The following is a 72,089-nucleotide window of genomic DNA, read 5'->3' as shown; positions in this document are numbered from 1 at the left end:
ACCCATATCGTGCCTACTTGGAAAATCTCTTGACGTACGGAAAAGAAGCCAAGAATACTCATCTGGATGCTTGCGTGGTATGGAAACCTGACACGGCAGGTGCAGGCACGTTTAGCGACACAGCCCTGACAGAAGATGACAATCCTCACAATGTGGGGTTTAACACACGTAGAACTAAAATTTTGCAAGGACGTAGTTTAGAACTGATGGATCGTTTGCATTTGGACATGTGGTTACAAGAAAAGTATTTACTGAACGGAGTTGATATTCGCCTGAGACTGAATCGTAGCACTGCCGCTTTCCATTTGATGGCCCATGCCAACGAATACAAAACTGTTATCCAAGAAGCCAGACTTTACGTACGCCGTGTGGAAGTGTTACCTAAAGTGGGAAACGACATCAGTCAGACGTTGAGCAGAACGACCGCCAAGTATCCCATACGACGTGTGGAAGTGAAAACGTTCACCATTCCTGTTGGACAGCGATCCATGATCGAAGATCATCTGTTCCAAGGACAGTTACCCAAGCGTTTGATCGTTGGTATCGTCAGGAATTCAGCTTTCAATGGACTTCACAACGAAAATCCTTTTGAGTTTCGACACTCTAGCGTGTCCAAAATCGAAGTCAGTCGTGACGGCAAGACCTTGTGTACACGACCCTTTGAGCCTAACTTTGCCCAGAACAATTACTTGAGATCGTACTTGTCCCTGTACGAAGCCACCGGACAGTTAGGAACCAATACCAGTCACGGTATTACGTACGAAGATTATGCAGGAGGCTACGCTTTGTGGGCTTTCGATTTCACTCCAGACCAAGGCAGCGACGAGGGACATTTCCACCCTATAAAATCTGGCCAGATTCGTGTGGAAATTCAGTTTGCAAATCGAGACCCTGCTGATCCAACGTTGAACGTGATCTTGTATGCAGAATTTGACAATACGATAGAAATCAACAGTTTGAGAGAAGTCATTCTAGATTACTAGAAGCCATGGAAGACTGTTATCCCTCTTTACCTAGTGAAGAAACTTTGGACATGAAATGTGAGGAGACCGTGGAAGGAGAATCCCAAGACAAAGACGAAGAAATTGTCATGATGAAGTCGAGATGGCCAGAACAAGAAGCCCATTTAGTCTCCTGTTTTGCCAAACACTTGGTCGACAAAATGACGGAATTGATCAAGAAAAATTGTTATGGATGTCAAAACGATCATCCCAGTCAAATTCAACACGATAAATGCCTGATGTTGAGTCAAGAAGAAAAATTGGACGAGTATCTGGACGAAGCTTGGAGTCTCATCTCAAACAAAGACGTGTTGCACCAGTGGTATAAAGACTTGCGTGAACATTCTTGTCCACCATTAACCACTCAAGAGATCCATCGTATCGAAGCTCTCCTGAATCAGAGTGAGGAAACAGAACGAATAACCGTTTATTCGTCAGACATTTTCAAGCAAAAAGTCAGGATCGAATTGACGACTTATTATTACCTGTGAAGAAGAAAAAAACACAAATCAATGGATACCTGGGAACTTTATTACCTTTTGAACCATAGTTCGTATACGGCTTCTTGGAATCCTGTCGTCTGTGCTAAAGATGAACTCCCTCATCGCAAACCTAAAGACCATCAAGCTTACGTGATCAACACGGACGAAAGTCATCTCCCAGGAACCCACTGGGTAGCCGTCTACTTTCCTCAAGAAGGATGTGTGGAATATTTTGATTCGTACGGATTGCCCCCTTTGGAAGACGATATCATCGACTTTATGAGAAGAAATGCTCAAACCACCCGATTCAATAACGTGAAATTACAAGGCACAGATTCCTTGGTGTGTGGACAGTACTGTGTGTATTTTCTGCATCATCGCAGCCTGGGCTATTCCTTAGAACATTTAGTGACTCATTTTGATCCTCGTTCTTCTGCTAGAAACGATGTGAAAGTAGATCGATGGTTTTGTGACCATTATGCTTATCTTTTGTCTCAAGCTAGGAAACGTAGTGTCCATCAATGGCCTAATGATTTCCAACAGTGGAAATCACAATTTCATTCACAACGTTGTCAGCCTTGTTTAAAGTAGATGGTATTTGAAGAAAAAAATGTTTGTGATTTGAAAAAAATTGTTAGATGTTATAGTGTTGGATTAATGTTAAAAAATGTTAGAGTTGTTGTTGTTTAGTGTTAAGTGATTTTTGAATAAAAATGTTGTGTTTTGAAAAAAATGCCTTTGTGGTTAGTTTAGCTATAAGAATATTGGATTGATGCTCTTTCATTTCTTACTATCCCTCTCATGAACGTTGCGGCTCGAAAACCGTGTGGGGATGTTTTCCTTCACGTCCGCGCTTTAACTTTAAGAACCGGGTTGTTCCCAGTCTAGCCATCCATTGTCGACTCATCCTCCTAAGAAGATGTGCTCCAAACTAGCTAAGCTCAACGAAGCCTACGTGAATTTGCATAGGGTCAGACACAGTCTGATACCGAAGCCAGAAGAAATAGAGAATGTGAGAATGTTAAAAATCACTGAAGACCTGATAGAAGAGCTCTTCAGAGAAGAAATGAACAAGGAGAAAGAAGAATGGACAGAGAAGTACAGACTTCAGAGACAGCAGCAACAGCAGCAACAACAACAGCAGCAGCAACAACCTGAAGCTGACAGAGGCTTTGTCGATTGTCGTATCGACACCAAAGAATTCTTCTTCTCTTTCCGAAGAAGCAGACCTATTGCCAGAAAGTCTATCCTCAGAGGACATCGCATTCTTAGAAACTAAAAAAGAATGCCATAGCAAAACAAAAAACAGCCCTTTTCAGGGCTACCCAATACTCTAGAAAAGAAGTAATGATCCATTTGCCAATGTGTGTAGGTAGAGTAGTGTGAAAATAAACACTAACTCTTTCTTAAAAATTTTGAGGGTATGTGTTGGTGTGTTAGTGTTTGTAAGTGAAAAAATAGATTGATGTGTATAGTAGATTAAAATGATGTTTGTTTGTTTTTTTGGGGGTGCTTGAGGTGTATATTTGGGGTTAGATTGGATTGCCTTGCGTATGTGGATAGTCTATTGAAGTGATGGGTAGCATAAAAACGTGAGTGAGTGTTTCTTTTAGGTCCGCGCGTTGTTGTTGTTTTTTGGTCATGATCTAGGTAAGATCCATTTTATGTTTTTAGGGGATGTTTTCCTTCACGTCCGCGCTTTCAGTATAAAATGAAACTCGTTCGGCAGTCCAGCTACCCTTGTTGATTGATCAACACCAAAAATGAACACGAGACTGGAGAAACTGTTGGAACTTCATGTGCATCTGGAATATGCCAGGCGCATATTAAATGAACTGGCCGCGGAAGCCATTGTCGAGGAGGGAAGGATAAGAGAGGAGGAAAGAAGAAAAAAAGAAGAAGAAGAAAGAAGATATAAAGAGGAAAGAAGAAACAAAGAAGAGGAGGAGGAAAAGGAGAGAAGAAATTTCAAAATCCCAGAGAGTGAAAATTGGGATTCTGAAGCGACATATCCTGCCTCTGCTCTCTCCCCCAAAAAGGTAAAAAGTAACTGGGGGATAAGATGTGTATGTGGCGCCAGGCCTGGAAGGTGCCACCATTAACCAGGTGCCCATGAAGTTCCAAACAAAACAGCCCTTTTCAGGGCTACCCAATACTCTAGAAAAGAAATAACTATCGATTTGCCAATGTGTGTAGGTAGAGTAGTGTGAAAATAAACACTAACTCTTTATTAATAGTGGAAGTGTATGTGTTTGTGAGTTTGTGTTTGTAAATGATGAAGTAGGTTGGTGTGAATAGTAGATTATGGGTTTCTTTATTGTTTCTTAGAGTATGTGGAGAGTATAGTTAGGGTTTGATTATATGAAATGAGAAAAGTGGGGATGTTTTCCTTCACGTCCGCACGTTGTTAGGTTATGATATAGGTAAGATCCATTTTATGTTTTAGGGGATGTTTTCCATCACGTCCGCGCTTTTTGTATAAGAACCCACAGTATTCGTGGTTCAAACCATTCTGCAAAGAATAAAAAAGAAGATGGCTTCAAACCACCTTAACAAAATGGAAAAATTGCAAAACGTCATGGACAATTTAGGAATGTTTGAGCAAATGTTGGTTAACCTAAACGAGGATCACTACTCATATAGTCCCCATAGAGTGAAGATGGAGATAAACAATTTACGAAAAATGAAGGTAATCATCAGTGATCTGTTAAAAGAAATAAAGGAGGAAAAGGAGGATGAAGAGGAAAGGATAAGGATGAGAGAATGGAATGAAAAAATTGAAAAAGAAGAAGAAAATGAAAAGAGGAAGAAAGAAGAGGAGGAAGAGAAGAAGAAAGAAGAGGAGGAGGAGAAGAAAAAAAAGAAAGAGAAGAAGAGTGTAGGAGATAAAATAAGAACTTGGTGGAGGGAAAGAAGAAATTAGAAGAAGAAGAAGAAAACCCAAAGGCCCTTTTCAGGGCCAGCCATATTTCTCGAAAAGAGATAGTCTTTGAATTGCCTACCCCTTTTTTAAAAATTTAAAAAAAAAAAAATCCCATGTTAAATTCCCCTTGTCCGTAGATTGTCCCACGATTTATTCCCATGTTAAATTCCCCTTGTCCGTAGATTGTCCCACGATTTATTCCCATGTTAAATTCCCCTTGTCCGTAGATTGTCCCACGATTTATTCCCATGTTAAATTCCCCTTGTCCGTAGATTGTCCCACGATTTTTCGCCATGTTAAATTTCCATTGTCCGTAGATTGTCCCAAGGGGTTCTGTAATGCTAATTCCCATTGTCCGTAGGGTATCCCTATTCACTACTGACAGACCACACGATGAATAACAAATGCTTTATAATAATGATAATACCTGTATGAAATGCAGCAACAATTTGTTAACCCAGAATCCCTCATTTTAGTATAGTAATTACTGCTGCTTTCAATTGGATATCTTAAACATAATACATGATTGGTTTTGTTGAAAGTTTTTTTTGTTTTTTTTGTTTTTATTGAACATTTTTACGTGAAAGTAAAGACTGATTATGGGTAATGCTTACAGTTTAAGAATAGCAATAAAATGTCATGAAGTCCTGAATGACATGAATAAGTATTACTGAAGCATATTGAACAAATGTGAATCACGATCCTCTCTCTCTCTCTCTCTCTCTCACATACAAGCACACACACGCACACACTGGTATGAAATATAATTAGTGCTTGGAATGACATCACATTATTGTTCACGATTCAACATTTTCACTGATTTCTGGCTATAGATGCAATCCGTTTAATAACAAAATACATATATTTTATGGAATAATAATAATAATAATAATAATAATAATAATAATCGCCAAAAGAGATTAACAGCAAACGCTTGTTTATGTTTTGTTTTATCCAAGATTGTACACCGTAAAGGTCATTTGTAATGAACATATTAAAATAGCTAAATTTTGTCACGATTTTACAGCAGGAGTTTGTGTTTTAACTTATTGTATACATGTTGACATGGATTTTTAATTTTTATTTACGATTTTATTGGGAAAATGACCCACATCCTTTTTTACTAATTGTACCGTTTTTTGGATAAAGTTCTTTTCGTCCATTCCTGTCTATAACTTCATTAGCGTTCAGATTAAGCTCGAGATAAATCTTTTATTAACTTTGTATTCATTGGATTACAAAGTGCTCATCGACGTTTGGACTAATCATTGTTTTAGGATTACAGAGAATTCATGAATGGTCATATATATGCACTGCAACCGGTTTTGACCATCAGATGCGGTTCGCCTTTCCTAGAGCATTTCGTAACTGACCCACAGCGCTCTCAGGAATTAAGGTTCAATCTATCTGTCTTTTACCATCCCTTTCTTCTGGACCAGGCTTCTTGACTGAGTTGTTAAGGTTCTATCTATCTGTATTGTACCATCCCTTCCTTCTGGACCAGGCTTCTTGACTTAGATGACTTTTACTTCATCCTTGCTCAGTTAGTCTTGTCTCCAAGATCTTCTTACATCATCCTTTCTTCAGGCACTAACATGAATGTAACTTTCATATCATATATGAAGGCACTTGTAGGATGTTGCCGAACTCCAACTAACATATTTGAAGTTCTCGTCTGACTCAGCAAGGGGATTCATGGAAGCTGAAGATAATATCGTCGGGTTGCTGTTGTGTAGTTTGAAACGGTCAAGTACATTTTGAAGCGATCGAGGTATTGCTGAAGTATGTGCTGAACTTTCTGGATTAAAGTTCACCAACTTATGTGGAATGTTGTAATGTGCGTTGTCGAGGTCCAGTCGCAACAATGTCCGGTCGCCGTTGTTTTCCTTGGCATCGTATATGGTTTTAGTTATGACACTTGTGTTAAGGGCAATTAGGTACTTATGGAGATCCACTTTCTGAATTTAAGAATCGATACCTATATTGTCCCGCTTAGTCAGGCAAAGATCGATAGGCATATCGACATTTGGAATTGATATTGTCCGGAAATGTTTGATTTCTTGTGTACTTTCCTGTATAGAAATAAAGCAGCCCTCTATGTTCAGTAGCCTCTCTACGAACTTTCCTATTCTCCTTATGACATGTAATATATTTCCAGTCTTCTGGTATTCAATTGAGTTTTATTCAGGACATTTGTATTGCTAGGACTTTTTGTCTTTAATTCTTGTATTATTTTTCAATTTAATTCACAATACCGTAAGTTCTTTTTTTCTCATTTTTCACTTTGTATTTTGGGAACTAAATTATTTGTTAAATTTAAAAACGCTTGTTGTCTTCACTCTTTTTTGTTACTTATTTTAAGAGCATAGACTCGTAAATGTAGTCTTTGCATGTACAAATTGTAAAACTCCAGCAAATATATGTCTAATGAAATGACTTTGTCCCCAAACTAAGCACATCTTTTTGATTTATGATAACGGACTCAAGAGCATTTCGGATCTGACTGGACAGGATTGGTTGATAATGAAAGTAAGATTTTAGTATAATGAATCGTTTATTGTTGTTGATGTTGTTGTAGGGTTTAACGCCATTTTTCAGCACACGACATGGCGGCCTGTAGTAATGGTGGAGGAAGAACCCGGGAAAACCCCAGAAAGAACCACAAACCCACGATACGCTACTGGCAAGCTTTCTCACATACCACATTGGCTGAATCCGAGACTAGAACCCATGCAGACAGAGGTGAGATGGCAATTATCCGTAACGGAGAGTGCTTTAGACCACTCGGCCACTCGGGGCCCCAAAGAATCGTTTGAGACAGTATCCTAGATCTAACTGGTAAAAAACAGTGATACTTTTTATATAAAAAAAAACTCATTGCAAAAATATGTACCTGACTCCTTGGTGTGGAGCTGAAACAAACACACGTCGATAGTAGTGAAGTGGGGCACTTTGGAGACAATGGGAATTAGCATTAAAAACCACCCTGGGTCACTTTGGCGACAATGGGAAATTTAACATTACGAAAACCCCTGGGTCACTTTAGTGACAATGGGAAATTAACATGGGAATATATTTTGGGTCTGTTGAGCGACAAGGGAAATTGAGCATGGGAATAAATCGTGGGCCTGTTTAGCGACAAGGGGAAATTGAACATGGGGAATAGATCGTGGGGCTGTCTAGGGACAATGGGAAATTTAACATTGGATAAAGTCTTGGGCAACTCTAGCCTCAAAGGGAATTTAACATATGGAAATTGAACATGGTGGGTCTGTATAGCGTCAAGGGGAATTGAACATGGTGGGACTGTCTAGGGACAATGATGGTAGAGGGTCAAACACAACAGAGACAGAGACATACATACACTAGTACAAGCGTGAGATTTATATATAAAGCATTACCAAGACCTGAAATCTTGCTGGGGTGTTCAAAAATTTGCATAATTGTAATGATGCTATAAATAGCTATAATCAAGGAAATGCTCAACGACAAAATGGATGTGACTAAAAGTAACGCTAAAATGACGAAATTGTCCCAGAATGTAAAGGAAAATAAACATATCCCCGAAAATTAAGTTACAATGGTTTAGACTAAAATGGATAAAATTAGTAACTGCTTACAATATCAACTTGTGTGACGATCGTGGATAAACACTCATGTATCTATTTATAGCTATAATCAGCTGAAATTCCTATGAAATCTCACTATCTATTTATAGCTACAACTTGTGGGTTATTCCTTTGGAAAACCCCACTATCTTTTAATAGCCTCAGCTTGAGTGACGTTCCTGTTTATGAATTCTAGTACATATGTATAGCTACAACCTGTGGAAAACCCCAAGTCCATATTTATAGTCTCAAAATTTTCAGCGTCAGTGACGTCACTGTATTGGAAACTAGGGGATAAATGGCAACAGTGTTGCAAGTGGCTGACCTGAATACGCGCTACTGTAGGTAGGTAGGTAGAATGTATTTGATAGGAATAAAGGGAGTTTTATAGGAACAAACAGATACCAATACACACACACACACACACACACACCACAGAGGGAAGAAGAAAAAACGAACCCAAAATATACTATTCACACAGGGAAGAGGAAAAAACCAACAAATATACTATCCAGACGTTCTCACACACACACACACACACACACACACACACACACACACACACACACAGACAGATCGAAGAATAAAACCAAAATTAAAATATACTATCCATACAAACGTACGCGAACGCATACAAACCCCAAATATACTATCCATACAAACGTACGCGAACGCATACAAACCCCAAATATACTATCCATACAAACGTACGCTAACGCATACAAGCACCAAATATACTATCCACACAACGTCGCTAACGCATACAAGCCCCAAATATACTATCCACACAACGTCGCTAACGCGTACAAACCCCAAATATACTATCCACATAAACGTACGCGAACGCATACAAACCCCAGATATACTATCCATACAAACTTACGCGAACGCATACAAACCCCAAATATACTATCCACACAACGTCGCTAACGCATACAAACCCCAAATATACTATCCACACGGAAGGGAGGGAAAACAAAACCAAATATACTATCCATACAAGCGTACGCGAACGCATACAAACCCCAAATATACTATCCACACTCGGGAGGAAGAAGAAACAAAAACAACCAAATCTACGATCTACACAACGTACGCGAACACACAGACACACACACACACACGCACACCACAGAGGGAAGAAGAAGAAAACCATTATATACTATCCACACGGAGTGAAGAAATAACCCTTTATATATACTATCAACAGAGAGTGAAGAAAACAACCCATTATATTCCATCAACACAGAGTGAAGAAGAAAAAGTTTTTTGAAACCACCTAAGCCCTCACCTGCAATGACCAACTCTGCCAAACACCTACATCCCACCCCACCCCCAACATTACAAAACCCATTTAACCCGTTATTTTATGGCATTAGTGTGTGATTTAGGAAACATCAAGACACAAAATGATGGATTAATAGACTGACTATTGTTTACCGACTTGCATGCCTAAAGAGCGTGCGTGAAGGAAAACATCCTTCCATTTCAATTCTAACTAAAACATGATCCAGAGGGATAGAGAGAGGTGAAAGAGCACAATTTCATAAAGTGTGAGTAAAAGCAAAACACGCCATCCTTATTATACAATGTCAAGACCAAGAGATACTTACGTTTTCTTTCTGGTCTATTCTCTTTTAGAAGGTAGTATGAAATTTCACATCAGGGCCAACGCATCGGCTCAAGTTGCCAATTTTTCCATTTCCATGTCTTCACTGGCACAAGTTCTTCCTTATCTTCAATTTCTTCTTCTTCTGAATCCCTCGTCTCTTTTTCGTCTTGTTTCTGTTTCTTCTCTTTTCTCTTAGGGCACTCTGAATCCCAGTGTCCTTTCTCCTGATAACGATATTAGGTATCTTGACTTTTGTCTCTCTTTCTTAGACGAAGCAGGTATTCTGGAGACAAATACCCATTTACCTTTGCAGAAATAGCAAACTTCATCAGCACTTACACACTTTCGTATGACTCTCATCAAATCAACGACCAAAAGAGTAAGTTTGTTTGCCACTTTCGCCTGTGAATTATGCTTTCGTATGACTCTTAGCATATATTTGACCAGCAGGTCGATCTGTGCTGACTCTTCCATCTTCTTGATCGTTTGAGAGTGGAATGAATACTCTGACGCTAAGACACTCTCCTTATATACAGGGACCTGCTGCGTATAAAACCTAGTCAAATGTAATTTTGCAATAAGATGAAACGATTTCATTGAGAAAGTAAAAGGCAATGACGTGCCGTGTCGCCTCACACAAGACCTGAAGTGTTAGCTCAAATCCGTGTCAGCGATCTCGAAGACGACATAACTGAGCTTTCATCAATGCTCTCCAATAATGCCACAAAACCACGAGTCCTGATTCACGCCAAAAGAAATTTCCTTCGGTCCATAAAAAATACTATCACATCTGAGAAACGCAAAAACGAACTTCCAGAAAACTGAGAACGACGGCTTACACCTACAACGTGAAATGTATGAGTTCAAGTAGTGCGTAAAACTTAGTCAAATTAATTTTGTATAGTCAAGACGAAACGATCTCTTTTCGAAGAAGAAAGCAGACACCAAGCGACAATGGCGATCCGTGTCACACAACACTTTTCAAAATGTGTATTATTAGAGGTTTGTTCTAGCGATCTGCACGGTTAAATTAAATGTTGATGTATTTTGCAATAAGACGGACACAATTTCCATTGGATCGCCCATAGTACCATTGTTCGTGCATTAGTTTAATTTTTTTAAATATTTTTTTATATAAATCGCCTATAGGATAGACCCAGTAAAGCATGGCCATTCGCGTCACTGTGTAAATAGCTACTCAAGTCAATTCGAAGTGAACGCGGTAAGAAAATAAGTATAGCCAATGAAATGGCTTACAACGGGTGATGCATTGTTTTGTTCTAGGACTGTGTGGCATAATAATCCCTAAGCTCTTGCGTTGTTACCATTACAGTGCAGACAGACTGGAATGTGAACTTACAAGCCCTCTTTGTGTATTGTACCATTTCTTCTTACCACATCAAAATACTGAGCGTCACAGTATTGGTTCGCGTTTTCAAGCTGACCATTTTTTTATATCTTACATAAACATTTTAACATAAACACTCACACTCACATCGGTAGAGTCAGAACAGACGTGTTACAGTATTGAGGGGCATGTTATATTTTTTTTCTTCTTCAAACTAATAAATTTGGGGTTTGTATGAAGTAAAGAACCGAAAGTACAGTGAACCTCAAGGATGATGACCCAATCTATCTGTCTATTGATGCGTGTATTTACTTAAGAAGAAATATGACCTCTAGAACACAAAGAGATACGGCAAGCATGATTAGAATGAACACAACGATGTTTTCCTTCACGCCTGTGTAATTTAGAGTTTCAATCCTCTTTCAAGACAAACTTGGTCTCCTTTTGTAGGGCTTGAAATAAAAAAGACCTGAAAAATCTTAAGCACTTTGCTATAGATAATTTCATCAACAGACTAAACAACATAAATACCGTTACAACACTAGAAAGCCTTAAATCTTCTATCAAAATGAAACGCATCAAAAAATTAAAGATTAACGATAACTAAGCAATGAAACCGAATTTAACAAAGGCAATGACATGTGAAGAAATGTCTCTCACTTTGGAAAGGTAGGCGAATGTACTCTGTCATGCACCATCAACTTGAAAAAAATTATAAACAGAGAGAAATCTGAATTCAAAATTCAGTTGTTTTTTTTCAAAACTGTTTCGTTTATTTTTTTCTTTTTTGGAACAAATCTAAGCACTAATATAGAGTGGAAAAGGGAAAATGCACATAAAAGCTTTGATATTTCTGAAACAATCAGGGGATATTCCTAACGTTCATGATCACCTATATATGCTTGGACTTGTTTGTGACTTACCCACAAAACAAGATGTACATATTTCTGGTCAAGCTGCTAGTGTGTACGTGTTTTGGAAAATGGTAAAAATTGGATATACAATTTTCTCGTGACACTTATAAAGTGAAGAGTCTGTGCAAGTGTCAAAAGCCAAAGTCATATAAGTTTTGTATTTTGTACGGCTTGTAAAGATTTCCACTTTAGAAAATGTGAAGTATCACAAGTTATTATCACAAACAGAAGTGGAACATAGGGGCTTGCAAGAAAGAAAATAACCCAGACAGTTGGTGTCATCAAGAGTGCTAGAGACGGCACCCGAACTTGCTTGCTTGCTTACTTGAATTAAAGTGATTTTCGCTCCAATGGAGCATGTATCACTGGTTTAATCACGCACCGCGTGATTTTTAATTACTCGTGGAGAAGGAAAGAGAGCCTCATCCCCCAGGCTTTTATGTACTCACAGACTACTTTTAAATTTAGCCACTCAGGTGTAGGACTAACTAGTCCTTAACAACCTGACGGAAAGGCTTTAAACATGAGTGGGAATAGTCTCACCACACGCTCATTTTTCTCAGTTGGTTTGAAATGCTTCAGGTGTCAACCCAAGCAGTATGTAAAGCCCGCTACGATTGGTCGGTAGCGATGACGTCACATTAGGACACATGGGCGTGTGGCAGGTGGAAATCGTTCCACATTCTGCCACGTGTACGATGTCCGAGCGTGGTAAAGGAGGAAAAAGGTGCTCAGCAAGCCAGCGATGGATGTTAAGTTCTCCCCAAAACGCTAGCCCGTACTTATTTCAAATCAAGTCGTGTCACCAAAAAAGAAGACGTGTACGACATCGAAGGCATTCTCGAACGCAGAACCCGTAAAGTGGGCAAACGACGTGTCAAAGAAGTCAAAGTACGTTGGAAAGGATATCCACCCAGTTTTGATTCTTGGATCGACGCTTCGCAAGTCATCGACTATAAAAAGAAGTGACCATCATGCCCTTTCACACAGATTCATCTACTGCGATCACTCCTTCACCCAGTTCTTCTCTGCAAGATTTACAAAAACAACCCTTGTGGGTGTGGTGTGGAGAACGTGTGCCTAAAACGCAAATCGTCATTTTCTGCCAAATCTTCGTGGTGTATTGTGTCATCGGGGCAGTCATCGCCAATTTGAGTTTGCAACAAGGAGACAAACAATTGTGGACCATTTTATTGAGCAGTTGCATCGGTTACCTGCTTCCCAATCCCTTCCTGAAATTCCCCTCGAACGGGGAGAACGGGAATCTTGCGTCCAGTGTCAGTCACCACTCTAACAACAACAACAACAACCCCATTTTGAGCGGAGACACGCCTCTGGCTTCCAGTAACCCCTCGGACAGTCACAGAACTCTGGAATTATGAACAATAACAACCAATTTTACTTAACCTTACCCAGTGACAGTTCCATGGAGGTGTTTCCCAACAACACTTTGTGCTGTTACACGGCCAAATTACCTCAGGCCATCCAATTAGATCACGAAGCCCATTGGGAAATGGCTTTAGTGAAAATGATTCACCCTACACAAATCCAAAACATCACCGAAAAGCAAAACACTTTCCACGTGGAAATCCTGAATGCCCATTTGGAAGAAGAAATCAATAAAATCGGGTTTTTAGGGGACACAAGACCAGCCAGCAATCTAGCCTTCATTATCTACACCTTGAAAATTCCGTCAGGGTTTTATTTTAGTGGTGAACATTTGGTGGACACTACTGCGGACAGGTTCAACTTAGCCTTTGGCAAAGCACTGAACAGAGCCAAAAAAAGTGTGAAGATTGAGTACCATAAAGTGGCTCATCGTCTCATGATCAAATTTCAAGATACGGACACATTGTCCCTCAGGTTCAATGGTAGTTTGTTTGAAAGTTTGGGTGGGCATGCAGAAATGGTCGCAAACAATTTGAGCCCCAAGATCAACAGTAATATTGATTTTTACAGAGCTTTTGGAAACCCGGTAGAACTGAACCAAGGACTGAATTTGATCTTTGTGTATTCCGATGTGGTGGAGTACAACGTGGTGGGACACACCTCCGTACCGTTACTGCGTGTCATTCCTTTCAAAGTGGATAGTGCCACGACCAGTGATCAGGAAGGTGGAAACACCTATCAAGTACACCGCGAATTTGTACATCCTCATTATTTGCCCGTCAGTAAGTCGTATTTGGACACTGTCAACATTGCTATAAAAGGAGATCTGGGACAAAATATTCCATTCACCAAAGGGAAAGTTACAGTGAAACTCAATTCAGTTTGCAGAAAATCGAAGCGCAGATAATATGGTGAACGTCATCCTGTATGCTGAATTTGACAATACGATAGAAATCAACAGTTTGAGAGAAGTCATTCTAGACTAGGGGCTTGCAAGAAAGAAAATAACCCAGACAGTTAGTGTCATCAAGAGTGCTAGAGACGGCACCCGAACTTGCTTACTTGCTTACTTGAATTAAAGTGATTTTCGCTCCAATGGAGCATGTATCACTGGTTTAATCACGCACCGCGTGATTTTTAATTACTTGTGGGGAAGGAAAGAGAGCCTCATCCCCCAGGCTTTTACGTACTCACAGACTACTTTTAAATTTAGCCACTCAGGTGTAGGACTAACTAGTCCTTAACAACCTGACGGAAAGGCTTTAAACATGAGTGGGAATAGTCTCACCACACGCTCATTTTTCTTAGTTGGTTTGAAATGCTTCAGGTGTCAACCCAAGCAGTATGTAAAGCCCGCTACGATTGGTCGGTAGCGATGACGTCACATAGGACACATGGGCGTGTGGCAGGTGGAAATCGTTCCACATTCTGCCACGTGTACGATGTCCGAGCGTGGTAAAGGAGTAAAAAAGGTGTTCTTCTTCCCTCTGTGGTGTGTGTGTGTGTGTGTGTGTGTGTGTGTGTGTGTGTGTGCGTGTGTGTGTGTGTGTATTGGTATCTGTTTGTCCCTATAAAACTCCCTTTATCCCTATCAAATACATTCTACCTACCTACCTACAGTAGCGCGTATTCAGGTCAGCCACTTGCAACACTGTTGCCATTTATCCCCTAGTTTCCAATACAGTGACGTCACTGACGCTGGAAATTTTGAGACTATAAATATGGACTTGGGGTTTTCCACAGGCTGTAGCTATACATATGTACTAGAGTTCATAAACAGGAACGTCACTCAAGCTGAGGCTATTAAAAGATAGTGGGGTTTCCAAAGGAATAACCCACAAGTTGTAGCTATAAATAGATAGTGAGATTTCATAGGAATTTCAGCTGATTATAGCTATAAATAGATACACGGGTGTTTATCCACGATCGTCACACAAGTTGATATTGTAAGTAGTTACTATTTTTATCCATGTTAGTCTAAACCATTGTAACTTAATTTTCGGGGATATGTTTATTTTCCTTTACATTCTGGGACAATTTCGTCATTTTAGCGTTACTTTAAGTCACATCCATTTTGTCGTTGAGCATTTCCTTGATTATAGCTATTTATAGCATCATTACAATTATGCAAATTTTTGAACACCCCAGCAAGATTTCAGGTCTTGGTAATGCTTTATATATAAATCTCACGCTTGTACTAGTGTATGTATGTCTCTGTCTCTGTTGTGTTTGACCCTCTACCATCATTGTCCCTAGACAGTCCCACCATGTTCAATTCCCCTTGACGCTATACAGACCCACCATGTTCAATTTCCATATGTTAAATTCCTATTGAGGCTAGAGTTGCCCAAGACTTTTTCCCATGTTAAATTCCCTTGAGGCTATATCCTCCCAGAGGTTTCCGTAATGTTAAATTTCCCATTGTCCCTAGACAGTCCCACGATCTATTCCCCATGATCAATTTCCCCTTGTCGCTAAACAGGCCCACGATTTATTCCCATGTTCAATTTCCCCTTGTCGCTCAACAGACCCACGATTTATTCCCATGTTCAATTTCCCTTGTCGCTCAACAGACCCAAAATATATTCCCATGTTAATTTCTCATTGTCGCTAAAGTGACCCAGGGGTTTTCGTAATGTTAAATTTCCCATTGTCCTCAAAGTGACCCAGGGTGGTTTTTAATGCTAATTCCCATTGTCTCCAAAGTGCCCCACTTCACTACTGTCGATCCAGACAATGCCACAGAAAGTGTCATCAATTATGTGTATGTAATGATAAATATTGTTTTGAATCTGATCGTTTAGAAATTTGAAGTTATTTAATTTTTAATATCATGTGTTTGAATAGGTGTACTATGGGAGCTTTGTTAGTATCGTGATTCATGCTTCTTCATTTTACCCTGCAGGGTTTATCACAGGAAAAATATGTATCTCACAAGAGTGCAGCGCATGTTGCAGGCAATACTACCTTACAAAAAGCCCAAGCGACCATCACTGCATTTCTAATCTCGGAAACATTTACCATCCAGCATTAACTACGCTAGTTAGAAATAGATTTTTTGCTGCCAGGATATATACTAGTCATAGACAGCTATATGTGGGTATATGTGGGTAACATGGAGGCTGGTTCACGTTATTAATACGTCCTTTGTAGTCATAAACACTCGCAATACAACCCACACTGGAGAAGCAATCAATACTCGAGACTGAAAAGTTTCCGCTAGTCGTATTTGACGTACGGTAAGTCATGGAAACCTTTCTTTTGAGAAATCGACTATTTCAGGAAACTTCTTATGTCAATAGTTTACACATGTCATGCAACTAACAATAGTAATAAAATGTTATCCATGAGAATTATTGGGCACACAGTGCTAATCCCATAAACGTAACTATTTTACTGAGTATTCCAAAGTTTTCAAGTTTGCTCTAAAAGAATCTACTTCCTGTCTAAAACTATATTTATTCATGATGGTAATGACCGGGATATTACCATGATTCCAGTCACGTGGAATTTCCATATGCGCACGTTTGTTCTGCCATATATTATCATCACGGGAAATCTGGTATCATTTCTCTTAAGGAAAACGAAGGATCTATGTGCAAATAAATAATTAAAACGTATTTGAGGCATCAATTGTCTGGAACATTTGAATATCAATAAAATATCATATAGACACACACAAGTGCCAAACACGGTGGCAGTGACGGTAGGAATGGGGAGATTGACAGGTGGGTCGAAAAGCTGGGATACAGTAATGGAATACAAGGAGGCACGCGATCTTTTGTTCCATGAATTACCTTTCTTTTCTCATTGGTTATGAGTATATTAGATTTTCCAACTTTAAATCCATTAAACAATATTTCCTTTTCTATGTTATGGGTTGCGACCTTTCAAATCTGAAACGAGTTGATAATTGCATGTTTCCTCATCTGACTTCGTTTTATCTCAAATCAGAAACATACGGCAATTAACAGTCTTTTCTTATGCATAACAAATACTTAACAGCTACCTGCGTTGCCCTGGCTCTGCCAAAGCAAGCTACACCGGCAACTGAGTGTCCACGCTCTTAATTCTATTTTTTCTGAAGGCGCATGATGCGACGCCAAATCTGAGATTGATCAGTTCTCAGTGGTTTGTGTAAGTAAGGGTAAACATGCAGTGCAGTACGCGTTATTAGAGGTATCTGTGCTGTTATCTGTATACACATTTGAATGCATGTGTAAAATACGAACCAACAGGAAATTATGTTGATGTTTTTGCCTGCTTTAGTTGTATGTAGTACATTAACGATAGCCTACAAACCTTTAGTAGAGCAAGTTTAGCAGGAAACTTACGTCATTAATACCTCGAATTACTCTTTGCTTGTGTTAAATAAGTGATAAATACGAATCCATACATGAACTTGCATGATCATGCAAGCATCAGTGCCTAGTACATTTAAAAACAACAGATACAGAGCGCCATGGACCGCCTTATACATTTTGCCAAAGAAACTATGATTACTGTTGATATCAAACTAACAGTGGTGCAAGTAGAGTTTAAGTCTTTAAAAAAGGGTCAGATCCCCGACCCCGTCTTTCTGGGACGTTCGTACTGTCAATAAATGTCTAACTTGTACGGCTTGCCTGAGCGTACCGGCTTATTTCCACTACTGCAAATATATGTGTGTGCACGCAGACGAACCATTTTGTCTATAGGTTACCCTATTCGATTACAACGTGTTTGACGGGCACATTATTCTGTTATTACGATGTATTTCTTTGTGTGAGGTTCAGAACAAGGAAATAAACTTCGCTGAAAGAAATAAAAATACCCCGTGAACAAAGAGCACGCTCTAATGTCGTCTAAGAAACAGGAGAGAAAGAGATAACCATTTTTACACAAGACGAACCGATTTCAAAATCATCCCACATTCCACGTTATATAACCCGTATAAAAATTTAGTGCCAATATCTTAGACTGTAATACGAGAGGACGAGGAAGTGATTATTTGTGGAAGACAGCTCTATATAAATGAAGCGTGGACAAAAACTCACTAATTCTTTTTACATACAACTGCCTTAACGTCATGTCAAGATAGAAGTTAAATATTCCATTCCTGGAGTGCTTTTTCCTTGGTAAGTATCCATTATTATTATTATTATTATTATTATTATTATTATTATTTTATGATACTATTATTATTATTATTATTATTATTTGTTATTTCGGCTCCGTTGTACCATTCTCATCGACCATTATTTTAATTTGTTTATGTTCTTTTAATTTCCTAATCGCAACCTATGTTGGCGTGTAATAGTCGAAATCGCTTGACATTTATTGTATGTAAATGCATAGACAAGAAAGTAAAGAAGCGACGCCGAGACCCCTTCTTAAGAAAATGTTTCTTATTCGCCAATTGCCTCAACACGATATAACTTTTGTTGTAATGACATGACACCAACCATCAAATAAACAATCATCATAATGGCAACTCGTCTATCTGAAATAATATAATAGTTTATTCAGCTTGAAACGTGCATAAACGTAACATGAACAGTAGTTACATAAAGACATGTGACATAAATGTACTTAAAAGATATTGATATGTCTACAAAATCAGATATTATGAAGGAATAAACAAACGACAGAAGTGATCAAAATATTCTTCTTAACTTCACTGGACAATAATTGAACTTAACTAATCTTTTCAAATTTCATTTTGTCTTGTGGACAAACTGACTTGCAAATGTTTAACCTAAAGACGATATGAACATTTTTTTTTCTTCATGTGGCAAGAGTGTCATGCTAAAGCCAACCCCATGGACTGATGTTAAATTCACTTTTTTCAATGTTCCACACTTCCAAAATGGAGGCGTAATGTTAAACTCCCATTCTCGCGAGTGCCTCAATATATTACTGTGGTATTTCACTTGCTTTACATCATCTAACAACCAAACTGCTGGAAACTCATCTCACTGAAATACTAGAATAGTTTATTCATTTTTAAACATACATTTTGTTACATAGCATTAATGTTTATAGTGTAAACATAATGTCCTTTCATAATAAACATATGTGCGAACATAATGTCCTTTCATAATAAACATATGTGCAAGATCTCGATATGTCAGCAAAAAGCAGAAGTATGAAGGATCAAACAAATACGTTGATCTTATACATTAAACGGAATCATTCAGTTTTAAAATGATTGTATAAAACATATATTGTACTTTTATGACCGTATTTACGTATTATATGTACAAAAATGCATAGTTGTAGTGTACACACTAATAATGTAATATCGTATATGAACTTACTTTCATTTTTTTAAAAGCAATTTATGGCCAATTTATCATTTACAAATACGGGTACCGTATATATAGTAAATAACTTACAATGATTGTTGCGTGAGAACTTGTGGTATTTTATAGCATCGTACAGGGTTACATAGCCAACCTTTGTAAGATCGAGGAAGCAAAATTGTATAATTGTTGTTCTAAATACCCATCATAATTTCAGACATTAATCCAGGCTGAATATTTCTCCAAAAGGCGTTCTTAATAAGCTGTAACGCCGTCCTCCAAATTTCAATAACCATTTTATATCTCACTCTTAATAACACTGGACAACAAATTTTTACAAAAGTCATGTTACTGAAATAAAATTAGTCAATTCTTATCAATTTTTATGTGCTGAACACGAATATGACAGTCAAATTGCAAAATTGGCTCTAGTTTTTTTGTAATCTGCAAGAAATTAATGTTTACATAACGAAATGCATTCCAATAGTAAAAGGTCAACTGTAATAGCCTACCTATAAAAAATCAAGTCATTGACTACATCTTAGATTTCTTCGCCTGTCTCTTGTACAGCTGTTCGGGAGCATCTCTGAGGAGTGTCCAGCAGTAGTCAGCCAGCATTGTAGTGGACCATTTTCCCTGGTATCTTTGTTCCATTGTTGCGATATCTTGATGAAAACGTTCGCCGTGTTCATCACTAACAATACCACAGTTGCTAGGAAAGAAATCCAAATGGGAATGAAGGAAGTGAATCTTTAGAGACATATTGCAGCCAAGTTTCTTATACTTCATCAACATGTCTTCTACTAGTTCCTTATAGTTTTCTGCCCTAACATTTCCGAGAAAGTTTGTAGAAACTAGGCGAAAAGCATTCCATGCTTGTTTCGCGTCACCTTCCAGCAAGTTGTTGAACCGGTCATCTTTGAAAAGCTCTCGAATCTGAGGACCCACAAAAACTCCCTCTTTAATCTTTGCTTCGCTGAGTCGAGGGAATTTTTCATGCAGGTATCGGAATGCTGGCAAAGTCCGGTCAATGGCTTTCACGAAGTTCTTCATCAAACCTAGTTTGATGTGAAGGGGTGGTAGCAAGATTTTCTGAGCCTCAACCAGAGCTGGGTGTTGGATATTCTTCTCTCCAATGGCTACATTCTGCCTGTGAGTCCATTCCTTCCTCATGTAGTGCATTTCCCTTGCTCGGCTATCCCACTCGCATAAGAAACACATGTATTTTGTATATCCTTGCTGCAGTCCCATTAAAAGGGCAACTACCTTCAAATCACCACAGAGGTGCCAGCTGTACTTGTTATACTCAATGGAATTCAGTAGCTGCCTTAAGTTATCGTATGTCTCTTTCATGTGGACAGCATACGCTACTGGAATAGATGGAAGAATGTTTCCATTGTGCAAAAGCACAGCCTTGAGACTCAGTTTCGAAGAGTCCACAAATAGTCTCCATTCTTGTGGGTCATGAGTGATTTTTAAAGCATTCATGAGGCCCTCAATATCGGAACAGAATATCAGATTACTTTCCTTTCTGAAGAAAGGCTCCAATTGCTGGTGGCGCTTTCGATATGCAGTAATTGTGACATCTTCTTCTAGAAGATTCCATTGTTGGAGTCTTGATCCTAGCAATTCTGCCTTGTTCTTTGATAAGTCCAAATCACGAATCAGGTCATTTAGTTCTTCCTGTGTTATTCTGTGTGGGGTTGATGATGCACCACAGTGAAAATCTGGATCACTGCATGCTGATGGACCAGGAGAAGAACAGGTCGACTCACCTTTGTCTTCGTCAGATGAATCAAGAGAATATTCTGCTGGAGGTTCTGGAATAGGAAGTCCCTCACCATGTGGAACTGGTCTCAATGCAGACGGAATGTTTGGGTAGACTATTCTCGACTTCTTTCGCTTCGTTATTCCGCCGGAAAGAGGAGGAACCAAGCAGAAGTAACAGTCATTTAGGTGGTTGCTTGGCTCTCTCCACACCATTGGGACTGCAGACGGCATTGATGACCTTTTGCAATTCAACCACTGTGAAAGCTGTGTTGTACATGTAGCACAGCATATATGCGGAGCCCAAGGCTTGTCTTGGTCACCAACCTTGCATCCGAAGTAAAGATGATATGCCTTCTTCACTTGAGAATTGATACTTTTCTTCTGGTTGGCAAATGTCACTTCCCCACAAATATAGCAAAAATTGTCCGCGGTATTAACACACTTTCGAGGCATTACTGTTCTTTATTGTACGTAAATGGATAAAATAATAAGTTTTATGTAACAGTAGCTTGAACTGTCTCGCACAACGTCTAAAATATTTTAAATGCTGAACCTATCTGATTGGGCTTTATATAGTACACTGCTTACGTCAGCTTCAGCAGCCGCCTGGCATTAGTATAATAGGCCTACACATGTATAGTACACTGCTGACGTCAACTTACTTCAGCAGCCGCATGGCATTAGTATTGCATTGCATCAGAAAATGATGCAATCAACTGTGGATGATGTGAGCATGATGGTATTATGCAATGTTACATCATTATTCCGGATGTTGCTGCAGTCCTACTGGAGAAATTTACACAGTGAAACATAGAAAATGAGGTATATGAATATCTTCAAAACGAGAGCCAATACAAATTTTTCACGGTTATATTCGTGTTCGGCACACCAAAATACTACAGATTAGGGCCTTTTCAAGTCAGTAATGATTTCACTGTTGACCAGTGTAATCAAAATTGTTTGCTTCGGATCCGGTGCGTCAGAGTTCTTACTGGTCATGATATTCCATATTAGGTTTTATTTACTACTGGTTGTGTAGTAGGTGGTGGGAGTGCTTCATTATATATAATGTACCTTACAGAACGCACCCAACCCCAACCTCGACCTCATCCCTATGTCGAAATTGTAAAGATAATTTATAACACGTTCTGACCTTTCCACCGGTGACGATTCTCCTGTATAGTATTAGCATTTTAGGAATGCAAATAAATAATATTGGTACATCTGTAAACGAGCTTTGAATCATTTTAGATTAGTCGATCGTCGATTTATATATGCACCTGAGTTAATCACGCTTATGTAAATATTAATGGCTTCATGTCAAGCAGAACCAAGTTACTATTATTTTAGCTCATTTATCAGCATCTATCTTATCTTGTCTAACTTATTTCATTTTCTCTCCATCCATCAATCCATCCATCCATCCATTCATCCATCCGTCTCTCCGTCCGTCCGTCCATCCACCCACCCACCCACCCACCCGTCCGTCCGTCCGTCCGTCCATCCATCCATCCATCCGTCTATCTATCTATCTATCTATCTATCTATCTAACTATCTATCTATCTATCTATCTATCTATCTATCTATCTATCTATCTATCTATCTATCTATCTATCTATCTATCAAAGCAACTACAAAATTTCATTCCAGTAGATAGATAAATACATTCACTTATCGTGGTTGACTTATGCAGATGGTTCACTCTGGGAAATATCGTACGAAGTTCGAGCAGGAAGGTGTTCGCTAGTCGTGGGTTGTCGATCCACTTCGTTCCTGTATCAATATTTTTATATCTGCGTTTTGGGAAAAAGGCAGGTATAGTAGTTTCCGATCTGTTTATCGGTGCTTTTGTCATGTGACATTTAAATGTAACCATTCGTTTACTATCCGCGACACAGTGGTCAAATTTTGAATGTGACTTTCCTATGAAGTGTAGATTTGCATGACGTTTTGCAATTCAAGTGTGCCCCCCTGGATAAATAGGGACAGAAAACGTTCCCCGAGGTACAACATGAAAACTTTGAGAATATTTCACCATAGACTCTTACCATGTCCAGGATGCCCAGGAGAGGAGTTGGAGATCGGAGATAGGATGTAATGAAACCTCTCCTTGTAAACCGTACAGCCAAAAATACACTTAGTACATAACTTCTAAATGCGATTTAAATATCAAGCTATACTTCATATTTTCAGTGCGACTTCAGGATTTGTGGGAACCATGGTTTTCCAGGGGATAATCATTAAACTTGTCAAAAGTCACTGAGAGTACTTTGGCATGGACTAGAAGCCTTCCTCTAAGTTATACCTGTTCTAAAGTAGAAAATATTTTATATTGCTAAACCAGGTGGAAGTCTGTGGTAGTATTTTATTAACACTTTTTGGAAAGATTTAGCTATACTAGTTTGTGTACTTCCGTTTAGTACAATTTCCACAAGACTTTCTTATATCTTTAACTTCAAATATACGAATGAATTTCTTTTGTACCTTTAATTTTCCGTTGACATGCACGTATTATTAGACCTTTGATCATACCTTACCCTGTTTTATTTCGTTTGGAGTATCTTCACAAGTCATTCTTTAATGGGGATCGTTGTGGTCGGGGACACAAATGCAGTTCCAAAATTGCAAATGAACTTCAAACAAACTGAAAATTTGATGTATACGACTTGCACGTCCCCATTTTTGCTCAGGTCTCCTTGAATGTTTGAACAGGTTATAGTTAATCCTCCTGGTCTAGGCCAGCAATAGGTAGTGTACCGTTTTTGGGAGGTTGGCTAATACAGTTTTTGGGAGGTTGACTAATTTTACAGAACAAAGGTCTTTGATGTCAATGTAAGTGATGCTGATTGTGTTCTACGTTGATGCGAGGTTCCGTTTTCGGGGGAAGGACAATGCAGTTTTGAGTTTTATCATAGTGTTTTATCAGTTGAAGACTTATTAATACTGAATGTCAGCCAGTGTGACAGACGAAAAGAACGCTTAAAACATGTTGAGCATGTACTTAGATGGTATATCAGTGACTGTCTTGTCTGGTCGTCCATTTGCACCATCACCTAATACGTACTGGATGGAATATTTTTTTTCTTGTTACTTGCTTGACACTTGATCATATTTGGAAATGCCAAATGCATCATGTTGTCATTTTATTAATAGTCATTAGCTAGCGCACGTGGTAGATTACTAATGATCATATCAGTAATTCAAACGAAACTAGATCTTAGCATCATGATTCGCCCTTTCCTACCCCGACTTTCATCCCCGAAAACAACTCCATGTACAGTCGTTACAAAGCAAGTACAATGTACAGACAAGTTACAAAGCGAGTATCGTACGCTGGCGTTCCATTGTAGTTCCTCTTGGTTCTTATTTATCTTTCTAAAGGTACGTTCTCCCATCTCTCCCTGTCTACAACATGATTCACGGTGCTAATTATATGGAACAATGTAAAACAGTCGAAAATCGGGTGAAGATAACACACAATATACATGGGTTTAGCTGGTCATGCTTTATTGAGAATGAAAAGTAACATTTTTAGTGAAAATTCTTTTTTGAGATTTTCATTGGGATACTAATCACACTCTCATAAATGGCAAATGAAACCATGAAATTTGGGTAGCATGTTGAGGATTTTACCACATTAGTTAATAAAAATGTATCCAAATATATACATGTTAGAAAGTGTACCATTTATAGAATAATTTGGATCACAACACTCTTTGCTACACTGCCTCTAAATGCTAAAATATATCCATAGACTATATTATTGATGTTTACCTAGTCTTCATAAACTAATCCAACTTTAAAACCGATTTTTTAAATATAAATCTTGAAAAACAATCTCTTTCATGCAATTTACCGCAGTTTGTGTTATTCATCTCCTAACCCCCACCTCCCCGTTCTCAATACATATTTATGCATATTTGCATGTACTATTTTTTATAGTAATAACCGTAGAGCCAATAGTTTCCAGTTGGAACTTAAGACTTCCCAAGTTTCATTTTAATCGGATACTGCGGGAATATTACTTTCAGTGTTGGATTGTCAAATTCTGCTTTACAAAATAAAATAGAAGCACTTTCTGTATGCATAAGCAGAGAGAGAAAGAGTAGTGCTAAATGGATAACTTAGAAAAGACCAAAGCCGGTACAGATAAGAATTCCTCCCTTATATAGGTATTTGCATATCTAGTCGCGTTAGTATGACGGATATTTACAACTCTGTTTACACGAGTTCTGTATTTTCTATCCGTATGTGATGCATGAAATGTTCTGGCATTTTATAATGTAGAGAAAAAGATAAGTTCTATAGGTTTGGTGCCGATACCTATAACGCACTGTGCATACATTTAACATATAACATACTATACATACATTCTAGATATAACACACTATGCATACATTTTAGATATAACATACTATGCACACATTCTTGATATAACACACTATGCATACATTCTAGATATAACACACTATGTATACATTCTAGATATATTACACTGTGCATACATTCTGACATAACACAATATGAACACATTCTAGATATAACACACTATGCATACATTCTAGATACAACACAATATCCACACATTCTAGATATAACACACTATGCATACATTCTAGATATAACACACTATGTCTACATTCTAGATATATTACACTGTGCATACATTCTGACATAACACAATATGCATACATTCTAGATATAACACACTATGTATACATTCTAGATATATTACACTGTGCATACATTCTGACATAACACAATATGCATACATTCTAGATACTGAGGTGTTCATAACACAATGTCTGGTATACAAAGTTCGATGCACTATCATGAAAGACTATTAGGTTGAAACCGAATAAAACAATTTCATGAAAATGTAATTTTTCTTGTCTATAGCACAGCTGTCTAACTACTTAACAGTTTTGCTAAAACGTCTGAGAAAACACAAAATTCCAAAATAGCTCATTGTGCTTGTGGTGATTATTGTTTAATATCAGTGAAACGCGGCACAAATTAAAGTCGTTTTAAAAATTACTTGATAATTTGCGAGCATTTAAATTCGTGATGAAATCTCGTCCTGTTTGTATATTTGGAAATATCAAAAGTTATACACATGCAAACAGAATTTTTCTCTGATTCACACACACACACACACACACACACACACACGGGCGCCCCCGACTCCCCTAAGAGTAAGTGAACCGACGCGTCATTCTACTTAACTTTACCGATGTAGAAGTGGAACAAGTTTAGAATACATTTTGAAAGTATTTCATTCTTTTCCAGATCTCCGACCAACACTAAAGGATGGGCCAGAGAATGTTTCTTTTCGGAACTTTTGTTGTAACGCTAATTCTCTTCCTCGTGAAAGAGTGTGGAGCATACGAAGTCAGTCCATGCCCAGGGGATTGCGACGATGTTACGTGTCCTGCACACTGCTATTGCAGCAAAAGAACTATAAAATGTCATGATCGGAATTTAACATATATTCCACGCATTCCTTGTGGCATAAAATATTTAACACTTTCAAACAGCAGCATACAGGTATTGAGCATCAATGAAACCAGGAATCTGTCGTGTTCCTTTGAAACTTTAACAACGCTGAACCTGCAAAATTGCAAAATTACGCTATTTGTGGGGGATGTATTTACTAATCTGACACAACTGAAATTTCTAGATCTGAGCTTCAACAAAATTGTCTCTCACCAAGAGGAAAACCTCAGATCGATTCAAAATGCCCTTGGTAGCCTTAACCACGCTCCGCTTAGTACACTAAAGTTAGACCAGCTTTTGATACAGAATGGTGTGAACAAAATATTTGAATACTTCGAGGGTAGACACCTTACGTATCTCAGCATGCGTGAAAATGAAATAATAGAACTCGAGGATAGAATTTTTAAAAATTTCACGAAACTTGTCCATCTTGATTTGCACGGCAACTGGATCAATAAGCTTAATCTAAGTTCGGGAATTAGGACGCTAGAACTGTTCAACCTGTCTCACAACCAGATTAATATATTTCCTCCAGTCTTTTGTGATTTCGAAACTGGACACTCATTTTACATCAATCTCAAGAACCTTGATTTATCCTGGAATCAAATAATTCTTCCTTACTCACAAAACTGGAACTGCCTTAAGACGCTTAAAACCCTCAATCTGAGCAGAAATGACATGGAACAGATCAACGAAATCCATAGTTTTCAAAACTCTACCTCCTTGAAAACTTTGATCTTGAGTGAAATGAGTACGACTTTAAGAAAAATTGGAAACGAAGCCCTCAAAATTGATTCACTGCAAGTCCTAGATGTAAGCGGAAATGGTCTGAACTTCGAAGATCATACGGAAGTTGATGATGATATATTCAAATATTTACCTAACTTAACGTCCATAGATGTGTCTGATAATTATTTACTCAGTGTTGGTGCCCAAAAACTATCAAAATTATCCAATTTGGAGACGCTGATCATGAAAAATGTTTATCTTCGTCAATTACCAGATGACTTGCTTGTAAACTTTCCGAACCTGAAGTATTTGGATTTATATAGAAACAAAATTGAGCAGTTTTCGGAAAATGCCTTTCAGAACCTCACAAAGTTAAAGTATTTGAACATGTCTGATAATCTCGTCAGTGATTTCCCAGTACCACCTCTCCCTCCAGCCACGCTTAAAAGTTTAGAAGTTTTTGACTTTGCCTACAATTATTTTCAATGTGACTGCGACATATTCGAATTGCAGAAGTGGATAAATGAAGTGCTCAGCGACCCCAACAAGAAGAATATATTCTCTAGATACCCAGATGCCTATCGGTGCTATAAACCACAACCGATGTATCACACGCCTTTGAACGAAGCTAAACCAACACATTGTACAAATGTCAAATATGAACTTGTACTATGCGTTGTCTCTTCTGCCATTATTTGTTTGGTATTTACAGTGCTCCTTATTGTAGCGTACGTCTACAGATGGGAAATCAAATTCCTTTGTCACAAGATGCGCCAAAGGAGGCGCAGTGAATACCGTTCGCTCACACACACGTTCGAATACAACACTTACGTGGCCTATGCAGAAAAAGATAGTGCCTGGGTCATCCACGACCTTTTAAAAGAATTGGGAGAAGCTAAGTACAATGTTTACATCAGAGATCGCTATTCTGTCCCGGGCGTGGCAAGATGTGATGAGATCGTTGATAACATCTATAAAAGTAAGACAGTCATCCTTGTCTTGTCCAAGAACTTTACAGCATGTCAGTGGTGTACATACCAACTAAATGTGGCCCAAGAGCGAGCTGTCAAGTTGGGTCCACATTTCATTATTCCGGTTCTTCTAGAAGGTATATACTCCCAGCATATGAAGAAATCAGTGCAGCATCTTTTCAGGAGCTCAAAACCAATTGAATGGGCACGACAAAGCACAAAGAACAGGCTGTTCTGGTCAGAACTGAAGACTGCTCTGGATGAAGAAATCAACAATGGGTTTGAGGAGACAGGCTACCAGTTGTGTGGCGTAGATGATTGAGCAAGTGAATCAACATATGTTTGGAATGGCTAAATAGGACATGGTCTAGTCTCGTATTATCAAATCTCTGCGTGCAAAAGAATCTACTACAAAATGATAATTCCACAATCTAAAGTCGTACCTTTATATTTCTATATCTGCTCTGAGTATAAAATATTTTGTTTCTTGAATATCAATCTTAGACTGAGATATGTCCTGACGATATTAAATATTTGAGCATTGGTTTGAACAGGGGTGACTGTATCACCTATTGAGCAGACCCTACATATGAGACATAACTTATTATTTTCAAAGAACAATCAAAAAAGGATTTTTCCTTAAACATCACATAATTACTGCAATGCTTTTAAAATTCAGCAGCTTTTTAATGTATCAAGTTTATGAAAGCCACTGTTAAGGCTGCATCTATTTGATCCAGTGTGTTTTAGCTTGTCCCGGCCCCGGCATTGGCACCGGTCCTGGCAGGAACTGTAAACATAAAAGAGTTGTTTTTGTTTCATTAGCAAACCTATTTATGCTTTCGTTGGAATAAAGGACTCTGATTAAAATCTGGGTTACAGATTCTCTTTGCGTTGTACAAAATGCGTTTGATGACCGTTGATATTGATTGAAATAGGTTACATAGCCAGTAAAGTAGGCTTCGTTTGCAATAAAATAGACTTCATTTCCAATACAAAGGCTTCGTTTGCAGTCTCGTAGAGTGACTGATCTAAGAATATATTTAAACTTAAAGTGAATATAAGGTGAATAGAGACATACCTACATTAAATGGCTTAAAAGTATCTTTAAGGAATATTACATAATAGATAAATATATTGCAGTCAAAGCGAACAGAAAATAAAGGATCATAAGCATATGAGAGCAGTAGGAAACATAACTTCTTTGAAGGCATAGTTAATGTTTATATTATTCTCTACATAAACAAACTTACAGATGCATATAAACTAAAATACAGCCACTTACGAAAATGACAACCACGTACTTTCTCTCTCTCTCTCTCTCTCTCTCTCTCTCTCACACACACACATACACACACACCATTGAATTAGATTTTAAGTAGATGTAATATTTAGAATCTATGTTGATGCTATTTATATGGCATAGCTGTAAGGGAAATGACTTTAATTTTGTGATACCATATGGTGTTATGTCATTTCTAATTTGTAAAGGACACACCAAACATGTTTGGAGAAAGATGATGTATATAACATTAGCATACACATAACATATTTTCATAATTAATGTACTTATAAGAGATTGATATATCTACGAAAAAGAAAACTGACTAATGATCAAATTGAGACAGAAGTCTACAAGACAGCATTCTATCTCCTAACTGCATTGGCTAGTCATGTAAAATTACACTTTCTTTTATCTTCAGAGTGCCAAAATAATGTCCAACTGGTAGCAGTTGTAGGAATAATACTAGTGTCCGGCTGGTAGTAGCATAATTAGTACTAACGTCCAACTGGTAGTAGCATGAATAGTACTAATGTTCAACTGGTAGCAGTAGGATTAGTACTAACGTCCAACTGGTAGAAGTAGGATTAGCACTAATGTCCAACTGGTAGTGGTAGGAATAGTACTAATATCCAACCGTTTGTGGTAGGAATAGTACTAATGTCCAACTGGTAGTGATAGGATTACTACTAATGTCGAACTGGTAGTAGTAGGATTAGTACTAATGTCCAACTGGTAGCAGTAGGAATAGTACTAATGTCCAACTGGTAGCAGTAGGATTAGTACTAATGTCAAGCTGGTAGTAGTGCGAATAGTAATAATGTCCAACTGGTAGTAGTAGGATTAGTACTAATGTCCAACTAATAGTAATAGGATTAGTACTAATGTCAAACTGGCAGTAATACGAATAGTACTAATGTACAGCTGGTAGTAGTGCGAATAATACTAACGTGCTACTGGTAATAGTAGGATTAGTACTAATATCCAACTGGTAGTAGTAGGAATAGTACTAATGTCCAACTGGTATTGGTAGGAATAGTACTAATGTCCAACTGGTAGTGGTAGGATTAGTACTAATTAGTAGTAGGATTAGTACTAATGTCGAACTGGTAGTAGTAGGATTAGTACTAATCCCCAACTGGTAGTAGCAGGATTAGTACTAATCCCCAGCTGGTAGTAGTAGGATTAGGACTAATCTCCAACTGGTAGTAGTAGGATTAGTAATAATGTCCAACTGGTAGTGGCAGGAATAGTACTAATGTCCAGCTGGTAGTAGTAGGAATATTACTAATGTCCAGCTGGTAGTAGTAGGATTAGCACTAATGTCCAACTGGTAGTGGCAGGAATAGTACTAATGTCCAGCTGGTAGTAGTAGGATTAGCACTAATGTCCAACTGGTAGTGGCAGGAATAGTACTAATGTCCAGTTGGTAGTAGTAGGAATAGTACTAATGTCCAGCTGGTAGTAGTAGAATTAGCACTAATCTCCAACTGGTAGTAGTAGGATTAGTACTAATGTCCAACTGGTAGTGGCAGGAATAGTGCTAATGTCCAACTGGCAGTGGTATGATTAGTACTAATGTCCAACTGATAGTAATAGGATTAGTACTAATGTCAAACTGGCAGTAATACGAATATTACTAATTTCTGACTGGTGGTAGTGCGAATAGTACTGATGTCCAACTGGTAGCAGTGTGAATAGTACTAATGTCCAACTGGTGGTAGTACGAGTAGTATTAATATTCTACTGGTAATAGTAGGATTAGTACTAATGTCTAACTGGTAGGTGTAGGATAAATACTAATGTCCAGTTGGTAGTAGTAGGAATAGTACTAATGTCCAACTGGTAGTGATAGGATTAGCACTAATCTCCAATTGGTAGTAGTAGGATTAGCACTAATGTCCAACTGGTAGTAGTAGGATTAGTACTAATGTCCAACTGGTAGTAGCAGGAATAGTACTAATGTCCAGCTGGTAGTAGTAGGATTAGTACTAATGTCCAACTGATAGTAATAGGATTAGTACTAATGTCAAACTGGCAGTAATACGAATAGTACTAATGTACAGCTGGTAGTAGTGCGAATAATACTAATGTGCTACTGGTAATAGTAGGATTAGTACTAATATCAAACTGGTAGTAGTAGGATTAGTACTAATGTCCATCTGATAGTAATAGGATTAGTACTAATGTCAAACTGGCAGTAATACGAATAGTACTAATGTACAGCTGGTAGTAGTGCGAATAATACTAATGTGCTACTGGTAATAGTAGGATTAGTTTTAATATCCAACTGGTAGTAGTAGGATTAGTATTAATGTCCAGCTGGTGGTAGTAGGAATAGTACTAATGTCCAACTGGTATTGGTAAGATTAGTACTAATATCCAACTGGTATTGGTAGGATTAGTACTAATGTCCAACTGGTAGTGGTAGGAATAGTACTAATGTCCAACTGGTATTGGTAGGATTAGTACCAATGTCCAACTGGTAGTGGTAGGAAAAGTACTAATGTCCAACTGGCAGTGGTATGATTAGTACTAATGTCCAGCTGATAGTAGTAGGATTAGTACTAATGTCGAACTGGTAGTAGTAGGATTAGTACTAATCCCCAACTGGTAGTAGTTGGATTAGGACTAATCTCCAACTGGTAGTAGTAGGATTAGCACTAATGTCCAACTGGTAGTGGCAGGAATAGTACTAATGTCCAACTGGCAGTGGTATGATTAGTACTAATGTCCAACTGATAGTAGTAGGATTAGTACTAATGTCAAACTGGCAGTAATACGAATATTACTAATTTCCGACTGGTGGTAGTGCGAATAGTACTGATGTCCAACTGGTAGCAGTGTGAATAGTACTAATGTCCAACTGGTGGTAGTACGAGTAGTATTAATATTCTACTGGTAATAGTAGGATTAGTACTAATGTCTAACTGGTAGGTGTAGGATAAATACTAATGTCCAGTTGGTAGTAGTAGGATTAGTACTAATGTTCAACTGGTAGTAGCAGGATTAGGACTAATCTCCAACTGATGGTAGTAGGATTAGTACTAATATCAAGCTGGTAGTAGTAGGAATAGTAATAATGTCCAACTGGTAGTAGTAGGATTAGCACTAATGTCCAACTGGTAGTAGTAGGATTAGTACTAATGTCCAGCTGGTAGTAGTAGGATTAGTACTAATCTCCAACTGGCAGTAGTAGGATTAGTACTAATGTCCAACTGGTAGTAGGAATAATAATAATAATAATAATAATAATAAGAATAAGAATAATGAGGACTTTGTATAGCGCCTAATCTTTAGAAGCTCTAAGCGCTTTACAACATTAGACAACACCTATAAGATAAAAAACATACATAATGATATGATTACAAAAACAAACACCATGAAATTAGAATACATAGAAAAAACATGCTGATAATATTTAAGATAGGAAACATTATTAGGTCTTTACGTTTGTTCTTGCAGTCGAAATAAGTGAGTTTTGAGAGCACTCTCGAATGGGATCACTGTGTATTTGTGTCTAAGTTCAGTAGGCAATTCATTCCACGTTGCTGGGTCCTGGTATGCAAACGAACGCTGTCCATGTGACTTTGTTTTCATAGTGGGAATAATGAATATACGATTGTCAGAAGAGGAGCGTAAGTATCTTGCTCATGTGTATACATGGGTGAGGTTGGATAGGTTTGTTGGACTAGAATCCGTCAGAGAAACGAAGCACAGAGAACAAATTTTGTGTTTAATTCTGGATTGAATGGATAGCCAGTGTAGGGTACAGCCTCAATACCCTTGTTGGAAAATCTTCAACACCGATACGAAAGAATTGGGAAGGGAAAATTAGATGGAACCTTTTAACTGAACTCATTCCACTATAAATGTACATGTAGAAGAGTTTCAATTTAGGAAACGACGGAAGGTCTTTATTTGCTGCAGCGATTTTTCCTTGGTAAGTAATTAGTATTACCTATGATTATCGCTGTTTGTTCGGAATGTATCGTATCATATGCTTAGGTAACTATTTTAATTTGTGTTATATACATTTCCTATCAATGGCTATTCTTGATTGTGATAAATGACCTAATATCCGCATTGGAATCAACAAAATTGGAATAAAAATTGGTACCTCAAGCATCCCCCCTGTTCTACTAGCTACTGAGAACCCTAAGCCTCATCCTTTAATGGCATTGGTATTTTGCAACTCAACCTCCATGACTATGCATCGAAGTAGAGACTGCTATACAGTGCTGATAAAAGCAATATTGTCATATTTTCATAGACAAGAGTAATGCAAGAGAACATGTTCATGCTAGGAGATAAACAGATTCCTATAGTTTCGTCAAGAAAATGTGCTGGGAATACTTTCTCATCTGATCTTCCAAATAATGCCCCAGAGAAGATTCATGGGGATGAAAGAAGATCAGTATTCTATTCCCTTGTTAGAATTGGCATCGGAAAGGGTGGCATGAATCCAGTTAACAGTGCTAAAATCTTGTGATAGCTTTGCCTACAATGATGCATTGGATGCGAATTATGGTCACAGATATATAATTTAGACGTCTATCAAAGAAAAGCTGCAAGAAGGTATTGCACAGCGCTCACCTAAAGAGACAACCATACGCAGCCTTTGATTGAGGTCATTTGGGGGATATGTTGATAAAATCAAATTAGGTTGCTTCAATAAAATCGGCAGAGCTAATGATTCATTAGCATGGAAAATTGTGTTCAACAGACGAATCTTCATTTTCTGATACACAAGTGTGGGACCAATGGTTTTGTTTAAGATATTTACCGTGTTCTTGTTACATACATTTACCGTGTTCTTGTTACATACATTTACCATGTTATTGTTACATACATTTAGCGTGTTCTTGTTACATACATTTACCGTGTACTTGTTATATACATTTACCGTGTTCTTGTTACATACCAGCTTAGAAACGTTTTCTACTTAGAGGTGAACAGCTTATACTCTGCGCCAAAACCTGTCTGGAAAAGCATTATTGAAACCATAGTTCACTGTTTTGAAGAGAGATTGTGGAGATCTAAACTGGAATGTAGCCAGAAAAACAAATGAAATTGAACCTGATATCTGAAATTGTACTTGTGTATTATATTATTTAAATGGACACATTTCATTTTTGCCTACTATCTACATTATTCACAAATGTTAGATTACTGGTGTGGGTGGGGGTATAGCGATAATTGATTCAAAACCTGTCAGATGTTTGCATTTCCTTTGCATTTTATTTTCGATCGTAGTTTCTTTATAATTTCATTTCCAGACTTTTCGCGTTCATGTTTTCTTATATTTTGTACTTTGTTTCCAGCTTTCCATTTCTCGGATATTTTGTACCCTTTACCCTTATATCTGTATACATTTGCGCGCACACGCTTACACTCACACATGCATACATACATACATACATACATACAGACATACATACATACATACATGCGAAAAGGAGTTGCGGCAGTTGTGTGGTTAGTGTGCCGATGTGTAGACTAGACCAAATATGTAGCCAAGTGTGTGTATGGGCAAGACATATAGAATCTATGTTGGGGTTCGGACCGAGACAAGGAAATCCGAGTAAAGGGGTTACATTATTTTTTTCTCCCCACGAGACTTGTCGACGGGGTAGACATATAATGTAACCCCGCGACTGGGATTTCCTTGTCTCTGTCCAACCCCCAACAAAGATTCCTTTTTCCCCCCAATAATTTCCTTTAAAAGTAAAAAAGAACTTCTCAATTGTGCAATATAGTTCGCGCACCAATGTTTACATGCAGTGCATTAATACAAATATGTTAATGAGGACTGTGGCGTGACCATGTCATCCGAAGTACACAGCATTTATGCGTGAGCCAAACAAATTAACAACATGAAACGTTGCATAGTATTGAGATATTATCAAATTTAATATATGGATGTTATATAAAATTAACAATAAATAGTTAATAATTATTACAATTAAATGTTTCATTTTCATCAGTTTCAAATTAGAAAATTATATTGTAAATAATGAAACAGTACTGGGCCCAGACCTATGTTGTTGTGCATAGGCTATTATTATAACGAACAGTTACATGTAGCATGAGTGTCCGTGCTTGGGTTATTCATGGGTAATTAGTGAGCTGTGTCACTATCGTGTATAACTCCTTTTCTTTGCAGGAGGTGAAGCTGTTTGTGACATACTTGTGTTGTCCTTAATATTGATGGTAAAATTACCCCCGCGTATAAAAGATCATCCAAATACGGACCGTGACGGATAACTATGTGCTAAACTTTCAAGTTCACGGATTCTTTGAAAATTTATTTTTCTGTCTTGGAAATATGGCAAGTGCTACCGTGAAATTTTCTTATGGATTAATGTGTTGACGAATAAATGATTCCTTCTGGCTGGCAAGTGCATTATTTTTCATTAAATATTATAGGCATATTTTTGATTCAGCTGAGGCACAAGGGAGATGCTTAACAAAACTTAGAATAAAGCATGTTTGACATAACACATTTTCTGGCTGTTACTGTTTTCTGTAGTTGTTAAGAGAGTTGGGAGGCAATGAAGTGTATAGGTCTATAGTCTATGTGCATGGATCAGTGTTTTCTGTCAGAGTTCATTTCACACAGCATTGAGCATTTTATCCTATCTGTAGCAGTCATTGTTTCAGGTCAGCGTCATTAAATGTAGCGACGGTATATAATTTGTTTTACACGAAGTATTTAAAACTAGTTCGTAGCTTTAGCTACATTTAATGACCATGACCTGAAAATGTTTTGAGCTAGGTCTGCATATTGGAACTAATTGACCTTTCTGTGTGGAACGAACTAGCATAATATCAAAAAGCTCGGCATAGTATCCGTGTGTCTTTGCCTCTCTCGAAATGTTTTTGTATGGTGTGTTCTCAAAGATGGATTTACCTTAAGTTACTATGTTTTTGTTATATATTTGTTGTTGTTGTTGTTGTTTGATTTTAGAACAACTACGTCAGGCACAGCAGAAGACAACAAGTTTTTTTTTAGCTTTTGTTTTAAAATTAGTTCTGAGCGCGTGGACACCTTGACTGAGACGACTGGTCTGAGATGACCAGACAGAGATTAAAAAAAAGTAAGGTTAGCAAAACAGCTATATTTCTCTGTCGCATGGGTGATAAACTCTACTCCATTTGCCTCGGCCGACTGTAACGTTTCCTTTCTTGATATCAAATCATTCATCGAGAAAAAAATTCTTGAGGCTCTTTGTATAGTTTATTTCGCTTTCATGTAGTATATAAAACTACTTACTAACCAGCCTAGCTCGTCTAGACATTTTAGTATTGTGGTATGTGCAATCGAGTGCAAGACAGACGAGCTAGGTTCGAATCCCGACCGCGATAGTTATAGTGTATCTCCCAAATTGTTACAGTTGGGGGCTCATCTGATTCTCTTTACTTTCGGCCATGTTGGAAATATGGTTCGACCGTTCTGAGACGTGGCTCAGGGTGGCATTCATGGACGAATTTCAAGGTAAATTGGTGGCGAGATAGAATACAGCAGTCTTGGTATATAAGGAATTTCTTGACGTTCGGGTGAAATACATAGCATAATGTACAGTCATACGTGTTTGGTGGAGTCCTCCTATTGATTCATAAGCCCCCGGGTTCTAATACTGTCTTTTCTTATTATTCTTGGGTGTATGTGCATGTATAAATGTGTATGTATAATTAAATGTGTGTGTACATGCGCGTCCACGTGATTTATCCATCTATCTAAGCAGAGCAGAGTCAGTGGTGTTTATCCCGGTAAATGTAAATATCTGAACATAAAATGCATACAATATTTCACTATGAAAATGAATGTACGTATGTTTGAAAATTCAACAGTTGAAAACAGCTATCTTGTGCCTCAATTGAGCAAATGGATTGGTTTGGTTTTAATAGCATTTTTATTACATTAGCTATATCATTATTTCATATTACATTAGCTATATCATTATTTAATATTACATTAGTTATATCATTATTTTATATTATATTAGCTATATCATTATTTCATATTACATTAGTTATATCATTATTTTATATTATATTAGCTGTACCATTATTTTATATTACATTAGCTATATCATTGTTTTATATTACATTAGCTATATCATTATTTCATATTACATTAGTTATATCATTATTTCATATTACATTAGCTATATCATTGTTTTATATTATATTAGCTATATCATTATTTTATATTATATTAGTTATATCATTATTTCATATTACATTAGCTATATCATTATTTTATATTATATTAGCTGTACCATTATTTTATATTACATTAGCTATATCATTGTTTTATATTACATTAGCTATATTATTATTTCATATTACATTAGTTATATCATTATTTTATATTATATTAGCTATATCATTATTTCATATTACATTAGTTATATCATTATTTTATATTATATTAGCTGTACCATTATTTTATATTACATTAGCTATATCATTATTTCATATTACATTAGCTATATCATTGTTTTATATTATATTAGCTATATCATTATTTCATATTACATTAGTTATATCATTATTTTATATTATATTAGCTATATCATTATTTCATATTACATTAGTTATATCATTATTTTATATTATATTAGCTGTACCATTATTTTATATTACATTAGCTATATCATTATTTCATATTACATTAGTTATATCATTATTTTATATTATATTAGCTGTACCATTTTTTATATTACATTAGCTATATCATTGTTTTATATTACATTAGCTATATCATTATTTCATATTACATTAGTTATATCATTATTTTATATTATATTAGCTATATCATTATTTCATATTACATTAGTTATATCATTATTTTATATTATATTAGCTGTACCATTATTTTATATTACATTAGCTATATCATTATTTCATATTACATTAGTTATATCGTTATTTTATATTATATTAGCTGTACCATTATTTTATATTACATTAGCTATATCATTGTTTTATATTACATTAGCTATATCATTATTTCATATTACATTAGTTATATCATTATTTTATATTACATTAGCTATATCATTATTTCATGTTACATTCGTTATATCATTATTTTATATTATATTAGCTGCACCATTATTTTATATTACATTAGATATATCATTGTTTTATATTACATTAGCTATATCATTATTTCATATTACATTAGTTATATCATTATTTTATATTACATTAGCTATATCATTATTTTATATTACATTAGCTATATCATTATTTCATATTACATTAGTTATATCATTATTTTATATTATATTAGCTGTACCATTATTTTATATTACATTAGCTATATCATTGTTTTATATTACATTAGCTATATCATTATTTCATATTACATTAGTTATATCATTATTTTATATTATATTAGCTGTACCATTATTTTATATTACATTAGCTATATCATTGTTTTATATTCCATTAGCTATATCATTATTTCATATTACATTAGTTATATCATTATTTTATATTATATTAGCTATGTCATTATTTTATATTACATTAGCTATATCATTATTTCATATTACATTAGTTATATCATTATTTTATATTATATTAGCTGTATCATTATTTCATATTACATTAGTTATATCATTATTTTATATTATATTAGCTGTACCATTGTTTTATATTACATTAGCTATATCATTATTTCATATTACATTAGTTATATCATTATTTTATATTATATTAGCTGTACCATTATTTTATATTACATTAGCTATATCATTATTTCATATTACATTAGTTATATCATTATTTTATATTATGTTAGCTGTACCATTATTTTATATTACATTAGCTATATCATTATTTCATATTACATTAGTTATATCATTATTTCATATTACATTAGTTATATCATTATTTTATATTACATTAGCTATATCATTATTTCATATTACATTAGTTATATCATTATTTTATATTATATTAGCTATATCATTATTTCATATTACATTAGTTATATCATTATTTTATATTATATTAGCTGTACCATTATTTTATATTACATTAGCTATATCATTGTTTTATATTACATTAGCTATATCATTATTTCATATTACATTAGTTATATCATTATTTTATATTACATTAGCTATATCATTATTTCATATTACATTAGTTATATCATTATTTTATATTATATTAGCTGTACCATTATTTTATATTACATTAGCTATATCATTGTTTTATATTACATTAGCTATATCATTATTTCATATTACATTAGTTATATCATTATTTTATATTACATTAGCTATATCATTATTTTATATTACATTAGCTATATCATTATTTCATATTACATTAGTTATATCATTATTTTATACTATATTAGCTGTACCATTATTTTATATTACATTAGCTATATCATTGTTTTATATTACATTAGCTATATCATTATTTCATATTACATTAGTTATATCATTATTTTATATTATATTAGCTGTACCATTATTTTATATTACATTAGCTATATCATTGTTTTATATTACATTAGCTATATCATTATTTCATATTACATTAGTTATATCATTATTTTATATTATATTAGCTATGTCATTATTTTATATTACATTAGCTATATCATTATTTCATATTACATTAGTTATATCATTATTTTATATTATGTTAGCTGTACCATTATTTTATATTACATTAGCTATATCATTATTTCATATTACATTAGTTATATCATTATTTCATATTACATTAGTTATATCATTATTTTATATTACATTAGCTATATCATTATTTCATATTACATTAGTTATATCATTATTTTATATAATATTAGCTATATCATTATTTCATATTACATTAGTTATATCATTATTTTATATTATATTAGCTGTACCATTATTTTATATTACATTAGCTATATCATTGTTTTATATTACATTAGCTATATCATTATTTCATATTACATTAGTTATATCATTATTTTATATTACATTAGCTATATCATTATTTCATATTACATTAGTTATATCATTATTTTATATTATATTAGCTGTACCATTATTTTATATTACATTAGCTATATCATTGTTTTATATTACATTAGCTATATCATTATTTCATATTACATTAGTTATATCATTATTTTATATTACATTAGCTATATCATTATTTTATATTACATTAGCTATATCATTATTTCATATTACATTAGTTATATCATTATTTTATACTATATTAGCTGTACCATTATTTTATATTACATTAGCTATATCATTGTTTTATATTACATTAGCTATATCATTATTTCATATTACATTAGTTATATCATTATTTTATATTATATTAGCTGTACCATTATTTTATATTACATTAGCTATATCATTGTTTTATATTACATTAGCTATATCATTATTTCATATTACATTAGTTATATCATTATTTTATATTATATTAGCTATGTCATTATTTTATATTACATTAGCTATATCATTATTTCATATTACATTAGTTATATCATTATTTTATATTATATTAGCTATATCATTATTTCATATTACATTAGTTATATCATTATTTTATATTATATTAGCTGTACCATTGTTTTATATTACATTAGCTATATCATTATTTCATATTACATTAGTTATATCATTATTTTATATTATATTAGCTGTACCATTATTTTATATTACATTAGCTATATCATTATTTCATATTACATTAGTTATATCATTATTTTATATTATATTAGCTGTACCATTATTTTATATTACATTAGCTGTACCATTGTTTTATATTACATTAGCTATATCATTATTTCATATTACATTAGTTATATCATTATTTTATATTATATTAGCTGTACCATTATTTTATATTACATTAGCTATATCATTATTTCATATTACATTAGTTATATCATTATTTCATATTACATTAGTTATATCATTATTTTATATTATATTAGCTGTACCATTATTCTATATTACATTAGCTATATCATTGTTTTATATTACATTAGCTATATCATTATTTCATATTACATTAGCTATATCATTTTTTTATATTATATTAGCTATATCATTATTTTATATTACATTAGCTATATCATTATTTCATATTACATTAGTTATATCATTATTTTATATTATATTAGCTGTACCATTATTTTATATTACATTAGCTATATCATTGTTTTATATTACATTAGCTATATCATTATTTCATATTACATTAGTTATATCATTATTTTATATTATATTAGCTATATCATTATTTTATATTACATTAGCTATATCATTATTTCATATTACATTAGTTATATCATTAGTTTATGTTATATTAGCTGTACCATTATTTTATATTACATTAGCTATATCATTGTTTTATATTACATTAGCTATATCATTATTTCATATTACATTAGTTATATCATTATTTTATATTATATTAGCTGTACCATTATTTTATATTACATTAGCTATATCATTGTTTTATATTACATTAGCTATATCATTATTTCATATTACATTAATTATATCATTATTTTATATTATATTAGCTATATCATTATTTTATATTACATTACTATATCATTATTTCATACTACATTAGCTATATCATTATTTTATATTATATTAGCTATATCATTACTTGATATTACATTAGCTTTATCATTAGTTCATATTATATTAGCTACATCATTATTTCATATTACATGAACTTTATCATTATTTCATATTATATTAGCTATATTATTATTAATATTTCATGAGCTATATCAAACCGAAGAAATGTGAGCTAAGTGCTTTTCCTAAAGACACACTGGAATAATTGTCAAAATCTGGCCTGTGTGGGTATTAAACTCGCAACCGTTGAACTGCCATGATAATACATAGCTTGTGTATAATAAATGGCCGCCAGCGGTAACAATAATAATTACTGTGGCACATATTCGCCAGACGCTAGATGCACCAAAATTACCGGTCATAGCAACAAATAGTACACAATTAGGCCCAGCATGGCCCTTGGTCATCGCGTGTGTTGTTATTCGTAGATTGTTCGATTGTTTTAAACTTTGTAAAACAATCAGTGCCGAAACACCTGATTTCAAATGGAAATAAAGATTGTGTATCTTAACTGTCTTTATTTATTGTTGCATTTATGTTGTTTGTATATTGTGTTATTGTTATGCACACGTTATGGTTAATGTATATGCACACATCACTTAGAATATTCTCGACCTTATAAAATTAGTACTGAAAGTTAAAATGGAGTAAAATGCAGAGTACGTAAATAACTTCTAGTTTATTAGAAAAGTGTATCGATTGCGACAAATTATTGCACTGTCTCGTAATATCGGTTTTCATCAGATTTATTCATTGTAATTAGATCAGTATTTTAATGAGACTGGTAGAGTTTCGGGCTCTTAATATATTGAACGTGAAATTGATAAGATCTCCATTTTCATCAGTGATAGTGACCAATTGAAGATTAGCTTTCAAAAAGTGCGCTTGAAGTTTTTGGGCACATTTGAAAGCGTGCTTTGAATTTAAAATGTGTAGCCTGCTCGTGAAACGTATACCCGAGGCTGGATGCGTGTTTGTTATCTTGCAGAAATGGACTATCACGCTTTAGACAAGAAAACACAAATATGGTTTCAGGTCAAACAATACCTTAATTATATTCTTTACTGCCTAACAATTACCCCACCCATTATGCTACTTCCTGAAACGTAGTGTATATCCAATGGTTTAGTAAGAAAACAGATACTGAAAGGTCATCTATTTATTTATATATCGATCCAGCTGAATTTCCTGCTCTACAACAAGCTGATTGAGGGTAAAGAACGGAAGAGTTCCCCTTCCGACACTGTTTGATTTTCTTTGTTCATGCACATCAAAATCCGACTAGCATACCTTACCATCGAAACGAGGAGAATTCCGTCCGTAGGCTATGTTATGACAAATCATCTTAATATAAAAACCCCAAATTAAAGACAGGAAGAGGAAATGGTGGGTATCAATTAATGTTACAGTATACCTATTTTAATATTCAATTATTTAAGCTAGTTATTTTCCAAGCATTGGCAAGGCTTTATATTCGGCAGAAACATATGCGAGGAATCCCAATGAAAGATGTTGTTATTATTGTTACTGCAAAATTATTATTGCAGAATTGTTAGTGCAGAAGGAAATCTTAGTAAACTAGGCTTTCGAATTTGTAATTATGAAAAGCTTCTTAACGATAATAACACTTCAATAACATGCATGAATAGTTTTTACCCAGTAACCTCTTTTTCGTTGATTAAATATTGTTTTTATTTTAATTTTCATATACATATAATCTCAAAAGTGGCAAGAAGAGAGATTACACCATATAGAACTGAAGGAAGCTGTTACTAATAATAATAATAATATGATTACCTATAGGAAATACTCAACTTGTTATCTTTAGCACCCTCTTGGAGTTAGAAAACGTGGCCATTATTATTATTATTATTATTATTATTTCACAATTTCAGCATTTAGACCTGCCTGCAGCTTGTCACATTTTGGATCATTGCTCAATCGGATGGAAGATGGACGTTCTAGTCGGTGAGTAAGGATTTTAAAAAAGACAAGGAGCTAAGTTATCTGGGCGAGAAAGGGAGTTAATCATAAGAAAAGTATATATTAGGCATAATAAGTGATATTCTAATCGCAGATAGAAAATCACATTTTCTCCCATCTGCATAATAATAAAATACTTATTTTCACACAATTAACTCTGTGATTCTATTTTGAATATTTTTTCCAACAGATTCATATCCCTAAAATCGTATAAATCATGGACGATTCAGCAATTTATTTTTGAATAATTCTTTAGACAGTTACTTAGTGGGGTAGTTTAGTAAAAAGAATTAACTTCTTTAGAAACGATTTTAGCTGTTTAGTTTGGACATATACCAGAGTCTCGCTGAATATATTTTTACGTTAAACATATTTGGTATCTTATTGAGGTAATACAATAACTGCATTATATACAGCTATAATTTTTTTTTCTTTCTCAGTTTGAAGGTCTGCAACAAAACGCTTTTCAAAGATATCCTAGACCAGAATTTTTGTATAAGTTATATAAGTGAGAACAAAAAGTTTGCTATGAGTAGTATAAAGGGGCACTTTACGGACAATGGAAAACCCAGTCACAAAGGTCGTGGGCATGATTACGGACAAGGTTTTTCAGACGACCCTGGGCACGTTTACGGACAATGGGATTTGAACATGGGGAATATTGGCATTGTACAAGGACAAAGGAAAGTGAGGTTGTTGTATAGGGACAATGGGAATGGAACAGGTAACGTGACGTCACGGTACTGAAGACTGGTAACAATGTAGCAAGGGTCTGACCTATACAGAGTGAGAAAACCTAGAACGCTTGGCGGGAACGGACTGGCGGGACATAGATATATATAACACATACAACATACAGACATAGATTGATGAATCTATCACACAAAAAACTATACAACCGACTAAAGATTTTGTTTAAGGCAAGAAAGAAAATCTTTTCAAGGGATATCAGTGGTCCTGAAAAGGATCTTTGGTTTCTTTTTCTAATTTCTTCTATTCCTCTACCATCGTTTATTATTTTCTGCCCTACACTCTTTGCCTTCTTCTCATCCTTTTTATCATCCTGCTCTTCTTCCTTCTCCCCTATCTCCTCTTTTTTTTCTCTTTTCATTCTCCTCTTCTTTTTTTAATCGTTGCATTCCGTGCTCTCATCCTCTCTTTGTCTTCTATATCTTATTTTTCTTCTTTAATCATTTCTCTGAGTTTTTTCGTCGCTTTTTTTAAATTATTAATTTCCCTTTTCAAAATGTGCAGACCATAGGCACCATTCTCTATTCTGTCAAGCGACACTTCTACCATGCCTATGGTATCCACGACTTCCTGCATCTTCAACATCTTGTCCAAATGTTTGCTGGCCATTTTTTATTTTGGTTATTCAGGGTTGAATGGCGCGAATTTGATTGATTCGTTTTATGTATTGATTCGTTTTGGTATTATAGAGGCGTGCGCAAAATTGTGCATGTGCCTATGGTTTATTCCTGCACAGCAGGATGCTAATTATTCCTGGGGAAGGAATTAGAGCCATATCCCCCAGGCGTTTATGTGCTCAAAGAGCACTGTTAATTTAGCCCCAGGTCGTGGGACAATAAGTCCCTAACGACCTGCATGGAGGACTTTCATGAGTGGGAATGGACCCAACACACACTCATGTTAAATAAACACTAAAGAATACCGATCAGCTAAGTCAAAACGACTCATAGTATTTAGTATAACGCTTAAATTACAAAATAATAGTGGTATCAAAATGATCAAATTACGGTCTAAAATAGAGAAATTATCAAAAGTGGTTTCCCAACTATAATGGAAACCATGTAATTCACTTTGACAATTTGGGTAGGTAGCTCGACCTTTTCCACGTCGAGATAAAATTGGGACTCATCAGAAGTAAGGCAGAATCTGGTTCACAGTGCTGTATCGTCAGTTCACTATAAGTCAGGCAGCTCCACTGTTCAAGTCCCCAACAAACTCGTTTGATCGTCCACCCGACCATTGGACTGCTAACATCACAGCTGGTAGTTTGCTTGCATACTGAAGAGTAAAGAAGAAGAAAAAACAAACGGAAAATATATTATCCACACAAAGTACGCAAACGCGCACGCACACACCCACACATACCCCCCCCACTATATCACATCAGTAAAGGAGTGAGTGATTATAATCACATTATACCAATTGTCAACTTGAATAGTCTATATTCTAGAGATTTGGGTAGCCTGAGAAGGGCTGGGTTTTTTATAGCTCCAGATGCACCTTATTAATGGTGACACTTCCCAGGCCGGGCACAATAGACACAAAGCTGGCTCCAGTCATTGTCCGAATTGACTGTAGCTGCTGGGAGTGCGGAGGCAGTTTGAGTGGCCTCATCATCCCAAGCTCCAGTTTGCGGGACCCTGAAGACTTCCCTCTGTCTTCTCCTGCGCCAGACCCGTGGATGTTGTGGTTGTCGTAGTTGCTCTCGCAACTCGTCCTCCCAGTTTTACGTGTTGTGAGATTGCGGCTCTTGGTACTGGTGGCAGAGGTTGTGCCTGTGGTTGGCGTGGCTGTGGATGCGTCCTCAATTCGAGTTTCACCTGGTGCATTTCTAGTTCCAAGAGTTGTGTGATTCTGCTGTTCACTGTTTCACAGTTGGTGAAACAACGATGGGTAGTCAGACTGACAAGCGCTCCCCTTAATATTTGTCAAGCACAGACGTGAAGGAAAACATACCATGTTACCAAAACTTACAAGACCCTTATTATCACCAAAATAAAACAAGAACGCGCAAACCTAATAGAAACACTCATTCACTTTTTACTTACAAACGCTAACTACAAACAAAAACACACAGACAATATTTTGACAAACTATGGAATCGAAATGCATACAGACACATTTCTATTTATGTTTTGACATACAACAAAAAAATGAGGTGCTTATAGACACACTTCTGTTTTTTTTAACTTACTAACATACAATCAGCAATTGAACTAGTATGTCTTTTCTAGAGTATTTGGGTAGCCCTGAAAGGGGCTGTTTGTTTCTGGACGGGGAATTATGGCAATCTTTTTATCGTCTAAGATTGCGTCCCCGTCTGGGGACAGGCTTTCCCGCAGGATATGGTCTGCTTCTTTAGAAAGAGAAGGGGAACTCTTTCGTGTATACATGGCATTCAATAAATAGTCTGTCTTGTTCCTGCTGTTGTTGCTGATGCTGTTCTATTTGCTAATTAATTCTGTACTTCTTCTTTCTCTTTCTTGAAAAACCAGCCCGTACTTATTTCAAATTTAGTCCAGTTATTTAAATGGACAATAAATGCAAATAATGTGTAAGCCACCTGTGCAATTGTTCAATCGACTAAGTCATAAATTTTGAAAATGATTCATTCTGAAGTTGGAATTTAGTGTACAGAGTGTACATTCGATATACTAATTAAATACCAATCGGTAAAGTCAAAATGACTTATGAATAGTTAGTATCATGCTTAATAAAAATTAGAGAATGAAAAATTTGATGGCGGTAACCAAACTGATTAAATTAGGATACTGAAAATAGAGATATTATCAAAAGCAGTTTTCAGCCAAAATGGAAACTGCATAATTCACTTAGGCAATTTTGGCGCGTTGCTCGACCTTTTCAATATCGAGTTTCCGGCGGGAATCATCAGAACGTAATTCAGCATCTGATTTTCAGCGCGGCTATCGTCAGTCCACATGGGTCAGCCTTCCATTGGATTGCTAACATCCCAGCTGGTACTTTGCTTGCATATTGAAGTGTAAAGTTTCCTTTTAACAATAGCAGTAACCTCCTCTATTATTCAATAGCAGGAGACTCGTTGATATTCAGGTATTACCGGACTTCTGTCTTTCTTCTTCCAAAATTCTGTGGGTCCCTGTGTCCGCACATGCAGCATGTTTCCCATGCACCCACATACCACTCCGTCAAGATACCAGCCAGGGCTCTGATGTTTCTCCCACAAGGTCGCCAAAATGAATGATTCAGCAAAGGCAGCTTTCCAGCGAAGTTATTCTGCATTACACTGTCGTTCCAGGAAAACAATTTGGTCTCCATGTTTTGCTGGTGGCTCATCATTTCATCAGTCTTCGTGATATAATACATAGCCGCCATGAGGACACCAAGATGCAGTGCTCCGCGATGTACTTGCGTGAATGGAATGGATGGTCAGACTGAAGACTGATTCGCTTTACGTGGTTCAAGCACGGACGCGAAAGAAAACATCCCATCAATGTTTGAAGTCGGAACGCTATTACAGTTTGATTTTAGAGTGAAGGATAGAGAGAAGTCAAAGAGCATATATCATGATAAAAACTGAAAACAAACGACAGACACATCTTTTTCAAAACACATAATTTTTTATTTAAATAACTAATAGCCAACAATTATGCATAACACATTATTTCCAAACAAACAAACGATTTTCAAATAACAATCTATTTTTGACAAGGCTGACAACGTTGTGAAGTTAAGCTAGACTTCCACTGTCGGAAGTCATTGGGCCATTGATGTACACTACATTTCCTAACTAAAGACCAAAGATATCCATAATGGTCACAAAACCATCGATCTACTTTGTTATAAGTTTATATGACAGTGACCATCAAAATAAGTCACTAAATGTTTTAAAGAATATCAAAGACTGCGTCGATGAAGACAATACACAATATTGTCCACACATCATGGAATCTGTTCTTTTTAATTTCACATTATTGAATCTTATCATCTGTGCATTTCTTCTCATAAAGTCAATGATGTCGTCTTCCAAAGGTATTAATCCATACGAATCAAAATACCCCACACAACCATCACGGGGAAAGTGGACGGCTACACAGTGATTTCCTGGGAGATGACTGTCGTTCGTGTTGATGTCATAAGCTTGATGGTCTTGAGGTTTGCGATGAGGTAGTTCATCTTTAGCATACACGACAGGATTCCAATAAGCAGTGTACGAACTGTGTTTTAAAAAATAATAAAGTTCCCAGGTATCCATTTTTGTGTTGTTTTGTTTTTCTGTTGTTTTTGTACTGACAGTTCATCAATCCAATCCTAACTTTTTGTTTGAAAATCTCTGACAAGTATCCGTTTCTTTGCTTCGTCTATGCACTTTGAGCCAAGAGATCTCTAGAGCCATCAATGGAGGACTGGAATGATCACACAAGTCTTTATGCCACTGATGCCACACGGTTTCTTCCAAGACGAGACTCCAAGCTACGTCCACATATCGTCCAGTTTTTCTTCTTGACTCAGATGCGGACATTTATCGTGTTGAATTTGACTGGGATGATCGTTTTGACATCCATAGCAATCTTTTTTGATAAATTCCGTAATTTGTTTTTGCCAGGTGTTTGGCAAAACAGGAGACTAAATGTTGTTCTTGTTCTCGCCATCTGAATTTCATCACTATGTCCTCTTCTCTTTGTCTTGGGGTTCTACTTCCACGGTATCCTCCCATTCCATTTCCATAGATTCTCCATTATTCAAAGAGGAATAAGTGTCTTCCATAGCTTCTAATAGTCTATAATGACTTCTCTCAAACTGTTGATTTCTATCATATTGTCGAATTCGGCAGACAGGATGACGTTCACCGCTACATTCGGATTTTGGTTTGAAAACTAAAGTTCCACACGAATTTTGCCGGATTTTTTAGGGTGAAAATGTTCCACGTCGCTGCCTTGGTCTGGAGTGAAATCAAAATCCCACAAAATTTAACCTCCTGCATAATCCTCGTACGTAATGCCGTGATTGGTGTTGGTTCCAAACTGTCCGGTGGCTTCGCACAGAAACAAGTACGATCTCAAGGAATTCTTCTTGACACTAAAGTCAGGTTCGAAGTGTCTGGTAGAAAAGGTTTCAATCTTGGACACGTTGAAGTGTTGAAAGATGAATGAATTTTCCTCGAAGTTTCCATTGCATGTATGTTTGACGAAGGAAATGATCACAGGCTTGGCTAATTGTCCTTGGAAAAGATAAACTTCTATCATGGATCGCTGTCAAGCCGGAATGGTGAAAGGTTTCACTTCCACGCGTCGTATCGGATATTTGCCGTCGTTCTGCTCAAAGTGTGACTGATGTCGTTTCCCACTTTGGGCAAAACGTCCACACGTCGCATGTACAGCCTGACTTCTTGAATGACGGCAGCATTAGCCATAATATGGAAAGCGGCACTGCTACGATTCAGTCTCATGCGGACATCCACTCTGTTCAGCAAATACTTCTCTTATAACCACATGTCCAAATGCAAGCGATCCATCAGCTCTAAGCTACGGTTTCCAGCAACAACAAAAATTGTCGTTCGACAAATCCCGATAAATTTTGATTATAGCCATCATTCATAGTGCTGTCGAACTTGGTGCCTATTGCGTCAGGTTTCCATACCACACGAGCATCCAGATGAGTATTCTTTGTCTCTTTTCCGTACGTCAAGAGATTTTCCAGGTAGACTCGGTAATGGGTAAGTATCCAAGCTGCTGATGACCAGTTTGTTATTCAAGTACAAATCCAATGCACTGAACAATGAATGCATGAAATTGTTAACCGGAGCTACTATGGACACGTCAACTCGATTGTCACCGTCCGCTTCGATTACTTTGACTTTCAAATACAAGTAACTACTATTCAGATCTTCGGGCTGTCCTTTGATTTCAAACTCGATGGGAGCGGAATCCGTCAAAGAGGAGACGTGATGAAATTCGACACATTGGGATTCTCGCATCGTCATCATGGTGGGTGGCATAGCAAACAAATCCAGATCCGACTTGGAACAGTGGCAAGACTCTTGGTGCATCAGTTTCTTTCTTTGTGTATGTTTATTTAATAATCAAAAATGTTTAAGTCTCGGACATTTCTTATTTTCGTAGTCTTTCTAGCTTGATGAATGTGAAGTCCTCTGAAGGGGTGTTTTCGTAGTCTCTTTCAGCCTTGTCCTTGCTGTGACATCAGGGAAGCAGGAATGCCTGACTCATCAGCGTCCAGGGCATTTACATTAGTTTCTCTTCGGTACAAAATGGCTTTGCCCGTTTGCAGCAAGACATTATTGCATGCCCTCAAGAAAGCTTCTTTAGGGTTTTGTTTGTCGATGGTGATATTTTGAAGAAATTCTTTCCTTTGGTAAATGTAACATTCAAAGCGTGCAATCCTCGTGTCATCATCGATTTCAACACGAGAGCCCCCGAACGAAAGGCTGATCTCAACATATCTCCTAAACCATGTCCTCGCTGTCGAGCGACGCATCGGTACACAGGATACATGACTTACAAGCCGTTAGACAATCGTTTTCGAAAATGAAGTTTCACTGTGACCATAACTTTGGTGAATATTTTGTCCTAGATCTCCTTTTATAGCAATGTTGATAGTGTCAAAATGCAACTTATTGATGGGCAAATAGTGAGATTGTACACATTTGCGGTGAACGTGATATGTGTTTCCACCTTCCTCGTCAGCGTTCGTGGCATAATCCATTTTGAAAGGAATGACACGCAGTAACGGTACGTAGGTGTGTCCCACCACGCTGTACTCCACTACATCGGAGTACACAAATATCAAATTGCGTCCTTGTTTCAGTTCTACCGAAGAATGAAACTATTTTGCAAAATCCAGGTTGCCGATAATGGTTGATGTGTCTACACATCATTATGTGCATGTCTACACCCAAAATGTCATACAATTCACGACACAATCTAATACTTATCACTTTGTAGGCAACGAGCTACTTTATAGTACTCAATGGTGTCACTTTTTCTTTTATTGTCTAAACGTTTTTAACAAGAAAAGCATTGAATCTGTTAGCAATTGCATTCACGAAATGTTGACGGCCACAAGAATTGCCTGCAGGAATATGCAACCCATAGGTGAACCATTTAATTAGTTCGTTCTTTGGTATTTGCTGAGCGTTATCTGCAGTTACAATAGGTTTGTGAGTGCTCAAGTATTCTTGCACCTGAGTCGTCATAAACTTCGACCGCAAAACTGTTTTGATTTTCAGTGATGTTTTTAATTTGTATAGGGTGAATGATTACTACCAACACGACTTCCCAATGGGCTTCGTGATCTAATTGGATGGCATGAGGTTATTTGGCCGTGTAACAACACAAAGTGTTATTGTGAAACACCTCCATGCAACTGTCACTGGGCAACGTTAAGTAAAATTGGTTGTTGATGTTCATAATTCCATATTCTGCAGCTGTCCGATGGGTCACTCGAAGTTGGAGGAGTGTCTAAAAGAGGATTATTGTGGTGATTATGTTGTTGGGGTGGTGACTGACGTTGGGCACAATCCTCCAGTTGTTCACCTTCGAGTAGTATTTCAGGGAAGGATTGGGAAGAAGGTAACCAATGCAACTGCTCAGTAAAATGGTCCACAATTGTTTGTCTCCTTTTTGCAAACTCAAATTGGCAATGGCCGCACCGATGACGCAATACACTAAAAAAATTGGCAAAAAAAGACGATTTGCCTTTTAGGCACACATTCTCCACACCACCCCCACAAGGGCTCCTTTTGTAGATCATGCAGAAAAGAACTGGGTGATGGAGTGGTGACTGCGGTGGTAGCGGTAGCTGAGGCTGTGTGGAAGGATATCCTTTCCAATGCACTTTGACTTCTTTGACACGGCGTGTTCCCACTTTACAGGTTCTTCGTTCTAGAATGATTTGTAACTCGGGCAAGTAAAACGTTCCTTCTAACACATCCCCGTTCATGTCTTCCAATTTATAGATGGCAGGATGACGGCCACGCACTAGTTCAGTGACAGAAAACAATTCGGTGGTCCAGTTGGGTAAGTAACCTTTGTCGAAAGTGCGTTTGTTTCTGCCAATACGCACCAAATATCCTGCTGCCAACATGCAACCTTTCTTGGGGACAGTCTCCGACGGGTACGTACCAAACAATTGCTCACAAACGGTCACTTCGTTGTCAGGAGTCACTTCTTTAGGGGCACATCCGATGATTCGATGGTAAGATTGGTTGTACGCTTGAACTAAGTGCGGTAAGACGTCGATGTACAAGAGAGTGTGTTGATGCGCAAACTATTTCCACATGCGTTCGTTCAATGTGTGCTGAAAACGTTCCACGATGCTTGCTTTGGTTTCGGGATTCTCGCTGGTGAAAAAATGAATGTCGCGTTTCATTAATTCTTTTTGCAACGCTTGGTTCAGAAACTAGGTACCTTTCTCTATTTTCCATCGAAGAGGGTGACGATCACTTTGTTTCAACACCAGTTTGAGGGCTTACACTAATTCACTGCTCGATTTGGAAGTCAATGGCACGAGCAGGCAAATTCGGAAAAGCCGTCGATGACACAAAACAAATCGTTGCAATCCATTAACGATTGCAATTCATGTTGTCACTGGGACATCTTGGTCAAATTAGGATTGGGTGGCAAATGCGTTGTCCGTTGTTCTTGCCAACGATGGTTATCCATCCATCGTTTGAAAGGCACTAAAGCCAGGTTTCGTCCTTCTTTCGATTTCAATAATACGTCTGAGATATTTTGACTCTAGATGTGCCTTTTATCTTCTTGGTCCGTTTTTTATCTTGCTCCCATGAGTCCTCCCAACATCGTTCCTAATACTCCTTTCAGCATCGGTCTTAACAACACGGGCAACATTCATCCTCGTTGTACGAACATCTTCTTTTGACGGATGGGTATTTTCTTTAGGACCATTTGGCGAAGAACGTGTCGATGCTTGGCTAAGCATTCTTTCTGACGTGGAGACGAATATATCGTGCCTTTCACGACATTCAGGCAACATTCACACACGGTTTCAATGATGTCTTTCGAGGCTGTTTGAATGAGTTGTTTTCTCAGGGGTGAAGGAGCTTTGGACAGGACAAACAATATTTCCCAGTGTTTTGCTAATGGAGGATGAAGTCCTTCCCTTTTCTTTCCTATTTTAGCCAGAGAGTGGTCTGCACTTCTTTAGTGGACATCTTTGGGCGCTCAGGAGCATAAAAGCAATAATCACCATCCTTTACCGTATGTCTTTTTATACTGGAATGCGTCGCCACTGGTTGTCTTTACGTCGTATCAACGTGACAGGCATCACACGTCGTGGAAGGTTCTCAACAGAATAACTCTGGACAGTTATTGTTTGGATATATTCTGTAATATACCCGATCTCTCTTGGACTTTGCTTTTGGGGGCAGGTACTTTGTGAGTAGCTGTACTGTATCCAAGAGGATGATGGTGTCGCCGCTGGAGGAGAAGTTCTTGGATACGCAGGTTTCCATTGATTCATCAAAGGAGAAGGAATGGATGTTAAATTTGGTTTGTCAGGCATTACCAACAACGGAGAAATGGAAGAACTGGAGGCTACTTAAGACGCGGTCACTGTCGCTGCAGGTCGTGGTTTGCGAATGTAAGGTTGCGTCCTGGCTGAAGTGTCAATCTTGCAGGTAGAAGCTGTTTTCTGGGGGCTTTTCCTTTTCGGGGGGGGGGGGGGCTTTTATTTTTCTGGGAACTTTTTCTTTTTCTGTACGCTTTTCTTTTTTGTTCTGGGGCTGAGACTTGGTCTTGACACCGTGTCTCTTTTTCGTCTTTTGGATCAGTTTGGCTTATTTGGGAGTGGCTTTTATTCTTGTGGAGAACTTTGGAGGCATTGGGATACCATTTTAAGAGGGAGCGAATGATGACCCCACCTGGAGAACCGCTACCTCCAGGTTTCAAAATAATTTGCCTTTTGATTTGAGTGTCGATGCACGGATCATCCAGTTGCGTCAAGACAACTTTGTTTCTTTCCAAAAAAGCGTTTGGTTTGATGAGGTATGTGAATGATGCCTTACAGTAATTAACTTGCTGTCACCGTAAACCATCGCAAGACTTCTTTGAGACTGACTTCTAAGACACCAGCACGTATCTGAGGATTTTTTTCGCGACTGATGCCGTACAAGGCAGGAATCAATTTGACGGGAAGATGAGACTGTAGGGACGTCATGTTGACGCTGTATGAGACAAACCCAAAATGTCCGAGGCTTTTATAGATTTGTTTTGTTGTTGTTAAGTTGACGACGGGTACGTGTACACGACAGGCCCTCTGTCTTGGCACCAGTGGTGAAACTGATGGGAACGAAATTGCAAATAATCGGGAGTAGTGGGTTTTAAATCCACTAGTATAAAGGCGTGTGGGGTTTGAATGGCATCGTCTTACGAATGAGTCAGCCAAGGTGTATGGATAATATGGATATCTGTCAGGAAAGGTAAGAACAGGTCTAGGTTTATAAATTGATCTAGGATCATATTGGGTTGTCTTAACCATGAGAGTCATGCAGCATGTTAAAGTATTCAAGATGTCAGCATATATAGGCAAGGGGCCGTCCATTAGTACGTATGCATGGAGAAGGAAGGGGGTAACCCAAATACATACGCTTGCATATAGGGGGGTCTACTGATAATGTACGTACGCATAGAAAACGGGGTAAGGGGGTGAAACCTCGATAATTATTTGTCTAATACGTAACCCGTTCGACCGGGTGCAGTCGGTGTTTGAATTTTAGCGGACACTGGACAAGCTGTTTAAAGTTATGCAGCTTATTTCTTAGATGCAGCCAGACATTCAACGTCAGTGGACTATCTGTTTTATTAAACACGTTAATATTAATAATCCTTTATGGTTTCTGCGTGGATTAAATATAGGCCGTTCTATAGAATGGGGGGGGGGAGCGTCAAGCGTACGTACACAGGTAGAGGGTAAAAAAGTATGCCTGTGTACAGGAAGAGGGAGGGGTCAAGCTTTACCAGATTTTTACGTACGTACTAAATGGATGGCCGCTAAGTGCGAACGTGGATACATCAAATTTTCAGATCGTGTGAAGATCACGTGCATTTTTGACTATGCATTTCTCTACCTAACCAACATTATCACCCGCTCACGATTAATAACTTGAGAAGATCATCCTCAAAGGAACATATGTTCAAAGACTAGTTATTGCATATCAAAGATATGAAAGAAAAAATGATTACGTACATTTCAATGAAAATTAGCGATAGTAAATAAATTTCTGTAGAAAGTTTCCTGGACGGAAGTTCATAGGGGTGGAAAAAACACAGAGACAAAATGAGTATACCTGCTTGTTTCCGAAAAGTTTTAATAAAAACTATTAGAGACTTCCACGTGATTAATCAATATCATATGTATGATATGATATTATAATTGAAACTTTGGAACACATTTTCATTCAGGAAAAGTCTACCCTAGTTTCATCTAATAGGGAGAGTTCGACACCACACATGCTAATGTAGCAGCAGAGAGACTGAGCCCACCAACTATTTCGTCAAACAGAACCTTCTATCGAAAACACTCTTGATAGAAGATTTGTCTTCACAAATAAACCCTTCTAGTCAGAAAACACTGATAAATAGGCTTTCTTCGCTGACCAGAAGGGTTATCTCATGAAAAATATCTACCTATATAACTACTTCTCGATACAAGGGTCTACTAGACGAAACACTCGGTGGCTCAGTCTCTCTGCTGCTCGAAATGCTTGCATTTCTAATTCTAGAATTTCTAATGCTTGTATTTCTGGAAACGCTAGCGTTTCTAATCCTAGGATTTCTGAAAGTGCAAGCACTTTTAACTAAAAATTGTATCCAACCCAACTCGATACCGTGTCAGAGGATCATGTAAATTTATCGTTACAAATCCGTGTGGTTTTGCCTGAGCACGACTAAAGAAATTTCTGAATTTATTTATGTCCATGTCACCGCTGCACCAAGTCTGATGAATATTTCGTAACGTGTGTGCGTCAACGCCGTTAAATACCGCAAGAACGTTACAGTTATCTCTGATCACTTTTGGTATTTGTGTATATCGTTGAGTTACATAAATCACATCTACGTTTTTGTGTCGTCCACGTGAAAATATCCTGGCAGGGTTTGATTGTCGTCGCCGTTTCTGCTGCTGTGAATTAAAAATTTAAGTTAACAATAATGGCCAACATCGGAGAAGCACATTCTGCTAGACTGGCTCGAGAGCGACTAGAAGCAATAAAAAAATTTCTTCCTGTACGAGAACGTGTAAGACAAAAATTACAAGCACGGCAGCAAGCACAAGTTGAATTTGCAACAGGTGCAGAAGAACCATTTAAACCCGTTACAAAAGCTACTGAGAAAGCTGCGGTGGTCACTGAAAGAGCTTTACTGGGAGATCCAGGTGATATAACAAAACCGAGTATTCTTCCAGTGCTAAAACAAACCGCTGAGGGAACTGAAAAGATTGCTAGGAGAACTAAACAAACAAAAAAGATTTTACGAGAGCTTCCAACTGATATAGCTGCGGCAATACCGCCCAAAGAAGAAGAAGAAGATGCTTCAGAAGTAGTACCAGAAACAGCTTCAGCTAAGGCTAAGGTTGATTTGATGGATAAATTTATAACGGGTGCTGTTGATGGTTTTAAAAAAAATGCCAGAAAATCTGTTAGGTTCAATAGCTTATGTAACTTTTGATCAGCGACATAAATTTTTAAAACCCGAGCACGTTAAAATGGGTCGTGATGAATGGAATAAGGGTATATTTCGTGGGTATTATGGCTTTTCTCAGGCTAGAAAAGACAATCCTAAATGGTCTCAATTTAATAAGGGTATTAACGATTTTCTCAATAAACCTGTTCTACAACAACAAAAGGAAGAGGGCGATATTCTTGTGGATCTTGGGCTTATTGATCCTCCTAAAAGTTTAACACCATTAAAAACACAATCGACTAGCATACAAAAAACATCTGGTAAAGGTTTGGGGGATGATTTTATTCCCTGTCCTGATAATATCATCAATGATGTATCACGGCTAGAAGTTCTCTTAGGAGGAAGGCGTGCCGTAAATAACTCACCAGAAATAATTAATGAAGCAGCTGATATCTGTCAGCGATTATTTCAAGGCGGCATCATGGATACTCACATCTATCGAGAACTTATTGATGAACTCGTGGACAGCGACTGAAAGTCGCCGCGATTAGAGAAATAACTAATTAAATAAAATGATCGTACACAATTCTCATCGTAGACCAGTCATGGTCAGGGTGGTAAATTCACGAGTACCCGTATACAGGATGACTTATGGAAACGGATTAGGCGATGTTGTTCAGGGTTTATTCGCGAGAATGGCACCTAAAGCAATACCGATCGCAAAACAATTATCAATGAAAGCCATTGATGTTATTAAAGATAAAGCTACTGGCGCTGTTGGTAGCGCTGCCAGTAAAGCATTCCTGGCAATCAAGGACAGACTAGCACGATTGATACGTAGAAAACCTCCGCCGGTAAAATTACCAGCCACCGCGGAAATGCCAGCAAATGTTAGTAAAGTAATAAATGAAGCTGCAAATCAAAAACTAGCGGCGCTGATAAATCCTGAACAAATAAGCACAAGTTTGGGGGCGGGAAGTGGTCTTCGTTTTAGACGATAACTTCTATAATAAAATGTTTAAACGGGAATCCGACCCAGCATTCGATATAGACGAGCAGGTTCTTAAAAATGAATCAGTGCGTGATTATCAGTATTACTCTTATGACGCACGAGAACAAAATAAACGAGGACGAATTGAATTGCAAGTTCAGGATACAAGTAGATATTTTCTGCCCGCTGAAGCATTTATTGAAGTAGAAGGTGAAATTAAAAAAATAGATAACACAGACTACGGGGGTGCGTTTAAAATCGGTTTTGTCAGTAACGGAGTTATGGCCTTGTTTAGTACCGCCATATATATGATTGATGGAAAAAATATCGAATCGATTCAGAATGATGTTGATGTTGCTACAACAATAATTGGTCTAGCGAGATATTCTGATGATTATACAAGATCAGCTGGTCCATCAATGATGTTTGCCAAGGATAATTCTAATCATCCTAATCCAGATTCTATAACTATGGATAATGTGAGAAACGCAGCTGGTACTGCGGAAACACCTGCAGTAACAGGGTTGAATCCAAATTACAATTTAGGTTTTCATACGCGTAAATTAATGTTGAGCGGAGATAGTAGAAAATTTTCTTGTGCGATTCCGCTGTCCCATATCTTTGGATTTTGCCGAGATGTCAGAAAGGTAATTTTCGGAGCAAAACATACCGTCGTGCTTGTTAGAAAAAATGACGATAATGATGCGCTATGGCGAGAAGCTGGTGGTGGTGCTGGTGATGCTGGGAAAGTATTAATAACAAAACTATCACTGTGGATGCCGGTAATGACTCCTGCAATTACTGAAGAACAACGACTGCTTTCTTTTATGGATCAAGGTGGTAAAGTGTTGTTATCGTGGCTTACAACAACACAGATAGTATTCAAAGCGCCATCAATGGTTTATTTACATGGCATATAGCATCACAGCAGGGGGTTTCCGCGCCGCGACATATTTTCATTGCTCTTCAAAATATTGCACGAGTAAACTCACAAACACATTCGCATATGATATTTGATTAACTTGGTATCACTGACGTTTCTCTGAGAATAAACGGACATCAAGAACCATCTGAGAACATACTGTTAAATTTTGGTAATAATCATGTTGCACGTGCATATCAACGATTGACGAAATATCTATCGCGCGATCTAAATATCGACACTGGTTTGCAAATATCACAACTGGATTTTATCTCTCATTATCCAATCTATTACTTCTTGTTAGAGCATCTTGATTTAACCAGACAGTCTGTCGTTGATATTCACTTTCGGGCTACCGTGAATAGAGACGTAGGAACTATAGCTAATTACAGAGCAATCGCGGTTATACTTTCAGATAAAGCAATGTTGCTTGAAGGTGCTGGCGGCCGAATGATATTCGCTGATGCACCAGTAGAAAACTTGTAGTTTTCCGAAAATATGTAGCATTGCTCAAAGCAATGCAATTAGATCAATCTCGTATTAAATAAAATGTCATACAGTCATGTTAATGTCACTCTGACTCCTGGTCAGGTGAAGAAATTACACACATGTGGGACAAAAATAACACTAAAACACGATCAGCTAATGGGCGGTCCAAACAAACTGTCATTAACTAAAACCCAACTAAAACATTTCAATAAAGCAAAGCAAGCAACGACTGGAACTCAACTTGATTTCTCTCCAGCCGCGGTCAAAGATGTGGTTAAAACAGGCGGTATATTTCCTCTTCTCGCCGCAATACCAGCACTGATAGCTGCTGCTGCCCCCGCAGTCGCAAAAGCAGCCGCGTTAGGGGCTGTTGGAACAGCTGCTGGAATGGCATCAAAGAAAGCCACAGGGAAAGAATACAAAAAAAGGGCTAAGACTTCCAGGAACTCCACCCTCATGGTACCCAAAACGGTTCTGAAAACCGCTGGTTTTCTACCGATGTCAAATTTTGATTTGCTTGATGCTGTTAAGCAATTAAATATAAAGAACTTCAGAGGAGTCTGTATGCGAGATCAATTACCAACAAGACCGAATAATCCAGAAACCGGAATTATTAATCTTGATAACAGCGATGGTCCAGGAACTCACTGGGTTGCTTACGCGTTCGATCCACGTGGAATTATCTATTTTGATTCGTACGGGCAAGCACCGCCAATTGAGTTTCTGAATTATGTCAGCAAAGTACAAAGTACTCTGGTGCCAGGCACTGCAATCTGGTTTCAACGTTACCAACACAAACACTGACCGATCCTCCGATATGTGGCCGTGAAGTATTAAATGTTCTTGATGCGATCTCGAAATCAAAGATTTCTCCTCACAAAATCATGCACGAGTATACTATGGGTCGATTTAAACAGTTTCCTATCAAATAATGGTTGATATTTACGGAAGATCTCTTCTCGAAACAAAGACAAAAAAACGCGCCGATGTGGATTTATCAAAATATGCGACCAAAGATGAAATCGATAATCTTTAAAGTCTGACCGGGATAAACCCAGATGAGGTTGTTATTTTTCAGGACCGGCACGGAAAACTAAAAACCAGCGATATCAAATGGCATGAAATAATTCGTAGGGTTATTGGAGCCACTCCGGGTAACATCCCTGTGTTCACCGACAGCGAAAAAATCAGAGATTCGCTGATATCAATCGCGGCGCTTCGAGATGACACACAAAAAGCTGCAGGGGAACGTGTAGCGAAGACCGGTGATACAATGACAGGTGAACTCAGCATGAACGGCAACAAAATAACCGTTTTAAGAGATCCAACATCCCCGGAAGATGCCGCAAACAAACAATATGTAGGCACCGTTGACAGTAAACTAACTACGTTGCGGGCAGAGTATGATGTTCATGTAAACGCGTTTACAAGACTTCGAAGAAACTTCGCAAAAACCGATGATGCCACGGATAAGTTCTTTGGGGTTCCTCCAGTCATCGACATAAAACTTTCTGATATCAAGACCGATATTGACACGATCAAACAAACACAGCAGGATATCGTATCGGGTATTCCTGAGATCGTTAGGAAAACCAGTTTGATTAAAGTCCTCACTGGAGTTACCCCGGGGCATATCACCAACATCGTATACACGGTATCATCGGGAATCGCAACATGGTCCAAACAAAATAATACTATCAAGTATACAGCAACAGCTACTGGCGTGTATAGACTGTCTGTGTTCAGTGCCGCTAAATTTGAGATTTTTACAATAACATATCCCTGGAGAAGCCATTCCACTGACAAGTATGCCGGGGTTGTGACTATCATATTAAACAAGGGAACCGAAGAGGATTTTATGTTGGTAGCAGCTGATGAGACTTTAACCGTGGTGTTTGGAATTTGTAGCTGAAACGCCTCAATTGGTTACCGCGTAAAATAATAAAATGAAATCAGCATCAACGACAACACTAATGACAGAGTCATTAAATGCGCAGCAATATAGATATGATCAAGAACGCGAATGGCAATCAACGCTAAAAGATACTATTGACAAATGCGCAACAAAGATAAAAAAATACAAACGGCGTGTAACTGTATTAGACACAATAGTGTATTCGGTATCCGTGGTAGTTGCATCCACGGGTGTCCTATTGTCTGCGTTAACTCCGGTGACAACTGCAATCGCGGTCACAATTACAGTTTCAACATCAGCGACAATTGCAGGAATTGCTAATATTATTGCGAAAACAATATCCTGATGTGCGTTAACAAAATTGCACGAGTATGAAAAGTTAAACAGCGCGGCCACAAGCACCTACTCGAAATCGTCCTCGATGATATCATCCAGCCTTGACGATACACCAATATCAGATTCCGAATTCGCGCAGATGGCAGCCGCGTACAACGATTACGAAAACACAAAGTGTTTTTCAAAGAACTTCGATTTGAAACGACATCAAACGAATAATGACGGAATTACTTCAGCAGATAGTCGCAGATACAAACCCGTCGCGAACATCTTTGTTAACAGTAACAACAACTAAGCCAGAATTCAGTATTAATTTTCCAACTGCGATTCCAGTAAGCGAGATCGCGTTAGCGCAATTACGAGTATATCACAGTTGGCCCAATATCAGATCAAAATCGTTTGGTGGATTGACAGCAAATAATTCGTTTGTGTTTGCATATAAAAATAAACCTGATGGCATGCCAGACTGGAATGTCATTGGGTTACCAACCAGGTCTTATCAAATCGAAGAAATCAATGAGGAATTACAACGTCGAATAAAAAATATTACAGCAATGGAATCCAAAATAGCAATAACTGTTCATAAGCCAACGCTGTCTTCTGCGATCGAAATAAACACCCCAGACTACGCCGTGGATATATACAATAGTTCGATCAGAACAGTGTTAGGATGGCCTGAAGTTGCTCCACCAGCACAACCAATGCTACCAGCGCCAGTGAAATCTGATTATGTCACAGATGCGCAGTCATATCACGAAGTTGATCCATCGTACAAGCAAGACCTACTTGACATAAAAGGATCAAAGTTGCCTGGGTTTATATTTCGTAGCAAGGATGATATAGTATGGTCTCACGTAGGAAGAGGTTATGCGCTTAGTTTAAGTATAATTATTAATCATTTTTAAAACATTAATCAAGAACATGAAACACAACCAACGCGACTACGGCAACATTTCCAGGAACATCTTTTTGATATAACAAGTTCACGCGTTGAAATCATTAAACAAATTGAAATATTAAATCAGCTTGTATCAGACATGGAATATTATCACCGGCGATTAATTCAAGCAATAATTAACGATGAAACTCTTGTCATTAAACAACGATTTCTCGATTATTACAAAATAACAGAAGCTGAATTGCCAAATTATAAATTCCCCTGGTACAACGCAGACGAACTAAAAAAATCCACCACCAAAATTATCAATGAGTTCTTTGACGACATACTCGCACAGCACAGGCGAACACTACCGAAGCCAACTATTCTCAGACACAATAATAACCCCGAAGGGCAAGGCCGTCATGTATCCCCGGGCATCGTAAATATAACTTCAGTGGTCGCGGTCAATCTTGTGTGTGATGTCATTGATGGCAGTTACAGCACAGACACGACAGTATCAAATCAAGCCCAGCAAGGATTTATTCTTTATTCATTTACTCCGAAAGAACCACCTGGATTTCTGATTGTGCAAGAGCCAATCAATCCGGTCTATCTACGATGTCATAATCCATGGCTGACCAGAATAAATTTCACACTGACAGACCAGTCTGGGAATCCCCTTGATTTACGGAATGAAACACTACATATTAGTCTCCTGGTAAAGTCTTAAGACTTCCAATCGTAAACGATTTTCAATCCTAGAAATCTTCGATTTTCGGGACTTTCATCGTAAATCGATTTTTCAATTAATAATATTATATTATAATAATGTCCCAAAAATCTTCGATTTTCAATGAAAATGCAAAGCATTTTCCAAAGACTTCCAAGAAATGCAAGGCATTTCCGAAAAAATGTGATGATGATTTCATTGATGATAGCAGTGACATCAACGACGACGACAGCACTGATGTAACTGACGACGACAGCAGTGATGTCACTGACGACGATAGCACTGATGTAACTGACGATGATGTCACTGACATCACCGACGACGACGACGACGATAGCAGTAATGTCACCGTCAACATAAAAAATATTTCAAAAAATTATAAAAAAATATAACATGACTCATGCATTTCACGAGATCGTCTCAATAAGATATTGCAGTAAAAATATTTTACTTTATATATATTTTCTGCAACACTGACAAATTCACTGAAATTTATGGGGTATTTACTAGTAAAAATCACAGAAATCGTCTAATTTTTCAACCCTGATGGGGTTTTTGATAGTAAAAGACCATCGCCGGTGACAGATTTCCTTTACCCGATGGGGTATTAGCTAGTAAAAGTCAGTGTCATCGACAGATTTCCTTGCATTTTCCATCGCCATTGACAGATTTCCTTGACTTTAGGGGGTCTTAGCTAGTAAAAGTCAGTGTCAGTGACAGATTTCCTTGACGCTATACAAATCAATCATAAAAATTCAAAGAATTTTCAAATGCTTCGCATTTTCCCGCAGAAATCCCAGAAACATTTCAGTTATTTCAGTTATTATATGCTTTTCCTGACATCGACAGATTTCCCTGATTTTATGGGGTCTTAGCTAGTAAAAGTCAGCGTCGGCGACAGATTTCCCTGACCCGATGGGGTATTAGCTAGTAAAAGTCAGCGTCGGCGACAGATTTCCCTGACCCGATGGGGTATTTGCTAGTAAAAGTCACAGAAATTCACAATTAATCAAGCAAGTATCATATAATGTATCACCACGTGAAATGTTTCATACATGATAAAGTACTTCATGATAACGCTGTCAGAACCGGAAAAGTTACCCCGGTAAAAATAATTGTTGATATATACGTTCATGACGATTTTACTGCAAGTATTGATAAAAGATCATGTTGTGATCGCGCATTGCGATACACATCAAATCCTCGAGTATATACGCTTATTTAGATCGTTAGATTTATATAAATCTCAAATATGTACCACCACATAAATGTTTTTGTGTATGACAAACAAGCACTCGAGCAAGCAGTCAAGGCTGCATTTGCACAAGAAGAAATTAACGTTAAATTGCTCATTGATGAATACGGAGAAGAAGATTTCTTACTAACACAGCAACAGTTAGATAATCTCAGACGCGAGCATATTACCGCAATAGTATGTTACAGAGATCAAATTCTCAATTATGCACACTCCTGCATTGAACCCAACCAACTAATCACCTTGATTTCATCTCCTTGACGAAGTCAAGGACTTTGTCACCTTGATTTCATCAGGGATTTCATCCCCTTGACGCTGTCAAGGGGGAGGTAAAAAAAAAAGTAATATATTTTTTTTACTTTCGATTTCACTTCCAAGTACTTGACTTCGTCAAGGTGACAGCGTCAAGGAGAGGTATTTACTTCCCCTTGATTTCGTCAATGTTTCAATTTTCTAACGCGATTATTTATTATCTGTTTTGTTTCATACTCGGCTGCCAATGCCAACCTAATTTTTTCAATTGCAGGAGATAGTGAAACAAATTCATTTATTTGTGCTTCTTCTACGCTGGCCAGTGATTTATGTAACTTATTTTGGATCATCTTTATGAATCGATATTGAGTAGGAAGAATATAACGCCCTGCGCATTTAGCTTCATATAATGATTCAAAATCAGACAGAATTGTTTCAGGACTTAGTGATAAATTAAATCCTTGTTTTTCTAATTTTTTAATAGCATCAATCACATTATTGATATTTTCGTGATTCATATTTATATATATTTTTATATATTTAAAATAAAAATTTGTGGGTAGTTTTGACCCTTGTATTTACATATATAACTTAATTCTAACTTATCCTAGGACGGTACAAACATATAACTTAATTCTAACTTATGATAGGACGGTACAAACATATAACTTAATTCTAACTTATCTTAAGACGGCACAAACACATAGCATTTCCAGTATTTACAGTAGAAGCATATTTACAGCAGTAGAAGCATATTTACAGCATTGTATTTACATATAACTTAATTCTAACTTATCCTAGGACGGTACAAGATATAGACAGCACAGACAGATGCGGGGTTATATTCTACGTCCAACAAAGTTGCACTCCCTCCCCGAAATCAATCCCGTTGAGTGGTAAAAGACCACCCCTAACGGGGCGATAACGGGGAAAGTTGTGCAACTTCGTTGGGTTTCGAAACCCCGTTATTATTCGGACGATATCGTATATAAACCGACTGATACTTGGAAGTTCAAAAATAGCTCAGCGTGTTAAAATATTTTTTCTTAAATATGATCATGTGGAAAATACAGATGAACCATAAACTTGAACAAGTGTAATAAAATAAAGATTTCATCCTTGATTTCATCAAGGAAAAAAAAGATAAATACGCGTTTGTCCCTGTCTTTGTCATTCTTGACGCTGTCCCCCTTGATTTTATCAAGGTGACAAAATAAAGGGAAGTTATTTACTTCCTTGTACACAGAAAACCGTCTGATCGTACCTGTAACGATTTACCACTGAATAAATTTACCTATTGCACAAAGGGAGGGAACTAATTGCATGAGATATGCCTAACGGAGTTATCTCCGTTTGGAAAATCCTCGTGATAATGAAAAGTAATCTTCTGCTTATATGTTTTTGACAACGCGGATTTATATATTTTTTCTGCGACTTTTCGTACTGAGGGTGCACAAATATCAAAATACTTGCCAGCTGAGTTAATAGATGGAAATATTATTTCTTCATTTGTATCTAAGTTTATGGATACAACTGCCCTAGACTTCTCTCCCCCTCCCAAGCATTCCCAGCCCTACAATTTTGGCGTTGCGTCACAGCTCTCAGATTGGATAAATTATTATTAAGTCTTTGTCCATCAATGTGATCAATTACAAGGCCGTCTTTGATAATCCCAAAGAAACACTCGAACGCGAACCTATGATTATAATAGTTTTTACCTCCAGAAACCCCAAAAAGGAGATAACCAGAATTATTAACAACACCAACTGGTTTTTTCAGTTTACGATGTCTCACTATTCCCTCGCGAGATGCTTCATAATTCTTAATGATAGGATGTGGGACAAATTCTTGATTCATTTATACTATAACATATTTGTCTAATTTATAATTTGTCTGAGAACTTAGTTATATAATCACGCTTGGATTTCAGCGCATCCCCATTATTTTTTTTAATTGTAATATCGCTTGAGTTCACGGTATCGCTTTCCTCCGCTTTCTTATTTAAATATTTGTTTTAAATATAATATGAAAGAGTTATTTGGCGCCGGGAGATTCGATCTTGACAGACTAAACAGAGACTCAGGACGACGGAATCTAACTGATCTATTTAATATTATCAGGAATGCCAAAAAAGAATTCCGCGACGACGGCGCATCTCATGTATGGTCGTCGTTTAAAATTATCCGCGACATTGACGAAATCATCGATGACAGCATCGATGTTGACGAAGTCATCGATGCTACAATGACTGATGCCCGAGCAAAAACAATTATTGATTATCTTCCCCTTGATAAACATCAACGCGGTAAGAAATATTTTTTCAGAATAAAATTTATTGTGCAAACAGATTCCGATACGTGGATTATCCGTGACAAACTCGACCCTGTTCTTGCTAACGGAAAGACCGTTCTGGTCAGTAAAGATTCCAAACCAGGAATGCTGACCGGGATTGATCAACCATATTACGCTCGAGCGTATCCTGTAACCGCAGTCATTTATGGAATCTATCCGTTAAAAAAAACAAAAATTGATAAACTCACCCCGATGAGAACGACTACGTCGTTGGCGTTAAATTGTGTAGCCGAGCGAGTAATGGAACATTTTAAAAACGCAAAACGAGGAAACGGTTTAACCGATCTGCGACGTGAAAAAATAGCAGCATGGGCTGAGCAAGTCAAGGATACTGGGGCATCAATAAATGATGTTGCTGTGCTATCAAGTAAATTAAAATTTTCAATAACAGTAAAAACACTAACCGGGGAAATATTATATAATTCGAAGCATTATAAAAAGTCAGGATAGTAGTATAAGGGGTGAGATTAGCGACAATGGGAATTAGCATTAAAAACACCCCCTGGGTAAGATTAGCGACAATGGAAATTTAACATTAACCACCCTGGGTAAGATTAGCGACAATGGAAATTTAACATGGGCAAAAAAACCTGGGTAAGATTAGCGACAATGGAATTTAACATTGGAGAAAGGAAAAAAAAGGAAATATTGAGATTAGCGACAAAGGCATTCGAACAATGGAAAAAAAAATCGATTCTAGGGACAAAGGCAATTGAACATGGGGAATAGAGTTTGGGTCTGTCTAGGGACAAGGGGAATTGAACATGGGAATAGAGTTTGGGTTTGTCTAGGGACAAAGGGGAATTGAACATGTTAGAAAAAAAAACTACTTTAGGGACAAGGGGAATTGAACATGGGATTTTTTTTAAAAATTTTTATAAAGGGGTAGGCAATCGAAAGGCTATCTCTTTTCGAGAAATGTGGGTGGCCCTGAAAAGGGCCTTTGGATTTATGTTAATATTAATATTAACATAGACGGCATCTGTCACATCTTCTTCTTCTTAAACTCCTTCTAACTGCAGGCCCATACACAAGTACCCTCTTGAGGCATCCTTGTCTTTCTATGTAAACTCTTCTCATCCATAGACTAGTATCTGTCGTATCAACAACAGTCCACTTGGACCGGACATACATGAGCATGTTCGTCCTAAACATCATTGAAGACACAAGGCTGGATGATTCAACTGTGGTCCACATCGTGAGGCGACGAGAACAGGTGAATCAATGCAGTGAACTGCGCTTATTTATAGGTAGAGGAAGGATTGAAACGGATTGAGTTCATTCACCAATCAGAACACGCGTTACAAAATTCAGTCAGTCCACATCCAATCCGAAGAGAGCAGTCTGTGACGTCATGTGGTCTATATAGATTCGCTAGCGCCTGTGTGCTGTCAATCTATGCGACAGTGATTCAACATGACGGAAACTCAGAAAACGATCCATTGGGGTGCACCAGCAGGTGAGACTGCCCAAGGGAACCCGGACTTACTTTCAGAAGAGGTACATTGGGATTTTGTGGATTTTCTTACCTCGCAAGAATTTGTTCCTGAACCTTCGTCTCATTCTTCATTACCGCAAGTGGAGAATTTTAGACAGAGACAGAAAGAAGAATTGGAGAAATTTATGCAACGACAAAAGGAAGCGGAACAAGCTTTTCTCCTACAGCAACAGCAACAGCAACAAGAAGAGGTAAGAAAAAAACAACAGCAACAACAGCAAGAAGAAGTAGCAGCAAAGAAACAAGAGGGTGAAAATCAAACGGCTACGGTACTGTTGGACATTTTAGCGGAGTTAAGAAGTCTGAAACAAATGTATCAGACTTCTTTATCACGACCGAAGAGAATACGACCTTCCCGAGCTAAACACGCCAACCCTGTGACTAAGCCTATCGTACCACCCTTAGTGATTTCAACCCAATCATCATCATCATCAGAAATAGGCCTCGGCCGTGGCAAAGGCTTAAGGCAGTTAAAGTTGATTGCTTAAACTCACCCCTACACCAAAAAAGGCCCTTTTCAGGGCCACCCACTTCTCTCGAAAAGAGATAGCCTTTCAATTTGCCAATAACTCAAAAATCAACAACAAAAAAAACATTTTACCCTTATAGTACATGTCTGTGTATGAGTGCGTGAGTGTAGCTTCTTATTTTAAAATCAAAACTCAAAGACACTTACCTTATATAATTAATGTATTCTTTTCTCCATAGTTACAATCCAATTCACAATTCACAACAGAACACTTTATAAATTACATTCACTTCTTCTGTTTCTTTTTTTTACTCTCTCTTTTTTTTCAATTTCTTCACCGTCACAGTCTTTTCCTCCTCACTTTCTTCCCTTCTTCTTTTCTTCTCCTGTTTCTTTTTCTTCACCTCGCTGCTTTCTTCCTCTGAAGAATCTCTCTCTTCTTCTGAAGAATCCCTCTTTTCTTCCAACTCCTCTTGTTTCTTTTTTGGGCAATCTGGAGACCAATGTCCTTTTTCTTGACAATAATAACAGGTATCTTGACTTTTGTCTTTTCTAGCCCCGCTTTTTGTTCTTTTTTGACGGTCTGGACACCCTGAAGACCAATGCCCTTTCTTCTGACAGATATAGCAAGTATCTTGACTTTAATCTCGAAAGGAAGGAGAGTAGTCCGTCGGCTGGTCTGAAGAGAATTTTCTAATGACCCCTCGTAAAGCTCTGATGAAACGTTCCATCTGGGTAGTCTCTTCCATCGTTGTGCTCGGTTTGAGAGTGAAATGAATAGTGAAAGGACAAGACACACACCCTTTTTATATACGCTGGTTTGCCATGACTATAAATTAGTCTATGGTGTTTAAACTTGAGTCATTTGACGTTTTGCACTCAAGATGAAACGATCCTATTCATTCGAGAAGAAAGAAGAAGAAGAAAGTAAGAGGCAGAAACGTGATCTATCGCCTCGTACCAGAGCTGAAGTCTTGGCACAAATTCATGCCAGTGATTTTGAAGAGGACATGAGTGAACCAGAATCCGAACCCTCTAAACAAAGTTCACCACTCTTAGTCAACCCTGAAAAGTACTATTCCATTCGAGAGACGGAAAAGCGCTCCTCTAGAAAATTTAGAACCACGGCTTACACCTACACAGTGAAGTTTAAAGATTTCAAGTCCGACGTACCATTGGAGAAAGCAGAAGGGTTTATCACCGAGATGTGGGATTCTTTGCTCACCGCACTCAAGCGACAATGTCAACCCAAAGAAGACGATCGCTTGACACTATCCATAGATCACGACAGCTTGAAATCCCCTGTTTGGATCGAGTTTAGCAGACCCGCAGAACTAACCCCTTCCAAAGTCATGGACAAGATTCAACACGTACAACAATCTAATGACCAGTTTGACATCACCGATGGTAAAGCCACACTGAAAACGACCCACGTCTCTCATCCTCAAGGGACCGGACAACGCAATAAGGTGTTATTGGTGAACGACCTTCGCAACACCAAAAAGAGTCTCGTCCAAATTCACAATTCTCAAGACCAGATGTGTTTAGCCCGAGCCATCGTGGTGGGACGAACCTATGCCAACAAGAACGACACGGTAGAATGGAAAAGAGCCTGGAAAACTATTCAACGATCCGACCGAGCCAAACAACGAAACGAAACAGAACTCCTGTTACAACAAGCCGGACTGTCCAAAGATACACCCTGTGGCATTCCTGAGATGCAGACATTGCAAGATGTCCTAGGTCCACTCTACACCTTGAAAGTGCACCCTCAAGAAATGCGCGGACCTCTGTTGTTTCGAGGGAAAGACTTTAAGGACGGAAAATACATTCATGTCTATTATCACGATGACCATTTCGATACCATTACCACTATCACTGGATTCCTGGGATACAGTTATTACTGTGAGAAATGTGACTATGGCTATAACAATCGAGAGCAACACAAACATTGCGGATGGAAATGCCCAGGATGTTTGGCCTCTCCACCCTGTCTGAGCGAAGGACAAGAAAGAGTACAATGTCCTGCTTGTCTGCGCACGTTTGTCAGCCCTGCCTGTTACCAACAACATCTGAAGACGCAAGGTTCACAGCAGAAATGTGCTTGTCAACTGCTGAGATTGTGCCCTACGTGTCGAAAAGGCCTACGTACCAATAATACCAAGGCACACGTATGTTCAGGAA

The 72,089-nt window shown here is 37.2% G+C and overlaps 1 protein-coding gene across 1 annotated transcript; it reads left to right on the top strand.

Annotated features, from left to right (window-relative positions):
- Window positions 1-18,136: 18,136 nt before the first annotated feature.
- LOC149800087 (toll-like receptor 2) lies at window positions 18,137-29,352 on the top strand. The gene is made up of 2 exons (XM_089957190.1): window positions 18,137-18,394; window positions 26,622-29,352. The coding sequence occupies exon 2, from the start codon at window positions 26,643-26,645 to the stop codon at window positions 28,848-28,850; it is 2,208 nt and encodes a 735-aa protein (XP_089813316.1). The 5' UTR covers window positions 18,137-18,394; window positions 26,622-26,642; the 3' UTR covers window positions 28,851-29,352.
- Window positions 29,353-72,089: the final 42,737 nt, after the last annotated feature.

The sequence above is a fragment of the Sinohyriopsis cumingii genome, chromosome 5, assembly GCF_028554795.1.
Source record: "Sinohyriopsis cumingii isolate HCF-2022 chromosome 5, ASM2855479v2, whole genome shotgun sequence".
Taxonomy (NCBI): Eukaryota; Metazoa; Mollusca; class Bivalvia; order Unionida; family Unionidae; genus Sinohyriopsis; species Sinohyriopsis cumingii.
The sequence above is the reverse complement of the archived record's forward strand: the minus strand, read 5'-3'. Positions and strand labels throughout refer to the sequence as shown.

What these genes read in the sequence shown, in the direction of transcription:
- LOC149800087 (XM_089957190.1), top strand. Translation starts at nt 26,643, where the DNA reads ATGGGCCAGAGAATGTTTCTTTTCGGAACTTTTGTTGTAACGCTAATT.